This window comes from Anabrus simplex, chromosome 2 (assembly GCF_040414725.1).
Source record: "Anabrus simplex isolate iqAnaSimp1 chromosome 2, ASM4041472v1, whole genome shotgun sequence".
NCBI classification, from domain to species: Eukaryota; Metazoa; Arthropoda; class Insecta; order Orthoptera; family Tettigoniidae; genus Anabrus; species Anabrus simplex.
This window is the reverse complement of record NC_090266.1, coordinates 883,467,870-883,534,511: the sequence shown is the minus strand read 5'-3', so window position 1 is coordinate 883,534,511 and position 66,642 is coordinate 883,467,870. Positions and strand designations below refer to the sequence as shown.

The 66,642-nt window shown below is 38.0% G+C and overlaps 1 protein-coding gene across 1 annotated transcript; it reads right to left on the bottom strand.

Annotated features, from left to right (window-relative positions):
• Positions 1-21,608: 21,608 nt before the first annotated feature.
• LOC137498394 (troponin T, cardiac muscle-like) lies at positions 21,609-22,167 on the bottom strand. The gene is made up of 2 exons (XM_068225874.1): positions 22,102-22,167; positions 21,609-22,010 (listed from the first exon to the last, which is right to left on the bottom strand). Exon 2 carries the CDS (start codon positions 21,996-21,998, stop codon positions 21,756-21,758), a length of 243 nt encoding a protein of 80 aa, XP_068081975.1. The 5' UTR covers positions 21,999-22,010; positions 22,102-22,167; the 3' UTR covers positions 21,609-21,755.
• Between the last annotated feature and the right edge of the window lie 44,475 nt (positions 22,168-66,642).

Here is a 66,642-nt window from a genome sequence, read left to right as displayed (position 1 = left end):
TTTGGTAATAACCTGGAAAGGCTAGGTCAAGCAGCAGGGAAACCTTTCTGGACAGTAATAAAAAATCTTAGGAAGGGTGGGAAAAAGGAAATGAACAGTGTTTTGAGTAATTCAGGTGAACTCATAATAGACCCCAGGGAATCACTGGAGAGGTGGAGGGAATATTTTGAACATCTTCTCAATGTAAAAGGAAATCATCATGGTGGTGTTGCAAACAGCCAAGCTCATAAGGAGGAGGAAAATGATGTTGGTGAAATTATGCTTGAGGAAGTGGAAAGGATAGTAAATAAACTCCATTGTCATAAGGCAGCAGGAATAGATGAAATTAGACCTGAAATGGTGAAGTATAGTGGGAAGGCAGGGATGAAATGGCTTCATAGAGTAGTAAAATTAGCGTGGAGCGTTGGTAAAGTACCTTCAGATTGGACAAAAGCAGTAATTGCACCTATCTACAAGCAAGGAAACAGGAAGGATTGCAACAACTATCGAGGTATCTCATTGATTAGTATACCAGGCAAAGTATTCACTTGCATCTTGGAAGGAAGGGTGCGATCAGTCATTGAGAGGAAGTTGGATGAAAACCAGTGTGGTTTCAGACCACAGAGAGGCTGTCAGGATCAGATTTTCAGTATGTGCCAGGTAATTGAAAAATGCTACGAGAGGAATAGGCAGTTGTGTTTATGTTTCGTAGATCTAGAGAAAGCATATGACAGGGTACCGAGGGAAAAGATGTTCGCCATACTGGGGGACTATGGAATTAAAGGTAGATTATTAAAATCAATCAAAGGCATTTATGTTGACAATTGGGCTTCAGTGAGAATTGATGGTAGAATGAGTTCTTGGTTCAGGGTACTTACAGGAGCTAGACAAGGCTGTAATCTTTCACCTTTGCTGTTCATAGTTTACATGGATCATCTGCTGAAAGGTATAAAATTGCAGGGAGGGATTCAGTTAGGTGGAAATCTAGTAAGCAGTTTGGCCTATGCTGACGACTTGGTCTTAATGGCAGACTGTGCCGAAAGCCTACAGTCTAATATCTTGGAACTTGAAAATAGGTGCAATGAGTATGGTATGAAAATTAGCCTCTCGAAGACTAAATTGATGTCAGTAGGTAAGAAATTCAACAGAATTTAATGTCAGATTGGTGACACAAAGCTAGAACAGGTTGATAATTTCAAGTATTTAGGTTGTGTTTTCTCCCAGGTTGGTAATATAGTAAGTGAGATTGAATCAAGGTGTAGTAAAGCTAATGCAGTGAGCTCGCAGTTGCGATCAGCAGTATTATGTAAGAAGGAAGTCAGCTCCCAGACGAAACTACCTTTACATCGGTCTGTTTTCAGACCAACTTTGCTTTACGGGAGCGAAAGCTGGGTGGACTCAGGATATCTTATTCGTAAGTTAGAAGTAACAGACATGAAAGTAGCAAGAATGATTGCTGGTACAAACAGGTGGGAACAATGGCAGGAGGGTACTCGAAATGAGGAGATAAATGCTAATTTAGGAATGAACTCGATGGATGAAGCTGTACGCATAAACCGGCTTCGGTGGTGGGGTCATGTGAGACGAATGGAGGAGGATAGGTTAACTAGGAGAATAATGGACTCTGTTATGGTGGGTAAGAGAAGTAGAGGGAGACCAAGACGATGATGGTTAGACGCGGTTTCCAACGATTTAAAGATAAGAGGTATAGAACTAAATGAGGCCACAACACAAGTTGCAAATCGAGGATTGTGGCGATGTTTAGTAAATTCTCAGAGGCTTGCAGACTGAACGCTGAAAGGCATAACAGTCTATAATGATAATGTATGTATGTATGTATGTATGTATGTATGTATGTCACATTTTCTGTGCATTCCATATTCCAACTCAAGTTTCCATTATCATGCTAAAGGTCATCTTCCTATTATCCATTCAGTTCCTTTTCACCGATCTTTCAGTAACCGTGTATTATTGGATGTGTCAGTTATTAATCTACAATGCTCAAATCCTGATGAAGGAGTTGCCTCTTATACAATCTAGGCCAGCTGATTTTTCTGTTAGGATTTCCTCTCTTAGCCTGAAATAATCCCTTTTGTTCCATCAGGGAGTGGCAATCCTGCTTTCTACCTGGCCAGGAGGGTTTCCCCTCTCACCATCAGAGTTATTCCAAAGTCCATCTTCTCTGCCTTTGATACTGTTGAAGCCTTCACATCTAACCCTTAGCTTGGATCACATCAAAAGCTAAACACTGGATCAGTGTGTTCTGGGACTCATGAGATCATGTTTGCCACCCACTGAAGTAGGGCTGCCACCAAAGAACTTTACTACTTATTACCTGGAGGCCTAATACTTGTTATATGGTCATTTCTAATAATAAAATAATACTTGTTATGTGGTCATTTCAAATAATCTCCCTCTGTTATATCATATGAAACAGAAAAAGAGTATCTAGTTGATCCATTGTTGACTGAAAAGTTAGTGCTATAGATAACGGGCTATTTTGTCAACATGACAATATGGTACGGTATCTTTGCCTTTTGTTTGTACATGGGGCATTTGTGCATTATGTTAGTCTTTGTAATTTATCCATAGGGGAAGGAGGGGGATTCTTGCCTTGTTATACTGTACTGCACATTGTAATGTTTTGTATCTATCAGGAAGAACTGAGCTCTAATCTGTGCTGCTGTCTAGTGTGTGGCTCTGTAATGTCACCCTCCTTCTAGGCATTGTGAAAGAAGTGTATTGTGTTGTACTGTTTTTGTTGGAATTCTGGATCATTTACTTGGTTGTAATTTTATTAGCAAAACAATGAGTTTAAGCTTTATTTCACACCCAATTTCATTTGTTTCTTATTATCACCGGCATTGAAGCTGGAAGTTATTTTAGGTTATGCACTTTGGTATAATAATGCGCAGTGGTTGTTAGATAATGTCTTGCAATGAATGACTGCATGATATTAGTTCATCACAAGAGACAGTGACCCATACAGGCATTTTCAAGTTATTGTTCTTTATGATGAAGAGGCTGTGATATTACATGAGAAGGGATTCCAGTTATCAGAGGAGCAAATGAAGGCTGGAACTCAAGTGATCTTATCAGGGCATTCTATAAAAGAAGTAGGATGGGCCTTTGATATTTCAGAATTGCCTCTCTGTGACTGGTTGAAAAGTGGGTCTACAGAAACTTCAATTTAGGAAGAAATCCAGTAATATATTTGATAAAGAATCGCAAGGTGAATTAGCTTATTGTGTATTATTGTTTTCAAGAAGGTTTTTTGTTTTTGACAAATATTTTTCTATTATGCTTTGTATAAGGCCATAATATGGGCATCCATATATATGGACCAGAATTCTGTGACCATAGTCACCCTAGTTTATGGTAGGGTCTACTCAGAGTACTTGTACAATGAAGGAAAGTTTACAAGCATACTGTTTTCATTGCCATGAATCTTCTAAAATTTTACAGTGCACAAAGTACTATGTATTTTACAATGATTGATTTATTAGTTGATTTTTAGCATAATATTAGACTAATAATAATAATAATTCATGCACTCTGAGACAGAGGAAAGGAATGTTGAGAAAATCACTAATATGCAGCTGACAGTCCAGCTGCAAATGACATGAGAGTTACTGGTCAAAGCAGTGCAGAACTTTCCTAAGAAAATGTCAAGCTCGGCGATGTAGGTACCATCTTCTTGATGTTTAGTTTACTGATGATCAGCATATTTCTTATAGTCCATATAAAGGAACAATAACAGTTAAATGCTTCAACAATGATATTGAAAAGAATTCTAGAGCTTAATGTCATTCTTTAGTCCAATTGTTTGGAAACACTTGAACTAAATAACTCTAACTTGATATTATTTTGTGTAAATTTTTCTAGTATTACTAAAACCAGTGAATTCAGACTTTCCTTCCTTTTACTGGATTGAAGTAAATTAAATACACTGACTGACAGAGCAAATGCAACACCAAGAAGGAGTGGTTCGAAAGCGATGAAAGTTGGGGAAAAAACAGAGCCGGCACGGACGAATAATTGATGTTTATTTCAAACCGATATGCAGGTTACACAATGCGCACGGCATCGACTCAGTAGGATGTAGGACCACCGCGAGCGGCGATGCACGCAGAAACACGTCGAGGTACAGAGTCAATAAGAGTGCGGATGGTGTCCTGAGGGATGGTTCTCCATTCTCTGTCAACCATTTGCCACAGTTGGTCGTCCGTACGAGGCTGGGGCAAAGTTTGCAAACGGCGTCCAATGAGATCCCACACGTGTTCGATTGGTGAGAGATCCGGAGAGTACGCTGGCCACGGAAGCATCTGTACACCTCGTAGAGCCTGTTGGGAGATGCGAGCAGTGTGTGGGCGGGCATTATCCTGCTGAAACAGAGCATTGGGCAGCCCCTGAAGGTACGGGAGTGCCACCGGCCGCAGCACATGCTGCACGTAGCGGTGGGCATTTAACGTGCCTTGAATACGCACTAGAGGTGACGTGGAATCATACGCAATAGCGCCCCAAACCATGATGCCGCGTTGTCTAGCGGTAGGGCGCTCCACAGTTACTGCCGGATTTGACCTTTCTCCACGCCGACGCCACACTCGTCTGCGGTGACTATCACTGACAGAACAGAAGCGTGACTCATCGGAGAACACGACGTTCCGCCATTCCAATGGTAGTCTTCTGAGCGGACGCCGGGAGTGCAGGCCTCCTTCAACCAATCGACGGGAAATTGTTCTGGTCGATATTGGAACAGCCAGGGTGTCTTGCACATGCTGAAGAATGGCGGTTGACGTGGCGTGCGGGGCTGCCACCGCTTGGCGGCGGATGCGCCGATCCTCGCGTGCTGACGTCACTCGGGCTGCGCCTGGACCCCTCGCACGTGCCACATGTCCCTGCGCCAACCATCTTCGCCACAGGCGCTGCACCGTGGACACATCCCTATGGGTATCGGCTGCGATTTGACGAAGCGACCAACCTGCCCTTCTCAGCCCGATCACCATACCCCTCGTAAAGTCGTCTGTCTGCTGGAAATGCCTCCGTTGACGGCGGCCTGGCATTCTTAGCTATACACGTGTCCTGTGGCACATGACAACACGTTCTACAATGACTGTCGGCTGAGAAATCACGGTATGAAGTGGGCCATTCGCCAACGCCGTGTCCCATTTATCGTTCGCTACGTGCGCAGCACAGCGGCGCATTTCACATCATGAGCATACCTCAGTGACGTCAGTCTACCCTGCAATTGGCATAGAGTTCTGACAACTCCTTCTTGGTGTCGCATTTGCTCTGTCAGTCAGTGTATTACCCATGCATGATCAGACCAACAAGGATTGGCAAAATTTATTTTAATGGACTATGAAGCAGAAAAGGAGTATCTAGTTGATTCACTGTTGACCAAAAAGTTAGTGCTATAGATAATGGGTGAAGCAAAGCATGCACATTTTTTGATCAAAAAATTAAAGATCTACACAAGTACTACACAGATTATTGCTTTTATTTTCGGCCTGGACTTAAAGTAATGTAGTAATGCTTCGATATTTTCAGAAATAAATTGATACTGCTAGAAGAGGAAAGGTAAAAGTGTATCAGAACTGCATTCAATTCAGCAAGCATAATAGTTACTTGTTCAAAATGCGATTCAATAGCAAACTGAAACACATCAACCAACCAACCAACCAACCAACCACCTGACCAACCGACTGACCGACCGACCGACCGACCGACCAAAGCTCTGCATTTAGGACTGTTTCCAAGGTGACAGATTCTGTGTTAATTGTTTACCAAGATACAGTATTTCTTAAAAGTTTTCCAAGAACTTGAAAATTTATCAAACATTTCAACTGATAAATTATTTCAATCCCTTACTCCTCATTATATATGTATGAAAATTTGCTGCAATTTGTTCTCTTCAATTCCAACTTTATCCTCACATTTTGACCTTTCCTACTTTTCAAATCTCCGCTCAAGCTTATTTGTCAACCAATGTCCTACCATGACATCTCTCCACTGACAGTTCAAAACATACCACTTAATAGAGCAGCTTGCCTCCTTAATTCAGAGTCTTCCCAGCCCAGATTTTGCAACATTTCTGTAACTTTACACTTTTGTTGGAAATCAGAAGGAACAAATTGTGCTGATTTCTCTTGGAACTTTTCCCGTTCTTGTGTCACATAATCCTTGTGTTGTTCACATGCACTGAAACCATACTCTAATTTGGGTCTTACCAGAGACTTACATGCCCTCTGCTTTACATCCTTACTACAAATCCTAAATACCCTCAAAACCACATGAAGAGATCTGTAAACTTATTCGGCAACTTCATTAATGTTTTTGCTAGACCTCGGATTTTACGCAAAAACATATATTGTTCACAAAGAGGTAACATGAAATGAAGTTGTAATTACAAGTTTCACATATATACAAGCTTAAAAACGTGGTCTTCTAGTGCCTAAAAATGTCTAAATTGATGTTAGTACCTATATTCCTATAATTCCTATTTTCCCCTAAATCCTTCGATAGGACAATAGCAATACAGACCATTTAAACTCCTAAATCTAAAATATATGGTGTATCTCACTGGAATCCTACAAGATTAACCTCATTGGAATAGCCTTTCCTAAACGTAAACTGTCTTCAACCAAGCCAGTTACTCTTTACCCAAATATGTCTAATATAATCAGGAGAAAGCTTTTCCAGAGCATACAAGGAACACACGTCAAGCTGACTTGCCAGTATTTGTCTTCTTTATGTTTATCACCCTATTCCTTGTACACTGGGACCAAGGGCGCGCGTGCCCGGGGGCAAGAGGGGGCCGCGGCCCCCCTCTAGCTCTCAGGGAAAGGCAAAAATCTAATGTAGTCAGGTGTTTTTCTTTCAATAAAATGATTTAAAAGTCGGTATTACGTAGAAGTTGTAGTACTGACCTCACCAACAGGAAGAGGATATCATGGGTGTTATTCTACTGTGGAATACAAGTCACCATTCATCTACCTACCAAAATTTTAAAAATTCTACATACGCCCAGGTCTAGGGCCCCCCTCTACAAACTGTCATATGGGCGCCCATGACTGGGACTACTATTGCAACTGTCCATTTATTTATTAATGTTCCTGCATGCATACAATAACCAAATAATATTTCAAATATGACACTATATCCCAACCCATTGCTTTTAAAATACCGGTATCTCCAGAAATCTTATCAATCTCAGCTGCTTTTCTAGCTTCCAAACTTTTAATCTGTTTCAAAATATCTTTATTATCATAAGAACATTTCAGTAATTCACTAGTATTAGTCAGCTCCTCAATCTGTTACCCTTATATCTTTGCAAATTGCTGACTGAATACCTCTGCCTCACATACACAAACCCCATGTTCATTAATGATCCCTGGAATACTCTTCCTGGAACCTGTTTTTGCACTAACATACCTATAGGCTGTATGCCCTTCCATTTTTCACTAAAATCCATGACTAGGAATTACATTAGCCATCATGTTATTGTTAGCTATGCTAAATTCAATTTCTTGGTAAGTTCCTTCGATCTATCATTTACTCCTACACACATTCCCATCTCCATCTCATTCTAACCTGTATCTGCACATTAATCTCTTTATTTCTCTGTCATAATGAACTGGTTCTTTCAATTCCTTACCAATTTTAGATGGGCACATACCTATTTCCAGCAATTGCTTTTAACCCATCCCATAGGATGTTTACATATTTATTTAGCATTTTCCATTGAGTAAAATCACATTAACAAGTTTGCAGAGTGCGTCTACAGATTCCTTCATGTGATTTTGATAGTATTTACCTTGATTGTTGTTGCATTCCTCCCTGTTCCCTTGCATATAGATCAGTGCAATTACTGCCTTTGTCTCGACTCCGCATGTTTTGCTGCTTTTATGTGTATTATTATTATTATTATTATTATTATTATTATTATTATTATTATTATTATTATTATTATTATTATTATTATTATTATTATTATTATTATAAACGCATAGGCTACTCCACCGTATACGAATTTCAATAGCATTCCTTCTTTTCTTTTACTCATATTGATATTGGAACCGCCCTTAAGATACCGGTATTTACCAAAACTATACGCCTAATCAAGATAGGTAGGCCTACTAATAGAAGAGTTCCGTACCGTAGGGTCAATCAAATGAGAAAGCTTCCTTTCCAAGAAATATTTATTCTGAACGGAACCTTATCTCATTCCCGGACAAGCGATAAAGAATTTCGGGTGAAGGGGAGAAGAGTGTAGATATAGAAATTCTGTGCTCAACAACTAGGTATTGTTGATCTGCCTCAAGGCGTCATCTGGGAAGAAGAAGACATGTTTCACGCAAACAGTTCCCAGGTAAGATGTAAAGCCTGCATTTGTATTCTAATATGTGAATCCAAATTGCAGTCTGAAGTATTGTTTCATTAATTAATCACTTGCATGGTTGAGATTTCATCATATTTGCTTCGCATTCGATATTTCAGTCTCGACAAGAAACAAATCTGCGTCACAAAATGGCGGAAAAAATTAAATTCCATATCGGTAATGATTTGAAGAGTGTACCGTGATGAATGTGACAATGGTTTGTAACCTAAGTTATATCGAAATTTTTCTTGTTTTAATTATAAATGCATTCTTGACTCCACTTATTTTCACAGTTTTCCTGAGATTAGTATTAGGTCTATTAACATTACTTTTTATCGAGCAAGCGATAAAGATTCTGGGTGAAGAGAGGGAGGAGTATTGATATATACGGTGACAAAACCATTGTTGATCTACCTCACGGCCACGGCGTCATCTCTGAAAGTAGAAGACGTGTTTCATGCAAACAGTTTCCAGGTAAAGTTTGATCCTGTATTTGTACTCTCATATTATGTGAAACTATATTGCAGTCTGAAGTACCGGTAGCCTTTCATTAATTGATCAGTGGTAGGTAGGCCTACAGCCTAGTTCAGATTCGATCATTTTTGCTTTGCATTTGATATTTGTCTCGACAAGATACAAATCCGCATTTCAAAATGGCGGAATAGATTGAGTACCGGTACCATACCGATAGGCTAATGATTTGAAGAGTTAATGAATGTGAAGTGGGTTAATATCCTTTATAAAGTGATTTTTCTCTCAATTACAAATGCATTCTTGAATTCGTGCTGTTTTGCATTTTTCCTGAGCTTTTTTATTATTATTATTATTATTATTATTATTATTATTATTATCAAGTTATTATTATTATTATTATTATTATTATTATTATTATTATTATTATTATTATTATTATACGAACTTCAATAGTAATCCTTTTTTACCTTCGTCGACTGGTGTTCCTGCCTAAGGTTTGAAACGACCTTACAATTTTTAGCAAAACTATACCGAGAAGCAAGATAGATAGCAGTGGCGTATGCTGGGATCAAGACGTAGGCTACCACTAGTCTTACGTTACCGCTTTTTGATGGTTAGTTTAGTGAATGTCAAGCCTTTAGCGTTTTGAGCTGCAGCCAATTGAGGAGCCTGCTGTGTTGTTAAGGCTGCTTCATGAGCTTTTGCTCTGGCCTCTGCTACTGCCAATACTCAACCCCTGATCATTGGAGAAGGTAGCCTAAGGTTTAGCAAATTAAAGTCCGGATTTGTGGCTGAATGGATAGAATACTTGCCTTTGGTCTGATGGCCCAGTTCAATTTTCAGAATCAACACCCTCACAGTGTTAATTCCCCTGGCTTGAGGACTGGGTTTTTTTATGACATCTTCGCCATTCATTTTATCTTCATTAGGTCACCACAAAGCCTATATAGATGCCATGCACCATTATTATTATTATTAGTAAATAAAAATGTTGAATTGTACAATTGTTCCATCATTCACTGGTTAATTAGCTTCCTCGGGAGATCAGTGGTGGTGTCCGGCCCATGATCATGGGTTCAATTCCAACCGACAAAAGAGAACACTAAACCAGAAAATTGCATTTCATTTTAGCAGATCTACCAATAAAAAGAAAACTATATTTCTCCTATAACAGCAGCCCTGCAGTGTCTCCCTACAAGGATGTAGAAGTAAACTGGAGCAAAATACTAGCAGTCTGTTATCTATATAATTAAGTCAGAAATATGAGGTGAGGAAGTACATGCTATGAGTAACGTATGGTTGATAGTTAGGAGTGGCGATCTGACAGAACGAAGCCTAACACACCTATCTCCTTGTCAAGGGCGCCCATGCCCGGGGGCATGGTGGGGTCGCGGCCCCCTCTAGCTCTCAGGGAAAGGCAAAAATCTAGTGTAATCGCGTGTTTTCCTTTCAAGAAAATGATTTAAAAGTCAGTATTACGTAAAAGCGGAAGTACCGTCCCCCACCAACAGGCAGGGGATACCGTAGGTTATTCTACTGCAGAATACAAATGGCCATTTATCTTCCAAAATATTAAAATTAATACTTACCCCCAGGTCTGGGCCCCCCTCTAGAAACTGTCATATGGGCACCCATGCTCCTTGGTTCCCGCTCCTATCGATGTACAGCAGCAAGCCATGTGAGGTGAGTTGAGGGGAGAGGGATGAGCATCTGGGCTGCAATATCAGTCTCCGATGCCTTGCTCTCAGATATACATGCAACGTTTTTCTCACTACTTTCAAGTTTTGAAAATGGAACAATGTGTCAGATGCTTACATTATAATGAGTTTTAGATTTCCATCATTCTCAATTGAGGTTTGGAATTCACTGATAACCTTGGTAGCCCTCAGTATATGCCACTGATAGATAGGCCTACTAATAGTAGTATACCAGTAAGGTAAATCATATCAGAGGACTTCCTTCCCTCTCAATAGGCCTCCTGTTCCAGAAAAATTTCCACTTCCATGATATCACTTCTCAGTCATGATTCAATTCCTAATATTTAATTTTTTAAATTTTTAATTTAATTTAATTTAATTTTTAATATTTTATCTATTTATTCACTTAATTATATTCCATTATTTACAATAACACAACAGTTTGATACTAAATTTTTTATTTAAACCTTTCTTGACTTCCTACTTTGTATACTGTCATGAATGCTCCCTTGTCTATCCCATTTCCCCAAATTTACCTCCGTATAACTTTTTTTTAACAAACTTCCTAACTTATATGTACGGTACTATTGGAGTTAAAGTGTAGACCAATGAAGTTAGGTCCCTATCTCCTACCAACCAATTATGATCCACAAATCTCACTCCCAATTTCTCCTATACCCTTTCTGTAGTCCTATTTTAAATCTCCGATCATTCTTCAGTCAGTACCCTTTCAGTCAGTTTTGGTATAGATCCAATGAAATCTTGCATATTTCCCTTATTACTTGGTCATGAAACCACACTCTTACTCCAGTACATAACATATTTTCCTTGGTAGGGCGGTCCATTTTCCTCATCCGTTTCTTTATAATTGCCAAAAGATTTTCTATACCGGTAAGGTTAATGTCTGGTGAATTTCCAGACCAGTCCAAATACTGGAAACCATTTTTTATCATAAAGTCTTTGATTTTTTTATATTTGGCAAGGGCGAGGTCTTTCTGGGAAATTTTTTTTCAACGGTCAGTTCCTTAGCCATTTTCTTCAGTTTGGAGGCAGCTTTTCTTCCTGTAATTGGGATGTACTTATTGCTGTTTATCATTCCATCAAGAGGAACCAAACATTTAGGGCCCCTGACTGTAATACACCCCAAAATGTCTTTGTGGAAACCTTACTGTATGTCTGATGTGCTTCAGCAGGACTTTCTAATTATTGCTTCTCCTTATATGTGAGATGATACAACCTTGCACTTAAAATGACTTTCATCACTGAATAGGACTTCCACCACTCTTCTTGTGTTCATTTCTGATATTTTCTTGCCCATTCCAATCTTTTCAACTTCATTGTTGTCTGCACTCTTGGATGGTGTATTCACAGACACAATTCGTGTCCTCATTCTTTCCAACTACCGTACTAAATCTACCAACATCAATCATTGACTCATTTATGTGCATGACAGAAGAAATTTTCATGCAACAGTATTCCTGATGTACAGTCCTACACACAGTCTGCCATGCCCTTTTTAATATCCATTAAGCATATTTCATAATCTCCCATTTCTTCCTCGTTATCTCCCTTTACTGAATATCATTAATTCCTAACACATCCAGATACATCCTCTTTGCTGACTCAGCCAGTTCTACTTCATTACCATAATACCCATTACCGTAATATTTATACTTCTCAATCAAATTCTATTTGGTTGGACACATTGTTTCCAAGGAGTCCCTTAGCTGCCAAACATTAGTGGGATGCTATTACTCCCATAGGTCTGAGGCTGGCCTAAAACATTCTGAGCACGTTCATTAAAAATACAGAATAAGCAGGATGCTGCCCTTACTTACACATAGTCCCAGTAAGGATCTCTCCTCTAACAGGTTAGGGTCCACTGGTGGATTGTATAGTCGCAGCTGCCTGGGAACAAGGAAAGCCATGACATAGAATACATCCGAGATGCCCACACCCACTCCATATCTACTGGCATCCCGACTCTCATGACCACTTAACAGGCCACTCGGCCAATTCCCATGGTTCATGAACTAGGATGTGACTATAGTAACCCACACTCAAAGGTAACAGAAATTAAAACTGCCATTAAATACTGGATGATTGCAAAGTATAAATTATTCTGTAGACTTGAAATAACTTCTCTGAACTATGAAAAGGTTATTGCAATACAGGAATGAGCTGATCATAATTTTTTTTTTGTTGATAACTCTGTACACTTTGTATTCAAATGTAGCCAACAATGCAATGTTTGAATACAATGAATGGGGATAATAAATAATAATAAAATGACTGTTATTTATGAATTCAAATGTAGCCAACAATGCAATATTTGAATACAATGAATGGGGATAGTCAATAATAATACAATGACTGTTATCTATTTCACCAGTGAAATACTGTATATAGTGCAAAATTTATTCCTTTAAAAAAATGTACAAATGTACCATGCTTTATATTTAAAGAAATTATTGCCTTTGTGATAGGTGGGACTGGTGAATTGCTGTTGGATATGCTGTTTCTATTGCCTATATGAATGTAGAATATGTGGAAGTTACAACTTCTATTATTATCCTCTTTCTATTCTATCAACAAACCTACTCATATTTAAGTAAAAATTTGAATATTATTTCTTCTTTTACCAACCAAAAATTGAAACAGAGTAGATATAATCTAACCTACAGCACATAATACAATGAATGCCAATGTAGCTACTACATGTAAAACCTTAAAAAAGTATCACTAATTGTAATTGTGACAAATAAACACTTAGCATCAATATTTGTACAACTATATCATACCGTACTTACACGAAATTAACTCAATTGCAGTGAATAGTAACTGCTTGATTACTATGATAAGACATAGCTCTTGTAATAGCTAACCACTTGCTTGATTTGTAGATGTCCCACAAAGATGGAAAAATGTAGAGGAGTAACATGTTCTCTCCTTTCCAGTGATATGAGCACTGGACTGATATATGCTTGGGATGGAAAGTGTATGCAACCTCCTTTTCCTCTCATTTTAAATGAATTACATTTAAAATATGTTTATTTACTCAGTGCCATCTTGTGTGACATTTCCTTCTTCTATTGGACTTTGAACTGCTTGCCTGTACTGTCTATTTTCAAATTTATCAATTAAATTTTTTGAAGAGCTAAAAAATCATAAAATTCTCATTCCTCTGTCTTAGTTACTTGGAATGGTTGCTTTGCAAGTGGAAACAGTGTAGACAGCTAACAGCAGTTCACAGCACTGAAGTCTTTATTGCTAATAAAGCACCATAAAGTAAACAAGTCTTTTGCAACACATGAATCAGTTGATGAAAGACACCTTTAGCTACTGTAGGCAACAATTACACTCATGCATGATTCCGGTGGTCAGTGCTAGTGTTAGTGAATTTTTAATGGGAAACCTACTTTTAATTGATTAAGGGCGGAGAAGTGAACCAAACACTGTGAAAACAGAGTTGAGTGGTCTCTATATACTTCCGTCTTTTCTTTCTTAGTCTGATTAACATCCACAGTTGGTTTTTCCTTGGACTCAGTGAGCGATCCCACCTCCACTGCCACAAGGGCAATGTACTGGAGTGTGAGACATTTGGTCGGGGATAGAACTGGAGAGGAGGACCAGTACCTTGCACAGGCTATGCTGAACAGTGGCCTTGTGGTTGATTTGAAGATTGGATGAGATAGGCAAGGAAGCAGCAGTGGCAATAAGTTAGGTACCATCCCAGCATTTGCCTGGAGAAAAAGTGGAAACCATGGGAAACCACTTTGAGGATGGCTGAGGTTGGGAGGGGTCTCTGCATTCACATTAAATATTCTGAGTCAGAAGGATAAATTGACTTAACTAATTTTTGTATCACAAGTTTTCATTTTCATAGATTGCACGAGAGTTCAAGTCTTTATTTTCTGGACAGACATGCAATTATTCACTTATCTCCTTGTAACCACATAAAGTATATGCTATAAAAAAAAAGTAATAGCCACGTAACGAAATACCCCAGAAAGTAAATATCGCCGCCCGATGCTCTTCTTTTCTCTATTTTGTAATGGCTGATCACTGCTGCCAACCTGCCTGGTTACATATTAAAATCACCAGACATAACCAAACAAACTAACCTCAATGTAAACACCGATAATAAATGTTTCCCTACCCTAGTAAATGATAAAAGTTAAGATGAAATAAATCAAGATATTCATAATTAAGTCGGTTTCCACGCTCAATGAGAAATTTAGGAAATAAACACCCTTTCTCACTCAAATTAATGTTACATATATCTGTCTTTATTTTGATATGCAGTAGGCGTACTATAACCATATTCTTGAAAATAGGGGCGTGTTAAACGATGCAATTTGTTTAATAAGTCTTTGCAGTGTGATTTTCGAAAGTCCAATGACTTCCCTTTCTTTTGCGCGAACATTTCCTTCTCTCTTCAATACCGGTAACCCGTAGCCTAAGGAGAGAGATTGGGCATATTTTCAGCCTGCAGGCTGGTTATATCTTCACGGTTATCAGGAAACATATAGGAATACTAATGTGCCAAGCTACGTGAACGGAAATTAGGTCAGCTTCAAGCTCACTGCAGAATTGAATATTAGTTCTACTATCTACTTCTATCGTTTTCACATACACCGAGGTGCCAGTATTTCGTCCCGCAAGAGTTCTTTATGTACCAGTAGATCTAGACATGAGGCTGGAGTATTTGAGCACTTTCAAATACCGCCGAACTCGAATCCGCCAACATGAGCTAGTCATACATTCTCTCCTTCACTCGCTTAAAATAATGTTAAACATTTCCTGCCTTTATTCTGATTCTGATGTATGCATTACTATAACTGCATTCTTAAAGAAAGGGGGGAGGGAATATAGATTGAATAATTCATTGCGGTTTCTGCAAGTTCAAGGACTTACCACATAAGACATATGTCCTTCCTTTTAATAATAATGCTAACAGCTTTACATCCCACTAAGAACTTTTACGGTTTTCGGCATTTGGCATTTTAAACATATTTTCAGCTTACAAGTTGGTGTATCTCAAGCTTACAACATTACCAGATTTTTACATATATATTGGCTTAAATCACATGAAGACAGGTTGTGATGCAAGAATTGGATAGGAAAGAGGGCTAGGATTTAAGATGTAAATAAGCGTACAGACACAGCACTAGCCTGAAATGAAAATGACGGGCAAAAAAAAACTTCAGACCTGCCAACTGTGGGGTTCGAATACATCACCATCTCCTGAAACCAAGCTAACAGCAATGTGATCAAACTGCACAGCCAGTTCACTCAGTTTCCTATGACGCGTAATAGGCCTACCACATGGGCGACCCACTTACCTGTATATGGATCTTCAATTCTTCAATTATACATGTATGCAAAAACATTATGCACCTTAGTAAGAGGTACTTCCCTAGTTGGTTCTCTGATTGGTGCACGTATAACAAATATGTTTGGGAAGAAATACTTTTATTTTATATTTATTTATATCATAAAGAAGTCATGTTGTCATAGCAAAACGAATACGCAACGAAGAAATGAATCCGAAGAGATAAGCATTATTTACTGCATTAAATATTAGTTTATTTACATGTTAAGCGATATGTAGTAGTAATAACAATAACAACAACAAACGTGTGCAATAAGGAAAAAGGAAATAAATACAAGTAAATATAAATATAATTTACAACATTTAGAGCCATTCCATGGTCACTGAATTACAAAGCAGGGGTATGAATAAACAAACATAATAAACATGAATACTAATATTTAAAAAGCAAAAAGCAAAGTCATCTCCGTACAAACCATGAAAGCCATTGGAAAGGGGGAAGGTGAAGGCTTCCACTATCCATGACGTTGGCACTTGGTGGGGTGGGGTGGAGTGGTTAGCTCAACGCATGACCGCCTTTGCCCCCAATAGTTAACTGGTACTCATTTATCATACGCAAAACATTCCTTCCAAATTACGTTAAACCTCTGTCACTCATTATTATTATTATTATTATTAATAAATTGCAAATGGGAAATACCCCGGTGGCAACGGTCACTTACAGTAATGTGATAATAAAGTTAACATAATTACCCAACTACAACAAAGAAACAAACAAACAAACAAACAACAAGAGTACAAGAAGCAGATATATGGAAGGAAAATATAACAAGAATTACTGCTAGTTTAATATTCTAAATCGAGCAACATCATATACAAATTCACACACAACTTAAGTATTTACAGTGCTTAACAATTTGGCTTACAATATTATAGGTTGACCTTACTACTAGCTTAACATTATAAGTGATAATAAAGTGAAGTTAAACCGTAATTACCCTACAACAACAACAACAACAACATTACAACAAGCAAGAAATACTACTAATTAAACTTTCTAAATCCAGTGTCATTATATACATATTCACACACAACTTAAGTATTTCCAGTACTTAACACTACAAATTACAATACTATAGATTGAACTTACTACTAGCTTAACACTACAAGTGATAATAAAGTTAAATCATACTACCCAACAACTACAACAACTCAAGTACAAAAAGGAATTCCATGGAAAAAAATATTACAAGAAATACTACTAGTCATTCTAAATCCAGCATCATGTACAGTTTCATACACAATTTAATTATTTCCAATACATCCGTATGCTGGTTTCTGGCCCTAATTTTATGCTTATGATAATTTCTCGATAAGTATGAGGGAGGTTAGATAAATAGATAGATAAAGAATGGGTGAACCCTGCCTTCGCAGGGCTCCACACGTAGGTCTGTGAAGACCCTTTGTGTCCCTTAAACGGGTTTGCCTAGTCCAGACCTAGTGCTCCTATAAAGGATACCAGTGCCCGGATGTTGGCATTCCTGATGTCTTCCAGGCTCACGAAATGTGAGCCAAGGTATCGATGTCTAGTGCTTGCAAGAGCCTCACACTGACATAACACATGCGCGGAGGTCTCCTCCTCCCTACCGCATCTTCTGCACATCGGATCCTGACTGATTTTCATGATGTGTAGGTGTCTCTGTAAGGTATTGTGGCCTGTCAACAGTCCAACTACCATTCGCATTCTGGTCCTATTCAAATTTATCAGGACCTTTTTATAACTTTGGCTAGGCCCTTTGATAAGTTCACGTGCCTGCCTTGCTATAGTTAACCTCTTCCAAATGTCTTAAGTGAGACTGGTTTGTCCACTGGGATATTACCAGTTTCACGCTTCGGAGTGACACTCCCAGGAAGGGCTCTGGTCCTATAAAAGGACCTTTTGAGCCTTGTTTCGCTAGTTTGTCAGCTTCTTCATTTCCACTGATACCTGTGTGCCCAGGGACCCGTAATAGGGTAACTGAGCTAAATTCACACAGCTGATCTAACATCCTTTGGCATTCCCATACCATTTTTGATGTTGTTTTAACTGCACATAGTGCTTTTAACGCTTCCTGGCTATCGCTGCAAATAGTGATACAATGAGGGAGGTTATAACCTATTCCTAATACAACTCCAAGCAGCCCTTCCCGTATAGCTCTTATAAAGACCACACAGGCGAGCTCTAGTTCTTCTAGATTCAAGACTTTCCCAATTAATGGTATTCCTTCTATTCCCAGTTACGAAACGCATCGCTCTTCTTTGAACTTTCTCTAGGGAATTTATTAAACCAACATGCAGATCCATATTCGAGAATGGGTCTTACAACGTATTTATAAGGTTTATTTAAACCTACTAGGGTGGTGAGCACATAAATAAGAATTCAATGAAAGTATTTTCCTTCTGGACCTTCATGCCAGACAGATCTTTTTTTTTAAACAAATTTTTTTTCACTATAATATGATTTATCTATAGAGCAAAACCGCTATGCAGTGTGCGTATCATAGCAATCGAGATGGAATTGGTAATGTACTATGTATCTGTAGAGCCTATATACGACTTTTTACAATTACTTCTAAAGTGAATTTCAGCTGTGTGACAACGCTGAAAAGACTATGGACTTAGAGATTGGCATTCCTGAAGAGGGTTTTCTACACTTTCCCATTTTCACACATTGATTCAAGCTTCTGTATTGACTTGTGACAAAACCACTGTATTCTTCCGAAAACCACTGATAGGGACAGGTTTGGTTGTGATCCACCGAAAACAAATTATAATGACCGGTTAGGTAGTGATCCATCGAAAACCACTGATTGTCGCAGGGTTAGGTTAGGTTTGACAGGATTTGTAATTGAGCGACTGTTGTCATTGAAAAAACTGTCGTGACGACTGAAGGCAATAAACATAAAACTGAATCCATTGGTCTACAAAGTTTTCATTCAGTAGATACGCTAGGAACTGGCGAACCAAAACCGTACATACAAAGTTTACAGGAATCAACAAAACAGGATATTAATTCGTGGTACTCATTGTTCTTTAAAGAGAAGAAATATCCTGTCAACAATAGCTGCAGTGAACATGCTTTTTCACTATTATTGTCTGGCCCCATGGCTAAATGGTTAGCGTGCTGGCCTTTGGTCACAGGGTGTGGGTTTGATTCTCGACAGGGTGGGGAATTTGAACCACCGTTGGTTAATTTCTCTGGCACGGGGGCTGGGTGTATGTCGTCTTCATCAACATTTCACTATTATTGTGTAAAATAGAAACTTACTAGTTTTGACAAGTACAGTATGTTCAACAGCGACTCCTGAATGATGACGCGCAGGATGTCCAACCTCACTAATCTATGTTCCAGACTATTTCTACTTAAAAAATTGTATTTGTCCTTTAATGTGATTTTGCAATTTTTGCTGAATATTTATGTGGCTGAAATGAAGGTGGATAAGCTACATGGTCTCCTTTATATAGGAAGAATGTATCGTGGAAATTAACTCAATTTCGGTTTCATGTACATTACAGTTTCTCTAAGATATATTGATAGTAATTCAGTCATGTACGACGACAATGTATTTCATGGTAAAGACAGCTGCCTCTGTGGATCAGTGGTAGAGTGACGGCTCCGAATCCCAATATAGCGGGTTCAAACCCGGCAGAGGTAGTCGGATTTTTGAAGGGCAGAAAAAAGTCCATTCGACACTTCATGTCGTACGATGTCGGCATGTAAAAGATCTCTGGTGACGCATTTGGTGTTTACCCGACAAAATTCATTAAATCTCAGCCACAGACGCCCAAGAGAGTTTCGGTTTACTCGGTCTGCCATCTAGTGGGCCTAGAGTATAACGGAACGTCAAAATTGACGAGCAGACAGCCAGATGGCGTCAACTTGAAATGTCTGCACATGGTAGCTGAGGCCATACGATTATTATTATTATTATTATTATTATTATTATTATTATTGTTATTATGGTAAAGACAAATTACTTTGCAATGCTATCTATCTTAATGGTAATGTACTATGTACCTCTACTAGTGTAGGCTACTGAGTGCTTGATTCGAAGCAGTGTATCGATTCATTCAGTGTCCGAGTGAATCGATTCACAGGAACGGCAAGCTTATGGCACACAAATCATGCACAATCACGGCTCAGTGAGCCACACGACACACACGGCTCCTTATAGGCACACTGGACACTGGCGGGGAGTCGAGCTTTCGCTGCAGTGAGCCACAGTGAATCATGGCACACTGAAAGAATCGTACGCAGTCATGGATCAGTGAGACACAACACACACATGGTTCATTATCGGTACACTGGACATTGGCGGGGAGCCGAACTTCCTCTGAAGCAATACATACAGAGTCATGGTACACTGAAAAAATCGTATGCTATAATGGACTCTCGAGCTCAGCTCATTTGAAAATAATACCTATTCGCATCCACTGTCCTCTTCTTACAGGGAGTTTTAAACAATACATGGATTTATTTGCAGTGTTAAAAAGATAGAACACAATTCCAAAGTACCTAGGTTGTAAGTAGGTAGTCAATTAGGTTATTCTAATTACTGTATTAGTTTAATCAATCAGTATCTTTATAACTAGTTGATGTTCGACAATTACTTAAACTCAGCTCTCTAGCCTCCACACCTGGCTGAGTGGCTCAAACGGTCGAGGCGCTGGCCTTCTGAACCCAACTTGGCAGGGCCGAGCTCAGTGCGGTGGTATTTGAAGGTGCTCAGCCTCATGTCAGTAGATTTACTGACACATAAAAGAGCTCCTGCAGGACTAAATTCCAGCACCTCGACGTCTCAAAAAAAACCTAAAAGTTGATAGTGGGACATAAAGCCAATAACATTATTATTTAGCCTACCCTATGACTATGAGTCATGCTCATGACCACTCGAAATTGTCTGTTTTATATTTGGAAGAACCACTCGGTATTCTCTTAGTTTGTATGTCGCATCATTGCACAATACTTCAATAATCGAATCACGAGGTTACCGATGTACGTGGACAGTGAGTATGTAAGTAGACTGATGCAATAGATTAAATAAATGATGTTTAATCAGAAAACCAGTGGGCTACTGTACATCTCCTGTAGCCTATACAAAATATGACGATTTTAAAAAAGCCTCTGCTGATAGAAAAAGACATTTTCAAAGATGACCGAGTTAGCTGGCCGTGCGTTTAGGGTCGCGTAGCTATGAGCTTGCATTCGGGGAATGGTGGGTTCAAATCCTACCGTCGGCAGCCGTTAAAATGGTTTTCGGTGGTTTCCCATTTTCACACCAGACACATGCTTGTGCTGTACCTTAATTAAGACCACGGCCGCTTCCTTCCCACTTCTAGCCCTTTCCTATCTCTTCTATCCTCTTTGTCGCCATAAGACCTATCTGTGTTGGTGCGACGTAAAGCAAATTGATTTATATTTAATATGTGGGCTACTTATTGTGTACACAGGTATTTTTATATGTAATTCTCTCTATATATATACAGTATACGTGAGTTGTGACTTTCAGAGAACTGTGGAAAACCATTAGATAGTGTATAAAATTTAAGTTATGTCAGTATTTTAACAGGCGTACAATGTTTACATCGTGTATTGGTGACAGAGTGCTGTCTCCCTCTCTCTCTCCCCCCCTTGCCCGCTCCTCATCACATTGCGCCACAGCAGTTCTAGATAATTCCACTCCGATTGGACACTGATCCCCACCTGCACATCTATACCGCCCTGTAACTTGTAGATACACAATTCCCACAATTTTGAAATGTAACTTCGTTATATCAGAAAGGACGGGGCAATCAGAAATGTATTATTTCCCAGCAAAGTTATAACATTCTTAATCTCATGGAATGGCTCTTACAATGGTACAGCTAACTCCTCGGCTTCTCTTCTTTCTTCTTCTTCTTCTTCTTCTTCTTCTTCTTCTTCTTCTTCTTCTTCTTCTTCTTCTTCTTCTTCTTCATCTTCTTCATCTTCCTCCTCCGATTCACTGCTTCCATGATGAATGACTAGTTCCTCCACTTCAGGAAGACCTCTCACCTCATTATTGTAGAACTCGACAATCTTCTTCTCAGTGTGTTTTACTTCATTTCTCCACATCTCTGCTGTCACCTATAAGATATATTGAAGTATCACAACCTGACAAATATATTATAAACTCCACTTGCATATATCCAATAAATAACATTTCCACTTGGCCTACCTGATCAAGAGATTCTTTCCACACAGCTGTAGCTCTGTCCAATCCGTGACCAGGTCTTGAAGCCACTGTTTTGTTATAATACTGTTTTGCCACAGACCATACAAATTCGATGGCATTGAAAAATGAGTGGCATGGAGGAAGTCGTAAGACAGTATGGCCTTCACTGTGCAGCATCTCGTCAACAATGTACCTGGTTTTAAAGAAACAGAGAAATATTGTTATGCATACATGAAAGTCAAATACACGAGTGTAAACAACATTATCTAAACTTATGTTTACGTGCTTTGCAGCTCATCTTTTGTGGTATTTTCTGGTGGAGAAACTCCATTCTGCCTTAACCATGACTGTAAATTAAAGGAAAAATAAAAATTAATTTCTGTAACATCATTAAACATCATTCAGTAGAAGGAAATATTCAATTAAGTATAATTACCACTAATTGATCCTTCCTCCATTTCGTTGTTGGTTGATGCTCAACAAGCTTACAGTGATATGGTGCATTATCCATTACAATAACACAGGGTCCTATATTTCTTAATCCTACGATTAATTGCGTCTTCACCCACATCTGAAATTTCTCGCTGTTCATAGCACCATGGTAATCCTGATTTCTCTTCAAGTTTGTAGCAAATATCAAATCAGCACCTGTAAGAATTTTAAGTTTTAGTATGAAGTTATTTGTTCTAAAAAAAGTATAGGCCTATTAATAAAAAATGTGATTTCTGTTGAATGATACAAAAAGCTGTCTGATTTTAAGTAAAACCAACTACTGTGTAGCAAAGTCACCTGATGATGAAGTCAATTAATTACTACTTACACTACTTTATCGTAACATCTCTCATGAATGTATCTCCATTAGTAGGCCTATATCTGGATTAGAAGTCCACGATCACTTGCATAAAAGATATAAGTATAAACACCCATTTCAATACCTTAGAACAAATGTAATTGCTGCAAACACTGAACCTATATCAGGCAGTAAGAAATAAGAAGCTTGGAAGGTGTTCAACAGTCAGGTATCAAGCACTGATTCAGGTGGAGATTGTCGAATGCAGAATAAACATAATAAATAGGCCTACAATACAAGTAATTTACTGATACAAATATCCAGTAATATTATATGAAAATACACTGAGTAAGTTTTGATTGAAATACCTCTCTAAGGTTAATCATTGGCCTAAAGTGAATACCTGCAAGTCTTTTTAATAACAGTGGAGAAGTCAAAATCAAAAACCACGTACAGAGCTCAATGAGCGGTAAGTTATAATGCCACTTCCGACCTAGTGCCAGTCAATTTCAATCAATCAGTCACCACTGATCTGCACTTAGGACAGAAGATGTAGTTTCAGGGATAGGCCTAGTATTTTCTTCAATAATTGCAAAGAATTTGGAAATTTATTGAACATCTCCCTTGGTAAATTATTCCAATCCCTAACTCCCTTCTTAAAAAAAACCAAATATTTGCCCCACTTTTCATCAACTTTAGCACTGTACTGTGATCTTACCTACTTTTAAAATACCACTGAAACGTATTCGTCTACCAATGTCATTCCACACCACCTATCCACCGACAGCTCGGAATATACCACTTAGTCCAGCAACTTGTCTCCTTTCACCCAAGTCTTCCCAGCCCAAACCCGACAAAATTTTTGTAACGCTACTCTTTTGTCAGAAATCACCCACAACAAATCGTGCTTCTGTCTTTTGAACTTTTCCAATTCTCAAACCAAGTAATCCCAGTGAGGGTCTCATACACAGGAACTGTACTTAAGTTGGGGTCTTATCAGAGACTTATGTGCCCCCCCCTGCATCCGTACTACAAACCCTAAATACCCTCATAACTATGTAAAGAGAGATCACCTCACTACAATAAAATGAAGTAAAATAAATTAAGAACATACCAGGTACAAAGCCATCCTTCGTTCCAGCATGAACAATAACCAGTCTTCCTCCCTCAGACACAGGTCGACGAATTACTCCTTGAACATCATGTCCAGATTTGTGTGGTTTATTCCAGGAGTATGTGGGTGACCCTGAAAGACAAATGCACAATTGAAACCAAAGACACCTGATGAAGATAAATTATTCCAAGATTTTTTAAATATAAAATGTAATATATAACATATATATTCACCATTCATAAAAATCCAAGTCTCATCCAAGAAAACAACAGGTTTTGGTTTCTCACTGTCCTTATTACGCATGTATTCCCTCAGAAAACAGGATCTCTTAAAACAAATGTCTTCATTTTCTCTAACATACGCATAGGGATCACCTTTACTCCACACAAACCCCATGGCCTTCAAAATTCTTCTTAATGATGTTTCGGAGCCCTTGTACAAATAAGTGTCATAATTTGCTTTCATGTGGTCGAAAACCTTTCTTACAGTTACGACTTCTCCTGTGGGAAGAAAAAAGAGAGTTACAAGGGACTCAAAAGAGCTGTATGACAATACATGCACAAAACATTTCTGGGAGCTTATCTCACCTGCGTGCCAATTTCTATAAATAATGTTGCAATAGATTCCTTATGAAGTCACCTTACCTTTATGTAATTTATCATAAATAAACCTTGCTATCGCTTCCTTAGAAAAACTGTCTATGCCGGTCACTGGATGTTCACGCTTTCGGCGTTTACCTGGTGTAGAAAATTCAACTCCCTTCTTGAAATTTCCTATTACTTTTCGGACTAAACCGAAACTACACTGTAAGAATACACACACAGAAATATATTACATACACATATACCATAAGTCAACATGAATACACAAAGGTTAAGTCTACGAACCGTATCGAAGTCGACACAAGACATGGTACCGGTATAGGCCTAGGCCTACATGATCAGGTTAGGTTAGGTTAGGTTCAGAATGAAATACTGCTCCTTTTCAACTGATTGTCATTATGCCAGAAACTTATCATAGAAACAAGATAAAAACGAACACTTACCCCAGTTAATAATGAAACTCTTGCCATTAGCTTCGTATCACTACGACTGATACCTTCTTCGTCGTCTTCCTGTTTCAATTGCTCGTAGCAATGTACAAGCATTTCTTGACCTGAAGCTTGTAAAGGACGTAACCTTGGTTTCCTTTTCGGAGGAGTTTTTGCAGATTTTTCTTCCTTCTTAGACATCCCAATCGAATTCTGTTCGTATAAGTATGGGACGAAATAGGAACGTAATTAATAAAATGATGTGCTCATCATTTCACACAAACTATGTTATTAAATGCATTATCCGAACATGCCACAATTCTACTTACCTGGTATTAGCCAAATAGATTTACAATCCCACAGAAAAAGAAAATATGCTTTAAATATTCTCGCAAATGTATCGCTAGTGACTTTAGAGGCAATGCGGTGGCAACACACAATTCACGCTAGAACAGTGACTGAACGTTGCCAACGTGCCAGATTAACGGTAACAGTAAGACGTCGTATCGGCAAGTAGGGTCCCTAAACTGTATGGTTACCGACACTGAAAAAGACCCAACAGCAAGAAAAGTCACTATAAACCAATACCTTAATATTACAGGGGAGAAAGGGTAAGGTTGCACCCTTAGTGTACGTCCTTACACGGAGAGGCAGATTCAGAATGTGACATAACACAATTTTTGTAAAAAAAATGACTTTTTCTCCTTTTCACGTGCAGTAGCAAAATACAGCACAATCTCCAGCCTCATTGTTTTGACAAAATTCACCAGACAGTACAAAAAGCACATCCAAATTATAATTCCTTAAGAATACCCTTAGTTTCAGAGTTTTATTTCTTAAGCAGAAAAAGGGCTTAATCTAAAAGTTCTTTCAGTGCAATTGCATTTGTTTACCTTACCAATACTGGATTCCTCATAGTGAATTTTTTAAAATTATTATTATTATTATTATTGTTATCATTATTATTATTATTATTATTATTATTATTATTATTATTATTATTATTAGTAGTAGTAGTAGTAGTAGTAGTAGTAGTAGTAGTAGTAGTAGTAGTAGTAATATTAGTAACAGATATCCCTTTATCACTACATGTCACCATTAACATCATTATTGCAACCACTACAATTATTTAGGTACCAGCATGTGGCTGTAGATTTTGGGTCTCATAGCTATCAGCTTGCATTCTTGAGGTAGTGGGTTCGAACCCTACTGTTGGTGGCCCTGAAGATAGTTTTCTGTGTTTTCCCATTTATACACCAAGCAAATAATGGGGCTGTACCTTAATTAAGGCCACTGCTGCTTCCTTTCCACTCCTATCCTTTCCTATCCCATCATTGCGATATGACTTTTCTGTATCGATGTGATGTAAAACAGATTGTGAAAATTTATTTAAGTTATTATCATGAACAACATTATTACATCAGTCATTTGACCTCCTAGCTTAGAAAGCCTGCCCATTCAATTCACATCTGTTCCCACTACCAATGATTCTACAGTATTTGTTTCACAACTCACATCATTTGGAGATCGCTTAACTCTATATGACAATAATTATTTATTCTTTGGAAAAGAGGACAGAATTTTGGAGCTATGTTGTTGAACAGAGTCAATTAAAATAAAATGAAAACATAAAATTAGTTGATTTCTACACAAAAATACAACAACAATGCAATAATGTTTTCATATTCTTAAGTGGAATAGGTAGAATTGCATTGACTGTGACATTCCATGGTAGAAAGTAAATTTAGTAAAATATGCTGGATTCATAGCAAAGTTCCTAATATATCAATCATTTTCAGGAGAAAGAGATCAAATTAAGGTCAAATTTATAATGGATGTATCCCTATTTTTTACTATTTATTTCAGGATTGTGAGCAACTGCAAAAAGACCTTTACAATTGTGTGAGTTGGATAGCAGGTAATGGTATGAAGGTAAATAGGGGGAAAAGTCAGGTTTGAGTTTTACCAAAATAAAAAGTCCTCTCAGATTTTATTACTGTGTTGATGGGCTTAAAGTACCTCAAGGGTAATCAGATAAATTGGATTGTAAATGAAGGTATGTATGTTCAGTCTGTCAGTGCTTCTGCTGGTGGGATCCTCAGCAGCTCTGCCATCAGCTGTCATAGATGGCCTAGGCATCACTGAAGAGGTATCCTAAGGAAATGAGGGGTGAGGTAGTTCCCGTTGCTTTCCTCACTGAGTCAGGTTTGCTATTACATATCATTCTGCCAAGCCCACTGAAACGCATCAACTGACCTATGAGCAACATTTTCACACCATTCATAGCAGGGACTGGCAGCATAAGGAATTGGCATTACTAGCATCGCTCATACCTCAGTCACTTTCATATTGCCAAAGCCAAGGATAAGACAGAGACAGATCTATGAAAGTAACAAAATTGCTCTAGCCTGTACCAGAAGACATAGTGCACTGTAAACACTAGGTCCTACCAGCCAAGGCATAAATAAAGGTAACGGAACTCTTAACATGGTATGTATGTTCAGTCCTCAGCCCTAAGGCTGGTTGGATCCTCAACAGTTCTTCCATCACCTGCCATAGATGGCCTAGGCATCACTGAAGAGGCATCCTAGGAAAATGAGGAGTGACGTAGCTTCCCGTTGTTTTCCTCACCGAGGCAGATGTTGCTATTACATTTCGGTTTGCCAAGCCCCCTGAAATGCTTGTATCAACCAACCCTAGGAAAAAAATTTCACACCATTCATAGCAAGGACTGGCTGCATAAGGAATGGCATTACGAACATCTCTTGTGCCTCAGTCATGTTCACATTGTCAAAGCCAAGGATAAGACTGAGACAGGTCAATGAAAGTAACAACATTTCTCTAGCCTATTCCAGAAGACACAGTGCACTGTAAGCACTAGGTCCCACCAGCAAAGGCATCTTAATATGGTTATGAAGTTAGTTAGGGACTGTTGTAGTAAGTAGTAATTTTTTAAACGAGAGGGCAATAAGTTTCTGCTAATACCAAAATTAGAGTATGGTTCGAGTGTATGGGACCCTCACCAGCATTCCTTGATTCAGAAACTGGAAAAAATTCAAGGAAAGGCAGCACGATTTGTTCTTGATGATTTCTGACAAAAAGTAGTGTTATGAAAATGTTGCAAGATTTGGGCCAAGAGAACCTGGAAGAAAGGAGATGGGCTGCTCGACTAAGCACTAATTTCTGAACTGTCAGTGGAGAGATGAGATGGAATGACAATAGTAGCCAAATAAGATTGAATGGTGTTTTTAAGAGTAGGAAATATCACGATATGAAGATAACGTTAGATTTAAAGAGATGAAATAGGGGTTAATATTTTTTATAGGAAGTGGAGTTAGGCCAACTGGAGATCATATCAGTAGGTTTTGGCTTTTCTGTCTGTTTGTTTGTTGGTTGGTCTGCTTGTTTGTTCTATCATCATGGGTAAACATATGAATAGATCACAAGCAAACTTCATCTTTAGTGTCTACTCATCCAGGCGCAGGTTTTGATTTGTACTGTATATCATTAAAAATCACTCAGTAGAATAGGGATTTATAGTAAGACTAGAAGACTTTCATTTTCAATTTTCTCTTCCACTATTGATTGTATGTGAAATCTGTAGACTATATGTGGAATGCCCCTGCATTTTAAATAATTTTAGTCATGTGCATAATTTCACTTACTCTTCAAATCATGGAAAAATTACTACATTCTGTGTGCTTCATGCTCAGCAGCCAGTGACATACACCCTCTCAGACTTACAGTTATTTGAAGGATTCATAACAGGAGAAAATCAGAGGATGTATAATATTTCTCTCGGTTTGAAAATTAACCCCTCTTAATGTAAATGAACACCGAGGAAACATGACGTAGAACTTTTCATTTTTGTGGCTGTCTGTCTGTCTATCTATCTATCTATCTTTTTTTATGTTCTTAAAAGTGAAAACTAGTAGAATTATTTTAACTAAAGAATTTATTTGGATTCCAATCACTCCGGATTATGTTATCAGGTGAATATGGTGTCATGATCATCACATGTAGTTGGTATTTATAGCAAGATCTTTCTCAAATATTTTCATTCATACTAGGTCTATCAACTGTATTTAACAAACATTTAAGAATATGTTATTTCTGTTCCTTTACTACACTATATGCATATTTATTGTATGACAGATAATAATGCAGATGATTAGGAAAAAGTGGATTTTTAGTCCAAGGCCTGTGGGGCATGCTGTGCATGTCGCTTCAAGGTGGGTAATGGGAAAAACTAAAGGACCAATGTACCCTTTTTGGTATGGCAGATATTAAAGGGGATGTCATCAAAGTCTGAGCCCCATGCCAGTTGTCAGAGGTACAATATGCAAACTGAGAATCATGGAGAATTTTGCACAACATCTGACCAGGAATTCTACCGTACAATGAATTGGTCGTAGGAAAATATCATTTTAATATGTTGCATTAAATGTGTGAATAGAGCCATGTTACTTCTCATAAATTCCTAAACTAAACATATAATCCACTTCTAATCACCATGTGAAGAAGGGATACAAATGCTAATTGTGCAATAAAAGTTCAATTTCTTTTTCTAAGTTTCTATTCCACTGGGGTCAGAATTGCATGTTGTTGTGATATGAAAGTGCCTGCAGATTTATCTTCACATTATTGTTGTTCTTATATTCAATGTATTGATGTATAATCCCTTCAACACTCCCTCCAGTTCACCTTTGATTTGAAATGTACTTGTTATTTATGGATTACGCTTTTTAGTAATCACCTAATACTTACACACTGTGGAGTAAACAATCCTTGAGATTTAGAATGAAAATCTTTACTATATTATTGTCTCTGAGACCACTGTCAAATGTTATTTCAATGGAATTTCAAAAAAAGAGATTGAAATCGTACCATTGTAGTTTTCCTGTACCCTTGTGCTTGATGGAGAATCAAATATATGTGTATAATATACACTGATCTGTCAGAACATTATGACCACCTAACTAATTGCCAGTACGTCCAACTTTGACACATATAACAGTGGCAATGCATCTTGGCATGGAAGAAATAAGGCCTTGGTAGGTCGCTGGAGTCAGTTGGCACCTCATCTGCACACACAAGTCAACTAATAACTGTAAATTCTGGGGAGGGGAGCAATGAGTTCTGACGCCTTCTTCAATCACATTCCAGATGTGTTCAAGCGGGTTAAGATCTGGCAAGTTAGCGAGCCAGCACATCAAATGCAACTTGCCACTGTGTTCCTTAAACCACTCAGTCATACTCCTGGCTTTGTGACATGACGCATTGTCTTGTTGAAAAATGCCACTGCCTTTGGGAAACATGATCGTCATGTAGAGGTATACGTGGTCTACACCCAGTGTACGATACTTGTCAGCCATCATGGTGCCTTACACGAGCCCTACTGGAGCCATGGGTATCCCGTGAATGTTCCCCAAGCAGAATTAAGACACCGCCAGCTTGTCTCTACCCTGCAGTACAGGTGTCATGTAGCTGTTCCCCTGGAACACGATGGATTCGCACATTCCCTTCAGCATGGTGAAGAAGGTTGAGAATTCATCAGACCATGGAACACTGTGCCACTGTGCTAATGTCCAGTGATGACTTCCACGTCCCAATTTCTGTCATAGTTGCCCATTCACAATGAAGTATTTATTTATTTTCCACCTAGTCGATACAATGATTGCTTAAGGCAATTTTTAATGGTCAAAAGTGGTACATGTTTCGTATATTATCAACATCTTCAGCCACATAACACTGTTTAGATGAAAAATATATAAAATTGACAAAGTAATGCTTTAGAGGAAGTGTCCTTGAAATTAACATAAGATCTTATGTCAATTTTATATATTTTTCATCTAAACAGTGTTATGTGGCTGAAGATGTTGATAATATACGAAACATGTACCACTTTTGACCATTAAAAATTGCCTTAAGCAATCATTGTATCGACTAGGTGGAAAATAAATAAATACTTCATTGTGAATCTATTGAAGTGCGATACGGACCATGAAGCTGATTTTATGTAATAGTTGCCCATGTCGTAGTGTTAACATTGGCACATGCATGGGTCGTCGTCTGCGGAGGTTAATCCGTAGGAGTGTTTGGTGCACTGTATGTCGAGACACACTTGTACTCTGTCCTGCATTAAAGTTTGATGTTAGTTCCACAACAGTTCGTCGCCTGTCCTGTTTTATCAGTCTGCCCAGCTTACGACGTTCGACATCTGTAATGAGGGGTGGTCGCCCAACCCCTCGATGCTTGAACGTGGTTTCACCTTGGTTTTGCCATGTGTTGCAGAGACCTATCACAGCACTCGTCCAACACCCAACAAGTCATACAGTTTCCGAAAAGCTCATGCCAAGCCTCCGACCCATCACTATCTGCCCTTGGTCAAACTCTGATAGATCGTGCGTCTTTTCCATTCTGCACACTGACAGCCTGCTCACTCTTACTACATGTACTGTGCGTGTGTGACTAGCAGTATGGGTATCCCATGAATGTTCCCCAAGCAGAATTAAGACACCGCCAGCTTGTCTCTACCCTGCAGTACAGGTGTCATGTAGCTGTTCCCCTGGAACACGATGGATTCGCACATTCCCTTCAGCATGATGCCAATGTTAACACTACGACATGGGCAACTATGACAGAAATTGGGATGTGGAAGTCATCACTGGACATTAGCACAGTGGCACAGTGTTCCATGGTCTGATGAATCCTCGTCAGGTGATGCTGCTATCATCTAGACAGGTTTATAAGGTAGTTGGTAGGTGGTCATAATATTCTGGCTGATCAGAGCATCCTGCCAAATCCAGAAAATATTCATGAATTTTATCATAGAGTGACTCAAATCACTGGCCAAGAATGAAATGGTAACAATTCAAAATCCGTGACTTTTCAGGGGAAGAGTTTAAAGATTTTAGCAGTTTATAGGATTGCCTCTCAAAAACAAACTTGTTAAACAATTTTTATGATCATTGGTGTGTACAAAATGCTCTTAATCCTTACAGTATGGTATTTAAATTCACCTAGGCCCTACTCTATATACAGAGTAGAGTATATTGAGAAAGGAATTGAAGAATGCAAAGAGGAAATGGAAGGGATAAAGATAAATGGAGTAGAAATCAAAATGATACGATTTGCTGATGACATAGCTGTCATAGAGGAGAACGAAGAGAAACTACAAAGTGCATTAATAAGAATGAATACGATATTGAGAGATAAGTATAACATGAAAATTAATACAAAAAAGACCGAAATTATGGTATGCAACCGCCAGCATATTGCAGTCGACATCAGAATTAGTGATATACCACTAAGGCAAGTAAATGCTTTTACCTACTTAGGAAGTAAAATCACTCCAGATGGAAAAAGTTCAGTTGACATAAAGAGCAGAATTTCCCAAGCAAAAATTGCTTTTTACAAGAAAAGGATACTACTTACATCAAGGAATTTAAATGTGGAGACCAAGAAGAGTTTTATTAAGTGCTATGTCTGGAGTGTGGCCTTGTATGGTTCAGAAACGTGGACTATTAGTGCACGTGATAAGAAACGTTTGGAAGCATTTGAGATGTGGTGCTGGAGGAGGATGGAAAAGATCTCATGGACAGAAAAACTCACCAATGAAGAAGTTCTTCGACGAATAAGTGAAAAAAGAACCTTTTTAGCAACAATAAGAAAAAGAAGAGACCAGTTAATTGGCCATCTCTATAGGCACAATGGATTTATAGTTAATGTCATAGAAGGAAAGATTCAAAGTAAAAGAGGAAGAGGAAGACCCAGACTGCAATATGCAAGACAGATCAGAGATGACGTAGGAACAGGCTCATATGTGGAAATGAAGAGATTAGCGGATTACAGAGAAGAGTGGAGAAGACGAATTGCTGCCAACCAATCTTAGGATTGAGAATTAAGAAGAAGGCCCTACTCTAATTCTCTGAAATCTAATTTGTAGAGATTTAGTCTCTCATATCCATCCACTTTTTTCTAGTCCAATTTTTTCAGTAATACCCCATGATCTACCTACAGTTATCAAAATCCTCCAATAAGATAGTAGTGATACTGCCCTTTTGAACTCAAGATCTTCCAATAAGATAATAGCGATACTGCCCTTTTAAACTCCTCTAACTAAAATAAATATTGTATCTTTCTGGAATCCTACAAATAGATTATTTACTATAATCTGGAAAAGAGTTGCAACTCAAAATGACCCTGTTGAATTAAAACCCTTTAAGTTGCAAAAGACTGGGAGACTGAAAAAAATCAGTTTTATTGCATGTTTAGAATCAAATACAATAGACTATCATACATTCATGTTAATTTAACAAAATCATATTCATTTAGTGATATATTTTTGGTGGGAAATATATATCCCACTGCCACTTCCCGACAGCTGACATTCTTGGGGTGTTCATTGGGATAATAATTTCCCACCTAGTAAATTACGTAGTATTTTGCACAAGTAGCATAACTTTCTGGCTGAGGCTTTCGTTCTCTAGTATTTCTCATAGCAATGTCTTCTGAAGGAAGGGTTGGGTCGCTGTCTGACACAACTTCAGGGAATAACGGATGTCTTTCCGCTGTTGGAGAAGCAGGTATGAAGTCTGGATCGGCCAGCGAGTTGTCAGATAATCCTAATTCAGAATAATCAGAATCAGGTCGTTCTAATAATAGAGACGTTCAGTATTTCCTCTTCGCTCTTCCTTCACCACTGGTGGAAGGTTCCATTTCTGGCTGTGAAATTAAATCTCCTTCCGGAGAGAAAAAATATATAAAGCTTATAACTCAAGTTTTCATCCATCAACAGCAGGTATCCAAATGCCATCACTGCAATTGTTGGCACTATATAGTAATAATATTTTAATAGTCAAACTAACTGCTAAATAAACTTACCAAAACTGAGTGAGCAATCTTCAGCATCACTAGCATCATTATTGCCTGCTCATCTGGAATTTCCCCTACCAGCCACTTCGCAATATTGTCCATATTCCTTGGCAATAAATACAAATCTACAAAATAAGCGTGTAAACACGTTCATTTGTATCATACTACAAATTAGATCATATACCCAGATGCTAAAGTATACCTAACAGCCTTCAAATGTACACCAATGTGTGTATGCTGATAAATTGGTGTGAAAAATCTGCATACATGACTTCAAGTTGGTATAACAACTTAGCCGAGATAGAGAACAACAAAATATTGCATACACAAACAACTAAATATGTAATTCACTGATATGCAGTCCGTTAATTTGATCTGTGGCACCCGAATTTATTTCTGAAACATCAAAATTTTTAAACAAAAATATAACCTGAATCATTACTTGACATTTAACATTTATAACTGTAAGTCAATGCATCAAGACACAAAACTAAAGCATAATATTAGTTGTGTATATGTTACAGAAAACTGTTCTTACAAATTAGACTTCCTCCTTGGCTCAGGTTTTCCATAAATTGCTTCAAACTCGCCTATTACAACACAACATCGTCTGCAAAGAACTTCAAGCAACCAGAGGGATATATATTTCCCACATGGTAACATCTGACTTGCTGGTCAAAGAGCACCGGTACATATATGACTGAGGCAATTTATGCACTCCCTGTGTCCAGCACATGAAACTACATAATCCTTGCACGATGGGAACTAGATATCTCTCTGTAGCACTAGCGTATACTAGGTGGGAAGAATATATCCCAAAGAAACTTAAAGGGTTAAGCAAAGTGACTAATATCTGAACATTGAAAACCATTAAGTGTACTTCCTGGCACAAATATGTTAGATTTTTCTGGTAACACTTTTGGAGATTGTAGAGGTCAATGTAAGCTATATGTTGATGGTCAAATTTTAACAATTTGTCTTCATATTATGATATTTAATATTTTTCAAAACTCCATTCAAGCATTATTTGCCTACCAATGTCCTTCTATGTCATCTCTACACTGACAGCTTGGAACATACCACTTATCTGAGCAGCTTGTCTCCTTACTCCCAAATCTTTCCAGCCCAGAGTTTACAATATATTTGTAACATTACTCTTTTGTTGGAAATCAAGAGGAAAATATTGTGCCACTTTCTTTTGGGTTTTTTCCTGTTCTTGTGTGAAGTAGTCCTACTGTACTCTATGTCCCATATACTGAAACCATACTTTAATTTGTGTCTTACTTGAGACTTATATGCCTTCTGCTTTATATCCTTACTGAAAATTAAAAAAAAAAAAAAAAAAAAGTAACCTACAACCTGTTTTCCAGTCTTTGACCGGGTCAGGGATATAATGAATGAACCATAGAGGCTATTATTACAATGGGGTCGCCACTCCCAAGGTGATATTAATGACCGATAAATGCTATGAAATGACAATGGAGAGTGTTGCTGGAATGAAGGATGACAGGGAAAACTGGTTATATCCTTACTACAATCCTTAAATACCATCAAAATCACATTAAGGAATCTGTAGGCACACTCTGTGAACTCGTTAATGTGATTCCTTGTCTTCAGATTTTAGACAAAAATATCTCTTGGTCCTGAAGGGATAACTAACAATGAAGATGCATTTACAAGTGCTCTTTTAGTACCTAAAAATGCCTAAATTGACACAAGTGCCAGTAACTTTCTACATTTTTAATATTCGTACTTTCCCAATGAACTGATTTAAATTGCCTTTATTTTATTCAGAGAAATTTTGCCAACTCATTTTTAATTTGTTGAACATCATATTCCTGAAATATTTTTTGAACAAAATGACCCCTAAATGTGGAATGCTGTCAACCACAATCCCCTGAAATCCATAAAAAACTCCCTGGGTATACACGACTCTAGTCAGTTTTTTCACAAGGATGGGAGGGTTTAATGATGAGTATGTCAATCAAATTAATCAATACTGATCTGCATTTAGGGCACTCACCCAGGTGGCAGATTCCCTATCTGTTGATTTCCTAGCCTTTTCCTAAATGATTTCAAAGAAATTGGAAATTTATTGAACGTCTCCCTTGGTAAGTTATTCCAATCCCTAACTCCCCTTCCTATAAATGAATATTTGCCCCAATTTGTCCTCTTGAATTCCAACTTTATCTTCATATTGTGATCTTTCCTACTTTTATAAACGCCACTCAAACTTATTTGTCTACTAATGTCATTCCACGCCATATCTCCGCTGACAGCTAGGAACGTACCACTTAGTCGAGCAGCTCTTCTTCTTTCTCTCAATTCCTCCCAACCCAAACTTGGCAACATTTTTGTAACGCTACTCTTTTGTCGGAAATCACCCAGAACAAATTGAGCTGCTTTTCTTTGGATTTTTCCAGTTCTTGAATCAGGTAATCCTGGTGAGTGTCCCATACACTGGAACCATACTCTAGTTGGGGTCTTACCAGAGACTTATATGTCCTCTCCTTTACATCCTTACTACAACCCCTAAACACCCTCATAACCATATGCAGAGATCTGTACTCTTTATTTACAGTCCCATTTATGTGATTACCCCAATGAAGATCTTTCCTTATATTAACACCTAGATACTTACAATGATCCCCGAAAGGAACTTTCACCCTATCAACGCAGTAAAACTGAGAGGACTTTTCCTATTTGTGAAACTCACAACCTGACTTTTAACCCCGTTTATCAACATGCCATTGCCTGCTGTCCATCTCACAACATTATCGAGGTCACGCTGCAGTTGCTCACAACCTTGTAACTTATTTATTACTCTATAGAGAATAACATCATCCGCAAAAAGCCTTACCTCCGATTCCACTCCTTTACTCATATCATTTATATATATAAGAAAACATAAAGGTCCAATAATACTTCCTTGAGGAATTCCCCTCTTAATTATTACAGGGTCAGATAAAGCTTCACCTACTCTAATTCTCTGAGATCTATTTTCTAGAAATATAGTAACCCATTCAGTCACTCTTTTGTCTAGTCCAATTGCACTCATTTTTGCCAGTAGTCTCCCATGATCCACCCTATCAAATGCTTTAGACAGGTCAATCACGATACAGTCCATTTGACCTCCAGAATCCAAGATATCTGCTATATCTTGCTGGAATCCTACAAGTTGATCTTCAGTGGAATAACCTTTCCTAAAAGCGAACTGCCTTCTATCAAACCAGTTATTAATTTCACAAACATGTCTAATATAATCAGAAAGAATGCCTTCCCAAAGCTTACATACATTGCACGTCAAAATTACTGGCCTGTAATTTTCAGCTTTATGTCTATCACCCTTTCCTTTATACACAGGGCTTACTATAGCAACTCTCCATTCATCTGGTATAGCTCCTCTGACCAAACAATAATCAAATAAGTACTTCAGATATGGTACTATATCCCAACCCATTGTCTTTAGTATATCCCCAGAAATCTGATCAATTCCAGGTGCTTTTCTAGTTTTCAACTTTTGTATCTTATTGTAAATGTCATCATTATCACATGTAAATTTTAATACTTCTGTGGCCTTAGTCTCCTCCTCTATCTGGACATTATCCTTGTAACCAACAATCTTTACATACTGCTGACTGAATACTTCTGCCTTTTGAAGATCTTCACATACACACTCTCCTTGTTCATTAATTATTCCTGGAATGTCCATCTTGGAACCTGTTTCTGCCTTAAAATACCTATACATACCCTTCCATTTTTCACTAAAATTTATATGACTGCCAATTATGCTTGCCATCATGTTATTCTTAGCTGCCTTCTTTGCTAGATTCAATTTTCTAGTCCATCGACCTGCTAGACACAAAGTTCTTAATTTTATTTTTATTCTGTGAGGACATTTCAGTTTGTTTTTTTGTTCAATGTGTGCCTTATGCTGAAAATTTTGGTTTCTTAATCATCTTTAATTAATCACTGGTTATGGTAGTTCCCCATTTCTCATTTGATAGTGAATATATACACTGTGACATTAGCCACATATAGGGAGTGAAATAAAAATTGTAATCTAATTGATGAATGCTGGATAAAATATAGTTTGGAATCTATTTTTCACATTTGGGAGCCTATGTTAGGCACATAAAATAAAAATTTAACCCCTATAATTATAACGTCCAGTGATTAACCAAAAAGGAAGTTAATTTCGTTTGTTAACACTTAGGTACATAAAAGTGATCCTACGACAATCACACCTTCAACACAGCAATTAATAGTGAGAGGGCTTTTCCTCTTTGTGAAACTTGTAACTGCACTTATCATCCCGTTTGTCACCATAATATATCCGCAGTCCATCTCACAAATTTCCCTAGGTCTTTTATATTTGCTCATAATCTAGTAAATTATTTACTATACTATACAGTATAAAATCATCCACAAATGGCTTTATCTGTGAAAGCAATTCTTTACTCACTCCATTTATTTATGAAAAAAACTTTAAACTCCAATAATATGCACTTCAGGCCCCTCCCATGTTAGTCCTTACAGTATGGGATTTAAATTCACCTAGCCCCTACTCTAATTCTCTGAAATCTTATTTGTAGAAATTTAGTCACATATCCATCCACATTTAAAAAAAGTCCAATAGCCTGCATTTTCTACAGTAATACCCCATGATTTACCTACAGTAAACAAAATCCTCCAATAAGATAATAGCGATATTGCCCTTTTGAACTCCTGAAACTAAAATTAATATTATATCTTTCTAGAATCCTACAAGTTGAATCTCAGTAGAATAACCCTCCTTAAACATGAACTGACTTCTACTGAACATGTTAGTAATTTCATAAGTGTGTCTAATATAATCAGAAAGAATGCTTTTCCAGAGCTTACAAAGGACACATATCAAGCTGACTGGCCTGTTTTTGTCTTATTTATGTTCATGTCCTCTTCCCATGTGCAGTGGGAATACTAATGCAACCTTCCATTCATTTATTATTGCTTCTTCATGCATACAGTAACCAATAATGTTTCAGATATGCACTATAGCAAACCCTAGTGACTTTAACATACCGCAGAAATCTTATCAATGCCAGCTGCTTTGGCAGCTTTCAACTTTCAAATTTTTTCATGAATATCCTTATTCATCATCATCATCATCATCATCATTTCCCTTTATCCAGCTGTAGCCGGGTAGGGGAAAATATGGTTCCTCTCCACTTTCTTCGGTCTTTCCACCACTCCTCCTCCAACACTGTGTCCCAGTCCAGGTTTCTTTCTATAATGCTGCGTTGAATGGTATCCTTCCATCTCAATCGAGGTCGTCCACGGCCTCTCCTTCCTTGGATTTGCATTTCCATCACCTTTTTTGGCATTCTTTCGTCACTCATTCGCTTTATGTGCCCAAACCATCTTAGTCGGCTCTTCTCTATTCTATCATTCATTTTTTCCACTCCAATTTCTTCCCGGATTTTCTCATTCCTTATTTTGTCTCGTCTACTCTTCTGTATCATACTCCTCAAGAATTTCATTTCGGCTGCCTGTATTCGACTCTCATCCTTCTTTGTCATTGTCCAAGTTTCTGCTCCGTAAGTTGTTATGGGTACGTAATACATCTTGTACATAGTATCCTTTGCTTCCATTGGCACATCTTTGTCCCATAACATATTTCTTACACTATGATAGAAACAACTTCCAGCTTGAATCCTTTTACTAATCTCAGCATCCAGTCGAGCATTCTCCATTAATTCACTCCCCAGGTATTTAAACGTTTCCACTACTTCCAGGGGCTTGTCTGCAAGTCTAATATGACCTTTCCCTTCTTTCTCCCCTCTCGTCATAACAAGAGTTTTACTCTTTTCTACACTTATTTTCAATCCACATTCTTCAATCTTCCCATTCACCACATTCAACTGTTCTTGAACCTTCCTGTCGTCTTCTCCCCAAATCACAATATCATCTGCAAATAACATCATGTTCATTTCTCTTCCTCCATATGCTGCTTTTGCTGTTCTCATGATGTCATCCATTACTATTGTAAACAGGACTGGTGATAGAACACTTCCCTGTCTCAGCCCACTAGTTATTTTGAACCAACTTGTCCTGCCAACTTGTGTTTGCACGCAACTACAACATTCCTTATACAATGCCATGATCATTTTTATTAATCCCTGTCCAATTCCTTTTTGCACCAGACTGTCCCAAACTTTCGTCCTAGGGACACTGTCATATGCCTTTTCAATATCAACGAATGTCATCACCATATCCTTCCCGTACTCCCAATGCTTTTCCATTAGTTGTCTCATAATGAAAATGGGCTCTATTGTTGATCTTCCACTTCTGAAACCAAACTGATTTTCCTGTATCTGCTTCTCAACCCTCAACCTTATTCTACTTTCCAGTATTCTTTCCATTATCTTAGCAACATGGGATATTAGAGTAATTCCCCTGTAGTTCTTCAAAACTTTCTTATCACCTTTCTTGAAAATTGGGATGATTATTCCTTTTTGCCAATCCTCAGGGACCTCCTTATTCTCCCAGACATTCCTGAGAACCCGATATGTCCACTGCAGGCCTACAACTCCAGCTGCCTTTATCATCTCCACTGAAATTTCATCTATTCCAGCAGTTTTTCCATTCTTGAAGAATATCCTTATTATCATTTATAAATTTTAGTAATTCACAATTATTAATCACACCTCCCATCTGGACATTATCCTTATATCAACTACCTTTACATATTTCTGACTGAATACTTTTAAAAGCCTCAGATGTCCAATCCCCTTGTTCATTAATGTTCTCCAGAATATTTTTGCTGGAACCTGTTCCTGCATTAAAGTACCTATACATGAACTTCCAATCTTCACTAAATTTCATGTCTAGCAATTAAGGTTGCCCTCATGTTATTTTTAGCAGTGCTAAATTCAATTACCTTGTTAATCCTTTCAGTCTCTTGTTACTTCCACACCTATTCACATCTTAATTTCTTCTGACCTGAAATAATTATTAAACTCTATTTCTCTGTCATAATAAACAGGTTCTTTCCAATACCTTACCAACATTATGTGTACACACCTTCATCCAACAATTGCTTTTAACCTATCCCGAAGGATGTTTACATTTTTATTTGTCATTTTACAATTTATCATGTTCGGTTTTTAAAGATTTTCCCATGCCCCCCTTATCAGCCATGTGGTATTGCATTAATAGTCCTACTTTTGCAACAGTATTTCTCATCACGTCTACTTTTAGCTATGACAAAAGTAGCTTCATGATCACCTGTACCATCTATCACTTCAGTTTTTCCTAAAGAGCTCATCTTGTTTTATCAGCACAATACATAATATATACTTACCTCTAGCAGGTTTCACATTCAGCTGTTCTTCCCTTGATAACTTATTCACCAAATTCTGTTCACGATTTCTGCCATTCGTATTCCCTCTTCAGTAAGCATTTTGTAATTTAAGATCACCCAGTATAATAACGTTCCTTTCTCTGTCTTTCCCCACATATAATTCATCATCAGAATCAGGGACAGGCTTGCTGTGGACTTTTTCATAGGTAGGAAATTCTTCTTTCAACAGTGTGAAATATCCTCCTTCTAACACTGTTAGCCTGTCTATATGATAAACACTCCAGTTCTAAGAGAAAATTTCCACATCTATAGTATTACTTCTCATCCATGATTCAATTCCTATAACAGTATGTGGTAAATATTTTTCATAGGTAGGAAATTCTTCTTTCAAAGGATGAAATATCCCCCTTTTAATACTTTTAGCCTGTCTATATGATAAACACTCCAGTTCTAGGAGAAAATTTCCGCATCCATAACCTTACTTCTCATCCATGATTCAATACCTATTACAGTATATGGTAAATATACCTCTATTATTTTATTTATTTTATTCCATTCTTTACAATACTTCTACAGTTTGACACCAAACAATTTAGGGTATTGTCATCAGTGCTCTCTGGTTCCACCCATTTCCCTAAATTTTCCTCCCTATAACTCTACTAAATAAACTGACTAAATCAGATGTACCATCAGAGTTAAAGTGAAGACCTTCTGAATGTACCATATATCCCTATATCCTGCCCACTGATTAAGACTCACAAATCTCACTCCTAATTTCTCAAATACCATTTGCATGGACTCAGTTTAAATATCCAATCACCATTTAGTCAGTATCATTCCAACACATTATCCCACTGATAATAATCTCTCCTTTCTGAAAACTTCTTGGGTGCTGCCAGATATAGATCTTAAACATCACAAGCTATGTTAGTGCAAATTCCTGCTTGCCTTATATTATTGGTACCGGTACTAACTTGGAAAAATTTTCTTTTCCGTAATCACCTCCCTTCCTTCAATTTTCCTCAACATCTGCCATAACTTCCTTAACCTAATACTTTAGAACACTCTACCCTTGTTCTGTTTCCTCCAGCTACTTTTTCTGCATGCCTGACAATTGAGTCACCCATCACCTGAGCCTCAAACCCAAAAACCTATATTTCCTATATAAATAATACAGTATCAACTTAAACTTCACCTAGGTCTACTCTAATCCTCTGAATTATATATCGGTGTTTAGAAATTTAGTCATACATCAACCAGACATTTGTCTAGTCAAATAGCCAGCATTCTTTTCAGAAATACCCCATGGTCTACCTAATCAAAAGGCTTCTATAAGATAATAGCAATGCAACACTTTGAAACTCCTGTAACTAAAATATAAATTGTACCTTGCTGGAATCCTGCAAGTTGTACCAGAGTACAATAACCCTTTTTAATCATAAACTGACTTGTACTGAACCAGTTAGTATTTTCATAAATGTGTCTAATATAATCAGAAAAAATGCTTTTCTAGAGCTTACAACAAAAACATGTCAAGCTGACTGGCCTGTTATTGTCTTATTTATGTTCATGACCCCTTCCTATGTGTATTCAGAATACTAATGCAAGTTTCCATTCATTTATTATTGCTCCTTCATGCATAGAGTAACCAAATAAATATTTCAGATATGCACTATAACCCAACCTATTGTATTTAATATACCCCAGAAATCTTATCAATGCCAGCTGCCTTTGCAGCTTTCAACTTTTTAATCTTTTCATAAATATCCTTATTATAAGTTGTAAATTTCAGTAATTCACCATTATTAGTCACCCTTCCCATCCTCATATCAACTACCTTTACATACTGCTGACTGAATTCTTCTGCATTCTGTAAACCCCAGATATACAACCCCTTGTTCATTAATGATCCCTGAAATATTCCTGCTGGAACCTGTTCCTGCCTAAAGTACCTATACCTGAACTTTCAATTTTAATGAATATCATGCCAAGCAATTATATTTTCCCTTATGTTATTCTTAGCTGTGAAAAATTCAATTACCTTCTTTATCCCTTCATTATCTGATTACTTCCACACCTATTCCCACCTTAATCTCTTTTAACATGTATATGATTATTAAAATCTTTATTTCTCTGTCATTATAAAGTGGTTATTTCCAATTCCTTACCAACAATTGCTTTTAACCTATCCCAAAGGATGTTTATATTTTTATTTGTCATTTTCCATTTATCATGATCGGTTATTAAAAATTTATAAATTCATCCTCTTCAGCCATTTCGTATTGCATAATAATCCTAATAGATGGGATTTACACTCAGATGGCCTTCACTTAAACCGCAGTGGTACGTATAAGTTAGGAAATTTGTTTAGAATCAATCAATACTGACCTGTATTTAGGGCAGTTGCCCAGGTGGCAGATTCCCTATCTGTTGTTTTCCTAGCCTTGTCTTAAATGATTTCATGAAACTGGAAATTTATTGAACATATACCTTGGTAAGTTATTTCAGTCCCTAACTCGCCTTCCTATAAATGAGTATTTGCCCCAGTTTGTCCTCTTGAATTCCAACTTTTTCTTCATATTGTGATCTTTCCTACTTTTAAGGGCACTAGGGAGGTACATTCAGGGAAACGGGGTGGCCTAGGTAGCAGTGATAAGGGAATAGGGAACTGGAAATCAAGTAGGGATGACATAAAAATGTTAGTGCTCATGTGTAGAAGTAATGAAAGAAAGTAATAGAATTAAGTAATTTAATAGTCACCAGATATTGTAATAGGAATAGAATCAAGGCTGAGAAATGATATAATGGATGCAGAAATTTTCTCACGTAACTGGAGTGTGTCATAGAGATAGGATAGGTATAGTATGAGGGGGAGTACTCATTCTGGTGAAAGTAGAAGAATTTGTAAGCTAGGAAAAAGTTAAAGATGACAAACATGAAATTCTAGGTGTAAGGCTCATCTCTAAAGATAATAGGCAACTTGATATATTTGGAGTGTACAGACTGGAAAAGGGTAGCACAGACACTGATTCAGAATTATTTGAGAAGTAAATCAGCAATGGGGGAATTGATAAGGAAAGGAACGTGATTGTAATGGGTGATCTCAATTTACCAAAAGTCAATTGGGAAGGTAATGCAAACAACAGGCAGCATGACCAACAAATGGCAAATAAGTTAATATGGGAAGGGCTTCTGATTCAGAAAGAGATGGAACCAACTAAAGAGAAGAAAATTATGGATGTGGTGCTGGTAAAACCAGATGAGCTCTATAGAGAAACTGAAGTAATAGATGGTATTAGTGATCACGGAGCTGTTTTTGTGGTAGTTAAAAATAAATGTGAAAGAAAGGAAGATATTAAAATTACGACTATTATGCAGTACCGTATGGCAAAGAAAAATAGGCATGAGGGAGTATTTGAAACTTAACTATGATTGGTGGAAAACAATAAATAAATATGGGATGGGTTTAAAGCAATTGTTGAGGAATGTGAAAATAGGTTTGTACCTTTAAAGGTGGTAAGGAATGGTAAAGATCCAATATATTGTATCAGAGAAGTAAAGAGACTAAGAAGGGGGTGCAGGATGGAAAGGAAGAGAGTTAGAAATGGCTGTGGAAGTAAGGGGGAACTGAAGGACCTTACTAGGATATTGAATCTAGCAAAGAAGTCAGCTATGGATAACATGATGGCAAGCATAATTGGCGGTCATCCAAATTTTGTGAAAAATGGAGGTATATGTATAGGTACTTTAAGGCAGAAGCAGGTTCCAAGAGATATTCCAGGAATCATTAATGAAGAAGGTGTGTGTGTGTGTGTGTGTGTGTGTGTGTGTGTGTGTGTGTGTGTTTGCGAGGATCCTCAAAAGGCAGAAGTATTCAGTCAGCAGTATGTAAAGATTGTTGGTTACAAGGATAATGTCCAGATAGAGGAGTGACTAAAGCTAAAGAAGTATAAAAATTTACCTATGACAACAATGACATTTACAGTAAGCTACACAAGTTGAAACTAGTAAAGCAGCTGGAATTGATAAGGTTTCAGGGGATATAGCACCATATCTGAAGTACTTATTTGATTATTGTTTGAATGAAGGAGCTATACCAAATGAATGGAGAGTTGCTATAGTAGCCCCTGTGTGTAAAGTAACGGGTGATAGACATAGAGCTGTAAATTACAGGCCAGTCAGTTTGACATGCATGCATGTAAGTTTTGGGAAAGCATTCTTTCTAATTATATTAGACACATTTGCCAAATTAATAATTGGTTTGATAGAAGGCAGTTTGTGTATAGGAATGGTTATTTCACTGAAGATCAACTTTTAGGATTCCAGAAAGGTATAGCAGATATCCTGGATTCAGGAGGTCAAATGGACTGTATCACGGTAATGTATCTAAGGCATTTGATAGGGTAGATCATGGGAGACTACTGGCAAAAATGAGTGCAATTGGACTTGACAAAAGAGTCACTGAATGCGTGGCTAAGTTTCTAGAAAATAGAACTCAGAGAATTAAAGTAGGCAAAGCTTTATCTGTCCCTGTAATAATTAAGAAGGAAATTCCTCAAAGCAGTATTATTGGACCTTTATGTTTTATTATATATATAAATGATATGTGTAAAGAAGTGGAATCGGAGATAAGGCATTTTGCAGATAATATTATTCTGTACAGAGTTATAAATAAGTTACAAGATTGTGAGCAACTTCAAAATGACCTTGATAAAGTTCTGAGTTAGACAGTAGGCAATGATATGGTAATAAGCAGTGTTAAAAGTCAAGTTGTGAGTTTCACAAATAGGAAAAGTCCTCTCAGTTATAAATTCTGTGTTGATGAGGTGAAAGTACCCTTTGAGAATCATTCTAAGTACCGAGGTGTTAATATAAGGAAAGATCTGCATTGGGGTAATCACATAAATATGATTGTAAAGAAAGGGTACAGATCTCTGCACATGGTTATGAAGGTATTTAGTATTTAGGGGTTGTAATAAGGATGTAAAGGAGACAGCATATAAGTCTCTGGTAAGACCTCAGCTAGAGTATGGTTCCAGTGTATGGGACCCTCACCAGGATTACTTGATTCAAGAACTGGAAAATGGTGCAACCAATGGCAGTAGAATTACACCCACTGTATCCCCTGCATGTTGGCGGAGGGCGGTATTAACACTTCTACATAATACTGACCTTTAAATCATTTTCTTTTGAAAGAAAAACACATGAGTACATTAGATTTTTGCCTTTCCCTGAGAGCTAGGGAGGAGCCCCGCCCCTTGCTCCTGAGCATGGACGCCCATAATTTCTAACTCTATTTCTTTCCAACCTGTACCTCCTTCTTAGACTCTTTACTTCTCTGTTATAATATAGTGGGTCTGTACCATTCCTTAGCACATTTAAAGTTACAAACCTGTTTTTACATTCCTCAACCATTGCTGTAAACACTTCCCACAGTATGTTTACATTTTGATCTACCATTTTCTACTGATCACAGTTACTTTTTAAAAAATCCCTCATGCCAGTTTTATCAGAAATATTAATATGGTACTGAATAATAATCGTACATTTTAGATCTTCTTTCCTAACACATTTATTTTTACTAAGACATTGGCAGAATTGTGATCCCTAATCCCATCTATTACTTCATTTTCTCTAAAGGGCTCATCTGGTTTTACCACCACCACCACATCTAGATTATTCTTTCCTCTAGTTGGTTGCATCATTTTTTGAATCAACTCTTCTTTCCATATTAACTTATTTGCCATTTGTTGGTCAAGTTTACCTTACCAATTGTCATTTGGTAAATTGAGACCACTCACTGCAATCATGTCCCTTTCCATATTGTTTCCCACATAGCTGATTATCTTATCAAATAATTCTGAACCAGTGCTACCGTTTCCCAGTCTGTACACTCCAGAGACATCAGGTTGCATATTAATTTTAGAGATGAGCCTTACAGCTAGAATTTCATGTTATAATCTTTTTCGTAGCTTACAAATTCTTCTTTCACCAGAGTGAATACTCCCTCTCCTACCATTCCTAACCTACCTCTACAATACACACTCCAGTTCCATGAGAACATTTCTTCATCCAGGTATGACTCAACTCCCATTATATTATCTGGTAAGTATGTATCTATTAAATTACTTAGTTTTATTCCATTCTTTACAATACTTCTACAGTTCAACACTAACATTTTTATGTCATCCCTACTTAGCTTCCAGATACCATTAACCTTATCACTGCTCCCCAGTCCACTCCATTTCCCTGAAAGTACCTCCCTAAAACTCTTATAAACAAATTTCCTAACTTATACATACCACTGTGGTTTCAGTGAAGGCCATCTGTGTTCAGATCCCTATCTCCTACCCAGCCATTAGGATCTAGAAATTTCACTCTCAGTTTCCCACATACCCACTCCATACCCACTCATTTAAATCCCTTATCACCTTCCAGTCAGTATTCCTCCTACACAGTAGTATACTGATAACTATCCCTGCTTCCTTAAACATCACCTATGCTGCATTAACCAGATCTCACACATCCCCAACTATCTTGGTACTTATACCTACTTGCCTTATGTTGCAGGTACCAAAGTAAAACACTACCACCTTCTCCTGTCCCTCCTCTTTCTTTTCTACTTTTCTCAATATCTGCCTTAACCTAATTTCTGGATAATCCCTCTATCTTCGATTCCTTTCCTCCACACGCTTTCCCACATGTCTAACAATGGAATCACCCATGACCAGAACCTGAACCCTATCCAACTCATTTGATCACCTCCTCTCCTGGTCAGCCCTATCTTTCCTGACTGCTGCAGAAACTACTTCCTCCTCCTTTTCCTCTCTCACCTGAACATGTTCCACCAGTTTTTCCTATCTCTTATTCTACATTTCCCTTTCCCGCCTTTTCCTTTCCACCTACTTCCACACTTCTCAGCAGTACTTCCCTGTTCCTTATCTTCCCACAGTTGTTCTACCAGCATGGGCTCATACCGATTTCTCATAGAGACCTGTTCTGAATTCTAATCATGAATAGAGCCCTTTGCCCGCAATATCCTTCCCCTTAAAACATTGGACCACCTGTCTTCTACAAGTACCCACCTTCCTTCCATCCCTCTTTTACATCTACTATATTCTATTCTTTGTTTGAGGGAGGACTATTTTCCATCCTGTATTCCGAGTGGATCTGAATTACCTCCCTCAAACTCTCCAACTCCTCCCTCATACTCCTTAATGCCTGGTCACACCCACAGTTCCTACACTTGCACTCCTTGAACATCCTTTATGGAATACCAGTAATGAAAAGAAAAAAGAAAATAACATATTCCGTGCACAAAAAGGAAGCTACACTGGCTCCCTTTCCTCCACATAATTTTTCTGCATGCATGATGATTGACTCATCCATGAGCAGAGCCTCATCCCCACCCTAATTAGATGTCCACCTCTCTCCTATCCTCTACTCTACATTTCCCTTTCCCACTGTTCCCTTTCTTCCAGTGTTGGACCTCCTGTTCAAATTTTCCTGATCTCCATCTTCACTCTGCTGATCAATCTGCATTGATTCGTGCTGATTCTACACTAATACCTTGCCTGGGCCCTCTCCATGAGAAAAACTGTTAGCCTTACTTTTCCTTCTCCCTTAAAACATTAGATCACCTGTTTGCAAGAACGTAACCCATTTCCTTCTGCTCCCCATTGGTTACCTAACATATCCTGAACATCCCCCTTCTCTGTTACCTTACCTTCCCTAATTCCCACTTACACCCACAGTTCTCAGGCATTCTTTTCTTTCTTCAGTGTAAGGTGAAATAAATGGAAATAACAACAGAATAAAAATAGTTCATTGTAAGAATAGAAGTATATATGAATAAGTTATAAAATACTGTATTACTAAACAAAGATTTCATGACAAGCAAGAAGCTAACTGAGAAAATAGTGACACTAGAGTTGGCAGGTGGGTGGGTAAATATGTGTTATCTCCACATATGATATTTTTTGAGGTAAATTCAATTTAAAAACGGAGGAGCACCCTACCATGTGCAGGGTCTCCCTTATAAACATAGACAAAATGCACCAATTTCGTACACTGCACTAAGGCAACTGCCTGGGCAAAATTGTGTTTCATGCAGCCGCCCTACTCTAAGCGAGTATACAATCTTTTATAAAATCTTACCTTATAAAAGATGCTGGAAATATCATCCTTTCTGGGTTATACATTCATTGTATCTGGTTACCACACTCTGGCTCGTGCAAGTGAGTTCTGCTGCTGTAATCTTCCTGATTGCATTCATAAAGTTTTCTTTCAGTTCCTCCAATGTGTGTGGATGTGTTTCATACACTTTTTCTTTCACCTTACTCTACAAGTAAAAATCCCACAATGTTTGATCTGGATAATGAGGGAGAAATAGACCAGCACAGATCACTTTGTCAGCAAGCACTTGCAACATTGTAAGACTGGAATCTTCTGCTGGATGATTATGGTCTGATACTTATAGGAACACCCCTCACAATTTTTTTTCTGCCATCAACTGATGGAAGAATGGTATCAAAATGTCCATCATGGTACCTCTCTACATTTACTGCCATTTCAAATAAAAAGGCCAAATTATTCATCTTGCACTAATGGGACACCTTACACAAATCTTCCTATCATAATGAGGGACTTCACAAACACCATTAGGATTTTCTGCCGTCCAACTTTTTCTGCTACCTTGTTAATATGTTTTCTAGACCTCAGATTTTAGAAAAAAACATCTATTGTTCACAAAGAGATAACTTGCAATGAAGTTGTTTTTACAATCTTCATATATTTACAAGGGTAAAAACATAAATTGATATTAATTCCTCTAATTTTCTACATTCCTAAAATTCTTACTTTTCCAATAAAGAGACTAATCCTGCTTTTATTTTATTCAGAGAAACCAAAATATTTGCTGACTCATTTTTAGTCTCTTGAACACTATATTCTTATAATACTTTTCAAACAAAATCTTAAAAAAGGGACGTTCTAAACCACAATCCTCTGATGTCCTTAAATGATATACATGACTGTAGTCTGTGTGGCATGAGGATGGGTGAGTTGGATGGTGAGTATGTCCAATGACCTACTAGACATGAAGTTCTTCAGTTTATTCTGTGAGAAAATTTCAGTGTCTCTTTGTTCGAGGTGTGCCTTATGCTGAAAGTTTTGGTATCCAAATCGTAACCACTGGTTACGGGAGTTTCCACATTTCATATCAGATTGTAAAGATATATACAATGTGACGTTAGCAATGAAAAGGGGAGTGAAGTTTGTTCTCTATTTCCATGTGAAGAGTTATAAGCAATTTAATAATAATAGTGTTAATTGCTTTATGTCCCACTAACTACCTAAACAGTTTTTGGAGATGCTGAGGTACCAGAATTTAGTCCCGCAAGAGTTCTTTTATGTGCCAGTTAATCTACCAATATTAGGCTGACATGTTTGACCACCTTCATATACCACTGGACTGAGCCAGGATGGAACCTGCCAAGCTGGGTTCAGAGGGCCAGCGCCTCAACCATCTGATCCACTCAGCGTGGCTTATCAACAATTTAGCAAAATAAAAATGGTATTTCAATTGATGAATGCTTATTGAAATACATAAAATTGATGCTGTATAAACATTTTTTAGAATCTATTTTTCATATATGAGAGCCCATTTTAGGTTCATGAAATAAAAATTTAGCACCTAGATTAAGAGGTCAGAAGAATAACCCAAAGAAGTTCATTCCGTATATTAACACTTAGGTATTGTTCGGATATCAGAAGAATGCACATGCCCGGTGAGGCATGGGGCAAGGGGGTTTTCGCCAGCAGAGCCAGTTACCATAGCAACTCCACTACTACCCAGGTGACTTAATATTATCTTCTACTGTTAACTCCTCGCTCTTGTCAGTTGTAATCCAGTTGTTGTGTCTGTGTTCATTGCTGTTGCATTGTTCTGCATTTGTTCGTGTTCCTTTCTCAGTTGTTTGTCATTTATCCATTGTTAATGTGGGTGCTCTTCATTCTTTCATAGCTGTTCAAAATCCTAAGATTACTGTGTCCCCATGCAGGCTATATTTTCATTTTTTCCTCACTACTGTACGGTACTTAATGCCATTTATTGACTCTCAAACTGTTCATTCAATTAATTTCATCATTCATATTTTCACATAGTGTTGAAAGCATTTTTCTGAGCACCATATTGCTAACCTCTATACTAACCTAGTGCAATAATTGTTGCAAACGATATTATTCTCAAAAATGTGTATGTTGTAGACTTAATGAATTGTAAAGTGATACTTACAAACTATATTATTCCACAGAGACAGATATCACAACCCCAAGACATACATTATTACATGTAAATCAGAATTAATTTATTTGATATGTTAGATGTAGGTGATGGGAGGTTTTCCATAGTGATACTTTTTGCGTGTAAATGTGCAGCATTTGGAAATTATGTTCTAATTACATACTAGCAAAATGTATTAAGAAGAGGAACTATGTTTTACCATGTACTTTAATCTTTGTTAGTGGGGAACTTTCTAGTCTTAGGTTTATTGGTGTAGGGTTCAATATTATCGTATGCTTGTTTATAACAAATGTGTGCAGTGCTGTACGTTTTGATGAAATGCTTAGGTGTGGATATATTATAATAGAAAACAGCTGGTTGATTTCAGGTCAGTGGGCATGTATACAACCCAGGTGCAGTTACCTACTCCTTTTAGTCGTTTTAACCCAATTAATGTGACCACAACAAGACCTAATGTACACGTCCTGGGAGAAGAGAGAGAATTATCATGCTTTACTAAAATGAAAGAGATTGATTTGGATGAGATTTCAGGACATTTACTATTATTATTTATGCTGGGCAAGTTGGCCGTGCGGATTGGGGTGCACAGCTGTGAGCTTGCATCCGGAAGATGGTGGGTTCAATCCCCGATGTCGGCAGCCCTGGAGATGGTTTCCCATGCTTTCCCATTTTCACACCAGGCACCTTAATGAAGGCCACAGCCACTTCCCTTCCACTCCTAGACCTTTTCTCTTCCATCGTCGCCATAAGACCTACCTGTGTCGGTGTGATGTAAAACACATAGTAAACAAACAAAAAGTGTTATTTTTAAATACGAGGATTGTGGCAGTGTTTAGCAAATTCACAGAGGCTTGCAGACTAGACATTGAAAGACATAACGATCTATGATGATGAAGTACGTTATTATTATTATTCACATCTCAAGAGAAGTTTCAACTTAGGTATAGCCACAAAGTCTATGGTATTTCATTGCTTATGTCAAATCACAAAAGAGAAAATAATTATATGATGCATTTCATACCTTTTCATAAATATTATCATTAAACAATCTAACCAAAATAAATTTAAAATAAGTACACTGTATGTTTACTTCCATAAAGTATAGTGTATCTACCTCTGTGGTGTAGTGGTTAGTGAGATTAGCTGCCACCCCTGGAGGCCCGAGTCCAATTCCTGGCTCTGCCACAAAATTTGAAGAGTGGTACGAGGGCTGGAACGGGGTCCACTCAGCCTTGGGAGGTGAACGGAGTAGAGAGAGTTTCGATTCTCATTTCAGCCTTCCTTAGAGTGGTTTTCCGTGATTTCCCACTTCTCCTCCAGGCAAATACTGGATTTCTTTTAGAATTGGCTTTATGTCGCAGCGACACTGATAGGTCTATGGCAATGATGGGATAGGAAAGGCCTAGGAATTGAAAGGAAGTGGCCATGGTCTTCATTAAGGTACGGCCCCAGCATTTACCTGGTGTGAAAATGGGAAACCATGGAAAACCATCTCCAGGGCTGCCGACAGTGGGGCTCAAACTCACTATCTCCTGGATGCCAGCTCATAGCTGTGTGCCCCTAACCACAGTGCCTACTCGCCCAGTAAATGCCAGGATGGTACCTAACTTAAGGCCACGGCCGCCTCCTTCCCTCTTCCTTGTCTACCCCTTCCAATCCTCCTAGCCCCAAACAAGGTCCCTGTTCAGCATAGGAGTGAGGCTGCCTGGGCGAGGTACTGGTCCTTATGCCCAGTTGTATCCCCCAACCCTAAGTCTCAGCTCCAGGACACTGTGCTTGAGGCAGTAGGGGTGGGATGCCTCGCTTAGTCCATGGGAAAACCAACCCTGGAGGGTAAGTGGATTAAGAAAGATAGACAGAAGGAAAGAAATAAATAAATAAGTATATCATATAGGCCTATCTCAAATATGATAGTGAAATTTTATTAATTTGTTATGGATTCATTACTATTGTATATAAATATGATGCTAACGGGATAAAAACAACTGATTTCTTAACGGACGAGTGTTACGCTGAGGTTAATGAGACATCAGTGAAATTCAAAAACAATGTAAATCAAAATACTGGAACTCGAAATGTCTATCTAAATAATGTTTCACTATACATTGGTAACCGGGCAAGCTGGCCATGTGGTTAGAGGCGTGCAGCTCTGAGCTTGCATCCGGGAGATAGCAGGTTCGCACCACACTGCCGGCAGCCCTGAAGATGGTTTTCCATGGTTTCCCATTTTCACACCAGGCAAATGCTGGGGCTGTATCTTAGTTAAGGCTACAGCTGCTTCCTTCCGATTTCCAGGCCTTTCCCGTCCCATGGCCGCCATAAGTCCTATCTGTGTCGATGCGATGTAAAGCAAATTGTAGAAAGAAAAAACAAATTTCTATGCTTTATCATTACTAACACTAATTCTTTCATTAGAAACCAAAACATATCGAAGCAGTGGCATTTGCCTCAAAATACATTCCCTTACTCATAAACTAATAGCACTATGAACTTGAGATATGATATAATGTATTATATCAAATTTATAAACTTTAAACCTTTATCTTCAACTCTGTCTCTGGAAGTTTTCAAGGCAATAATCCTGGTTTTCATAGCATGCTGAAATATCACTTGCAAAAGATTTAGCCAGTAATATTGCAGACTTTTCTTCTTATTAATTCTGTGCTTTGATATATGTGAGTAATACCAGTTGTAGAAAGCAATACGTGGATCAACTAAGTAAGAAATCAGACTGATTCTTCTGAGTGTCCGTATATCTGGTTTGATCAAGAGAGATGCTGAATGTTAAACTAGAGGAAATGAACCTTTTCAAGAACTTAGGCTCGAATAGCTATTCTCTTAGGAGGAATCTTGAAATAACTTTTACAAAGCTACTACCGTCAGTTCTTAATTAACCGACATACTTGAGACTGTGCCCTTGGTTGTAATTCAAGAGGACAATCTGGGGCAAATATTCATTTATAGGAAGGGGAGTTAGGGATTGGAACAATTTACCTAGGGAGATGTTCAGTAAATTTCAAAATGCTTTGCAATTATTTAAGGGAAGTCTTGGTAAACAGAATATAGGGGATCTGCCACCTGAGCAACTGCCCTAAATGCAGATCAGTGGTTATTGATTGATTGAACAAAATGAACACTTAAACTGACAATTTATAACATCTAATTTAATTTAAGATATTTTAAACAATATTTTGAAACATAGGCTTGTAAAGTGACTGAAAAATGGATCCGTCTTGTAAGCAGTAAGAACAATGGTTTAAGTTGCACCTGTCTGCAAGCAATGTGGGATTGGAGCCAGCACAGGTTCTTGTGATCTTGGGAAACTGGATGCGAAATGATCCATCAGCTCAGCCAGTTATACAGAGGTCAGTTATGATGACATCCACAATATAGACTACTGGCGAGCAAACTTTAGAAACATGAAGTCCAAGTTAACGTTATGTTACAAATAGCAGTTACAGTCTCATTCAGTATATCATCTGCATGCACAAAAACAAATAATGCTATATGTGGCACAGAAATATCAGGAAGCTGCATCAAGAAGCACATTAATTAATTCTATCTACATGAAAATTCCAACACCTTACTGTCTCTGAAAAACATCACCTATGAAAGACAAGTCAAAACACATTGTATTTAAAATATACTTTGTTTGAGTTTCAACATAAATGCATTATAAGGCTTTTAACAGAGACAGTAGTGGGTTATCGACATATATATAGCTGTTTACACTATTTCCTAGCTCCCTTAGTTTATGACTTTAAGTAAATTATGTACTATACAAGTCAGGTTATGGTGGTTAGCTGGTTCCAGTCCCATTGGTGGAAAAAATTTCACCATCAGACTGTCATCTGGCAAGGTAGCAGAGGTGGTGGTATACAATTTCCAATCACTAAATCACATGACAAAAGCCTGGATTCAATTCCAAACCTCTTCACAAAGTTCATATGGAGTGAGGGCATATGATGCTGTTGGTGGTGATACATCCATCGGATGGAGACGTTCAACAGACCCCTTGATGTTATTTGACAAGAGTAGGCTACAATTTGATTCCATTAGAGCAGTCTATCCTGGTTCTGTTTCCTCCAGATACTTTCCCCACATGCCTGACAATGATTCGCCCTTGACAACAGCCTCAACTCCACCTACAATAGATCCCCTCCCTGCAGATCCTGCTTCCTGCTCCCTTCTTTCCCTCTCACTACCCGTTCCACCTCTCTTCTCCTACCCCCAGCTATACAGTTCCATTTCCTACTATCCCCTTCCTATTACACAGTACCTCATCTATAAAATTTGCCTGATCCCAAACATCCCTCTGCTGATTAACCTGCAGTGATTCATGCCTATTCCACACCAATACACCTCTTGGGCCATCTCCCTGAAGAAAACCTTTGGTCCTAGTTTTCCTTCCATTTAAAATATTAGATCACCTGTCCTCCACTAGTTAACCCATTACCTTCCACTCACTCTGGTCTACCTGTCATATTCTGTACATTTATTTAGGGAGACCTATTTTAATTACTGTCCTCCAATTCAGTACAAACTATATCCCTCAAACACATTTTCTCTTCCCTGATATATCCTAATTCCCACTTACACCCACAGTCCTCATGCTCACCTCCTTCAGCCATTTCTTCATTTCTTCAAAGAAAGGTGAAATAATATCAAAATATCAACAGAATAAAAGTAAGGTATGCTTTGAATAGAAGTACATATGAGAGAGCTAGGATATATTGTATACTATACAAATATTTCATGACAAGCAAAAAGCTAACTGAGAAACTATTTAACTACAATAGGCAGGTTTGTGGGTAACATGTGTTAACACCACATTAGCACTTTTTGGGATGAAAACAATTTAAAATAAATTAAATTAAAAATAGACTTTGAGGATGGTACATGGTATGAGTTAATGTTGTCAAGTCCTACTTCATGAACCATGGGTAATAAGTGAGTGGCCTAGAAAGTGGTCCTGAGAGTTGGGATACCACTTGCTATGGATGGGGAGTGATCATCTCGGACATATTCTGAGTCAACGCCCTCCTTGTGCTGAAGTGGCTAAGACTGTACAATCCACTGGTGGTTCCTAATCCATTAGAGGGGAGATCCTCACTTGGACTGTGTGTAAGTAAGGGTAGTATCCTGCTTCACAGAATTGACAAAGCTCTGAACATTTTAAACAAGCCTTGGACCTATGGGAGAAACGGAGTCCCACTCCAATTTGACAGGACAGGGTCTCCTTTGAAACAATTTGGAGAACAAAATGTAATTCGATGGTGAGCTATCAATAGTACTAGAGCTTATGGAGGAAAGAAAGTAGAACTAGCTGAGCCAGCAAAGAGGATGCATCTGGATGTGATAGGAGTAAATGATATTCTGGTAAGGGCAGGTAATGAGGAAGAGATTATAAAGTGTACTTGACGGATGTTATAAATGGAAGGGCAGAGCGTGGGATAGGGCTGTTCATCAGGAATACTATTGCATGCAACATAGTTTCTTACAGGCATAATAAATAAGCAAATGATGTGGGTAGATATCACAGTTGGAGGAATGAGGACAAGAATTATCTTAGTGTATTCACTATGTGAGGGTGCAGATCAGGATGAAGTTGACAAGTTTTACGAAGCATTGAGTGACATCATAATCAGGGACAGCAACCAGAATAGGATAGTGCTAATGGGTGATTACCTTGCGAGAGTTGGAAATAGAACTGAGGGATGCGAAAGGGTGATTGGTACATGTGGGGAAGGTAAGGAAGCTAGTAGGAATGAGAAGCATTTTTTGCCTTCTGTGCTAGTGTGGGTTTAGCAGTTATGATATATTCTTCAAGCAAAAGGCCATTCACCACTACACATGGGAAAGTATGGGCACCAGATCATAACAGTCTATACCTTAACGGACTTCGAATTCAGGAAATCTATTAGGAATGGGCAGGTTTTCTGGGAATTTTTTGATGATATGGATCACTATTGGATCTTTAGTGAATTAAGTATCTCTAGACCTAGGATAGAGAAAGTGAAATCTGTCTGCAAACAAATGAGGGTAGAACAGCTCCAGGATGAAGAAATTAGACAGAAGTACATTGATATGATTAGTGAGAAGTTAAAACAGTGGACAGTAAGCAGGTTCAGGATATAGAAAGATAATGGATGGCATACAGGGATGCTGTAGTAGAAATAGCAAGAGAATGCCTTAAGAACAACTATGTGTAAATATGGGAAAAAAGTGGACATCTCGGTGGAATTATGAAGTAAGAGCGGTTTATAAACATAAAAAGTAAGCCTATCAGAATTGCCTCCTAACAAGTGCTGATGCAGACAGGGATTGTATGAAGATGAAAGAAACAGAGTGAAACAAATAGTTGTTGAATAGAAAAGAAGATCTTTAGAAGATTTTTGTAATGACCTGGAAAGGCTAGGTCAAGCAATGGGGAAACCTTTAAGGAAAGAAATAAAGAACCTTTGGAAGGGAGGGAAAAATGAAATGAACAGTGTTCTGGGTAATTCAGGTGTACTCATGATAGATCGCGGGGAATCACTGGACAGGTGGAAGGAATATTTTGAAAATCTTCTCAGTGTAAACGGTAATCTTCCTGGTAAATTGATGAACAACTGATCTCATTGGGAGAAGGAAAATGATGTTGGTAAAATTACACTTGATGAAGTGGAAAAGGATGGAAAATAAACTCCATTGTCATAAAGCAGCAGAAATAGAGGAAATTGGATCTCAAATGGTGAAAAATAGTGTGAAGGCAGGGACGAAATTGCTCCATAGAGTAAGAACAATAAGGTGGAATGTTGGAAAGGTACCTTCATCTTGGACAAAAGCAGTACTTGCATCTATCTATAAGGAGCGAGCAGGAGGGATTGCAACAATTATTGAGGTATCATATTGATTAGTGTACCAGGCAAGATGTTCACTTGCATCCTGGAAGGGAGAGTGCAATCTGTGGTTGGAAGAAGTTGGATGAAAACCAGTGTGATTTCATGCCACAGAGGGACCGTCAGATTCAAATCTTCAGTGTGCACAGATAATTGAAAAATGCTACAAGATGAATAGACAATTAAGTTTATATTTCATAGACATAGCGAAAGCATATGGCAGAAGAATGAGGGACAAGTTGTTTGTAGAACTGGGGGCTATGGGATTAAGAGTAGATTATTAAAATCAATGAAATGAATTTATGTTGATAATTAGGCAGCAGTGAGAATTGGTATTAGAGTGAGTTCTTGGTTCAGGGTACTTACAGGGTTAGACAAGGCTGTAATCTTTCACCTTTGCTGTTCGTATTTTATGTGAATCATCTGCTGAAAGGCACATAGTGGCAGGGAGTGATTCAGTTAGGTGCAAATATAGTAAGCAGTCTGGCCTATACTGACGATTTGGCCTTAATGGCAGATTACGCCGAAAGCCTGCAGTTGAATATCTTGAATATTGAAAATAGGTTCAATGAGTATGGTATGAAAATTAACGTTTCTAAGACTAAATTGATGGCAGTAGGTAAGAAATCCAAGGGAAATGAATGTCAGATTGGTGACACAAAGTTGAAACAGGTAGACATTTTCAGGTATTTAGGATGTGTGCTCTCATAGGATGGTAGTATTGTAAGTGTGATTGAATCACGGTGCAGTGAAGCTAATGCAGTGACCTCACAGTTGCGATCAACAGTATTCTGTAAGAAGGAAGTCAGCTTCTGTGGGAAAGTATTTTCACATCAGTCTGTTTTCAGACTAACTATGCTATATGAGAGTAAAGGCAAGATTGACTAAGGATATATTTTTCTTAAGTTAGAAGTAACAAACATGAAAGTAGCTGGAATGATTCCTGGTAAAAAGAGATTGGAACAATGGTAGGAGGGTACTTGGAATGAGGATGTAAAGGCCAAGTTAGGCATGAACACAATGGATGAACTTGTACACGTACACCAGCTTTGGTGGTGGGGTCATAGAATTTGTTACTGCCATTTCCAACAAAATAAAACCAAGGTCTTCTCATCATTCCACAAAAAACAACAAATATTGTTTAGCTACTGCTCGAGGTTAAGTTTATTTGAAGAATAAACTAGCCACTTGAACCTCATTTGAATTTGTTACAATCCCTCTATTTATTGGGTATATCTACTAAGAGATTGTCATGAGTCTGTATCCACTTAATTTGGTACTCATGATCTGTTCTCATTAATTTTGCAAAATAAATAAATACATTTATATTTAAACATCACTACTAAAATGTGTATCAAAAATCGTATTCCCAAAATTTAGGACTTTCCAAAATTTTCCCACATTTTCCATCCCCTCCATGATCAATATGGCTCCACATTCTGGACGACAACTCCTCTCTACCTTCTAGCTTATAAGTTGGGTGCCAGCTGTTCATGCCTGGGTTGAATACGGGTGATCCCAGGTGATATTTTGAAATAAAAATCTAAACTTAAATTAATAGGCAGGAAAGATCAATTTAAAAGTTTATGAATGAGAAGTCATTGCAAAACTAATTTATTCAAAACTTTGGCAGTGCAACATAGGAAAAAACTGAACAAAAGTAAAAAGATATAAATCATTAATAACAATTCACAAGGTCAATGGAAATGGAAATCCAAAAATAATCCCTTCAGTTATATCTTCGAAATCTTTTTGTTCAGTTGAGCTCAAATGTATCACTTATTAAATTAGTTAAGTCGGTTTGTTTTAAAACTCATTTCCACTCATTAACTCTTTGACACAATACATCATACTCTCAAAATCTTGAAAGCAAAAAAACAAAATGCTTATCAAGTGGTTTAAAGTTTGTTTACATTATCTTAAGATGCACTTTTACGGTTTGTTTACAACAAGGTTGAAATTGTTGAAATGAAATAAAAATATAATTTGAGGATGGTTCATGATGTGGGTTACTGTAGTCACGTCAAAGTTCATGAACCATGGGCAATGGCTGAGTGGCCTAGTAAGTGGTCCTGAGAGTTGGGATACCATTTGCTATGGAATGGGAGTAGGCATCTGGGACATATTCTGAGGCATGGCCCTCCTTATGTTGAGGTGGCTAGGACTACACAATCAACTGTGGTCCCTAACCCATTTGAGGAGAGATCCACACTTGGACTGTGTTTAAGTGAGGCTAGCATCCTGCTTCACAGAATTGACCCAGCTCAGAACATTTTTTAACGAAGCCTCGGACCTATGGGAGTAACGGTTTACCACTCCCATTTGACAGGTCAGGGACACCTTGAAAACAACTTGGGGAATGAAATGAAATTTGATGGTGAGCTATCAATATTAATGGGCTTATGGTAGAAAGAAAGCAAAACTTGCTTAGTCAGCAAAGAGGGTGCATCTGGATGTGCCAGGAGTAACTGATATTTGGGTAAGGTTTAATAATTTGGAAAAGATTATGAAGTGTACTTGACAGGTATTAAAAATGGAAGGGCATAATGTTGGGTAGGGCTGTTCATGGAAAATACAATTGCATGCAACATAGTTTCTGTTAGGCACGTAAATAAGCCAAGTCCCAAAGACCATAGCTGTTAGGCACCTTTAAACAACAAGCATCTTCATCATCATCATCATCATCATCATCGAGTAAATAAGCAAATGATGTGGGTGGATTTTGCAGTTGGAGGAATAAGGATGAGAAATGTCTCAGTGTATTCATCATGTGAAGGTGCAGATCAGGATGAAGTTTATAAGTTTTGTGAAGCTTTTAATGATATTGTAGTCAGGGAAAGCAACAAGGATAGGATAGTGCCGATGGGTGATTTCTATTCGAGAATTGTTAATGGAACTGAAGGATACGAAAGGGTGATTGGTAAATCTTAGGGAAGATATGGAAGCTTATGTGAATGGGAGGCGTTTGCTGGACTTCTGTGCCAGTTTGAGTTTAGCAGTTATGTATATATTCTTTAAACATAAGGCTATTAAACACTACACTTGGGAGGGTAAAGGTACCAGATCCATAATAGACTCTATCTTAAACAACTTCTAATTCAGGAAATCTGTTCGGAATGTACCAGCTTTCCAGAGATTTTTCTGGGATACGGATCACTATCTGATCTGTAGTGAACTATGTATCTCTAGGCATAGGATACAGAAAGTGAAATCTGCTTGCAAAAGAATAAGGGTAGAAAATCTCCAGGATGAGGAAATTACACAGAAGTACATGCATATGATCAGTGAGAAGTTCCAAACAGCTGATAGTAAGCAGGTTCAGGATATAGAAAGAGAATGGGTGGCATACAGGAATGCTGTAGTAGAAACAGCAAGAGAATGCCTGCAGGGAATGTGTGGAAAGATGGGAAAAAAAAGCAGACATCTTGGTGAAATGATGGAGTGAGAGCAGCTTGTAAACATAAATAGTAGGCATATCAGAAATGGCTCCCAACAAGGGCTGATGCAGACAGGCAATAGTACGAAGATGAAAGAAATAGCTGTTGAATCCACAAAGAGGTCTTTGCAAGATTTTTGTAATAATCTGGTAAGGTTGGATCAAGCAGCAGGGAAAACTATCGGGACAAAAATAATCTTAGGAAGGAAGGAAAGAAAAAGAAATGAATAGTGTTCTGGGTAATTCAGGTGAACCCATAACAGATACCAGAGTATCACTGGACAGGTGGAAGGAATATTTTGAAAGTCTTCTTGACGTAAAAGGTAATCATAATTGAGAATTCGTGAACAATCGAGGTCATTGGAAGGACATAAATGATGTTGGTGAAATTACGCTTGAGGAAGTGGGAAGGATGGTAAATAAACTCCATTTTCATAAAGCACCAGGAATAGATGAAATTAGATCTAAATTTTTGAAATATAGTGGAAGACCAAGTTGAAATGGCTTCACAGAGTAATAAGATTAACATGGAGTAAATGAAATGGCGTATGGCTTTTAGTGCCGGGAGTGTCCGAGGACATGTTCGGCTCACCAGGTGCAGGTCTTTTGATTTGACGCCCAAAGGCGACCTGCGCATCATGATGAAGATGAAATGATGATGAAGACGACACATACACCCAGCCCTCGTGCCAGCGAAATTAACCAATGATGGTTAAAATTCCCGACCCTACCGGGAATCGAACCCGGGACCCCTGTGGCCAAAGGCCAGCATGCTAACGGTTTAGCCATGGAGCCAGACAAACATGGAGTGTTGGTAAGGTACATTTAGATTGGACAAGAGCAGCACTTGTATCTATTTATAGGTAAGGGAACAGAAAGGATTACAACTATCGAGGTATCACATTGATTAGTGTTCCTGGCAGGGTGTTCACTGGCATTTTGGAAGGGATTGTGTGATCAGTTGTTGAGGGGAAGCTGGATGATTACCAGTGTGGTTTCAGGCCATAGAAAGGCTGTCAGGACCAAATCTTCAGTATACACCAGGTAATTGAAAAATGCTACGAGAGGAATAAACAGTTACGTTTATGTTTCCTAGATCTAGCGAAAGCATATGACAGGAGACTTAGGGATGTTCGCCACACTGGGGGCTATGGGATGAAGGATAGATTATTGTAATCAATCAAAGGAATTTATATAGATAATTGGGCTGCAGCAAGTACTGATGTTACAAATAGTTCTTGGTTCAGGATACTGAAAGAGTTTAGATGAGGCTGCAATCTTTCACCTCTGCTGTTCATAGTTTACATGGATCAACTGCTGATGGGCATAAAATGGCAGAGAGGGCTTCAGCTAGTTGGAAATATAGTAAGCAGTCTGGCCTAGGCCGACGATTTGGTCTCAATGGCAGATTGTGCTAAATGCCTGCAGTCTAATGTCTTGGAACTTGAAAATATGTTCAATGTGTGTGGTATGCAATTTGGTCTATCTAAGACTAAAATGATGTCAGTAGGTAAGAAATCCAAGAGGAATGAATGTCAGATCGATGACCCAAAGCTGAAACAGGTAGACATTTTCAAGTATTTAGGATGTGTGTTCTCACAGGTTGTTAGAATTTTAAGTGAGATTGAACCAAGATGCAGTAAAGCTCATGCAGTGTACTCACAGTTGTGATGAACAGTTTTCTGTAAGATGGAAGTCAGCTGTTGTATGAAGGTATCTTTACATCAGCCTGCATTCAGGCCAACTTTGTTTTATGGGAGTGAAAGCTGGGTGGTCTAAGGATATTTTTTTTATTGTTTAGATGTTACAGACATGAAAGTAGCAAGAATGATTCCTGGTATAAACAGTTGGGAAATGATAGGAGGATTCTAGGAATGAGGAGATAAAGGCTTATTTAGGAATGAACTCAATGGATGAAGCTATATTCATAAATCAGCTTTGGTGTAGGGCAATGTGAGGAGAATGCGGGGCGATAGGTTACCTAAGAGAAAAATGGACTCTGTTATTATGGAGGGTAAGAGAGGTAGAAAGAGACTAAAATGGCGATGGTTAGACTCAGTGTCTAAAGATTTAGAGATAAGAGGTATAGAAGTAAATGAGGCCACAGCTGTATTGGCAAATAGACGATTATGGCAACATTTGGTAAATTCACAGAGGCTTCAAAATGGAACTTAGAAAGTCATAACGGTCTATAATGATGATGTAAGTATGATATAAAATTTTAGGAGTAAACTAAAATATATATGTACTGTAGGTACATCTCTTTTGGTTGTTTAGTAGTGGTTGCTGCACACATATTTTGTTTGTACTAAAGAATTTGGATTCTGGTCTTCCTTTAAAAAATAAAATCAATCAATCAATCAATCAATCAATCAATCAATCAATCAATCAATCAATCAATCAATCAATCAATCAATCAATCAATCAATCAATCAATCAATCAATCAATCAATCAATCATCTAATATATGCATTTAGGACAGTCATTCAGGTGGAAGATTTGGTATGAATTATTTACCAAGAATTTTCATTGAAATTTCCCAACAACTTTGAAATTTATCAAACATTTCACTTGATTAATTATTATAATGACTGGCTCCTCATCCCATGAATGAATATTTTCTGTTATTTGTGGTTGAATTCCAAAGTCATCTTCGTATTATGACTTTTCCAATGTTCAAATCTCCATTCAAGTTATTTGTGTACCAATGTCCTTCCATGCCTTCTCTCATCTGACAGCTTGGTACATAACAATTATTTGAGCAACTTGCCTCCTTACTCCCAAATCTTTCTAGCCCAGAGTTTGCAACATTTTTGTAATATTACTAATTTCTTGGAAATCACCAGGGACATATTGTACTGCTTTAATTAGGATTTTTTCTAGTTCTTGTGTCAAGTAGTCCTACTGTAGGTCTCATATACTGAAACCATATATTTATTCATGTCTTAGTAGGGACTTATATGACGCCTGCTTTACATCCTTACTACAATCCCTAAATACCATCAAAATCACATGAAAACATCTGTAAACACACACTGCTACCTCATTAATGTGATTTCTGAACTTGATATTTTAGACAAAAATATCTATTTTTCCTGAACAGATAACATACAGTGAAGTTGTATTTACAAGCCTCGTGCATTTATCAGGTAAAAACGGTGGTTCTGTAGTGCCTGAAAATGCCTAACTTATCGTTAGTTCCTCTAATTTTCTACATTCCTAAAATTCCTGCATTTCAATAAAGTGAATTAAATTGTTTTTAATTTATTCAGAGAAACTGAAAATTTTGCCCACTCATTTTTAGTTTCTTGAACACTATGTTCTTGAAATAATTTTCAAACAAAATCTTACAAGTGGGATGTTGTAAACCACTTTGATTTTTATGTGTGCTTGAACTGTTATCATCAATCAAGCAAAATAAAAATTGCAATTAAAAATACCTTTATACTAATACATAAAATTGATGCTGAAAGGAATATATTTTAGAATATACAAACCTCTCTAGGAAAGTTTTGCAATGTGAGTGAACACTTCAGGCGTTTTCAAAATAATTTCCACCACACTCAATATACTTTTCCATACGTCAAAACCAGTCACTGAACAAACTCTGCCACTTTTCTTTGGTTTCATTTTCACACTCTTGATCCCATGCTGCCAGAAGCTCCTCGTTGAAATGCAAAACATTGCCCTTTCACCTTCATCTTCACTTCTGGGAGGGGTGTAAAGTCGCATGGGGCAAGATCACGACTGTATGGAGGGTGATCAAGCACAGCCAACCCTGATCTGGCAAGAAAATCCATTGTTACATTAGCACGATGTGCTGGAGCATTGTCGTGATGCAAGAGCCTAATGTTGAGCCATGACCTTCGACGGAGCTGCTTGAGAGCTTGGATGACCTGAGGCAGACAAGTCTCACTGTACCACTTCACAGTAACCGTCCTTTGTGTTTCTAGTACAACCTGAGTCAGGACGCCCCGTTTAGTGAAGAATACTGCAATCATTCTTTTCTTCACTGACCTTGACTTTCGCACAGTCACAGGAGTACCCTCATCTTCAAAGAGCCACACCTTGTTCTGGGATTTTGTTGGGACATTGTAATAATAAAGCCAAGTTTCATCACCTGTAATGATGCTATTGATGTTACGCGAAGTCCCATTTTCAAACTGTTATAGCATTCTTCGGCACCATTTCACTCGATTTGCCCTTTGTTCCTCTGAAAGTGAATGGGGCACCCAAAGGGAACAAACCTCTCTAACATGGATATGGTCATGTAGAACTGAATGAATGACTTTTGCAGGGGATGTGGAGGGTCTCTTCTACCTGCCGATATGTCAAACGCCTCTCTTGCTGCAACATTTTCCTGACAGCTTCAATGTTTTCTTCAGTCACTGATTCAGACGGTTGCCCAGAATGAGGATCATCTTCAACCCCAAAATTTCCCCTCTGTCACTCAGCAGCAGAAAATTGTTGTCCAATGTGGACAGTCTTTCCCCAGCACCGGAGTCATTTCCTCCAGGCACTGGTCAACACGTAATCCACAAGCAAAATTGTAGCGGATAATTGCGTGATATTCACCTTTAGACCACACTGACATCTTCACTTGCTTTCAATCCCACTGCTTGGTAACAACTGGTGTGAAGATCGATCCTTGCTGTCTTCTAGACCGGTTTTCACCCCTCACCATAACAGGGGTATCCAGCCAATCGTTTTTGCGTATTGCAAAACTTTCCTAATGCCCTTTGTATTTTTCACCTTTGGGAGCCTATTT

Coding starts and splice junctions, on each gene's coding strand:
- LOC137498394 (XM_068225874.1), bottom strand. CDS start 21,998: ATGTGGAGAAATGAAGTAAAACACACTGAGAAGAAGATTGTCGAGTTC.